At 39.6% G+C, this 60,948-nt stretch overlaps 3 protein-coding genes across 4 annotated transcripts; 1 reads left to right on the forward strand and 2 right to left on the reverse strand.

Annotated features, from left to right (window-relative positions):
• Positions 1 to 30,430: 30,430 nt before the first annotated feature.
• Positions 30,431 to 36,225, reverse strand: LY96 (lymphocyte antigen 96). Of its 2 annotated transcripts, none has more exons than XM_082044984.1 (5): positions 35,856 to 36,225; positions 34,002 to 34,091; positions 32,941 to 33,069; positions 31,908 to 31,960; positions 30,431 to 30,712 (listed from the first exon to the last, which is right to left on the reverse strand). In XM_082044984.1, the coding sequence occupies exons 1-5, from the start codon at positions 35,947 to 35,949 to the stop codon at positions 30,704 to 30,706; spliced, it is 375 nt and encodes a 124-aa protein (XP_081901110.1). In that variant the 5' UTR covers positions 35,950 to 36,225; the 3' UTR covers positions 30,431 to 30,703. The 2 variants fall into 2 exon arrangements, with proteins under 2 accessions (XP_081901110.1, XP_081901109.1); XM_082044983.1 differs by having other exon boundaries at positions 30,431 to 31,033; positions 35,856 to 36,224.
• An 8,509-nt stretch (positions 36,226 to 44,734) lies between these two features.
• On the reverse strand, positions 44,735 to 47,771 carry TMEM70 (transmembrane protein 70). Its single transcript, XM_082046205.1, has 3 exons — positions 47,480 to 47,771; positions 46,517 to 46,628; positions 44,735 to 45,428 (listed from the first exon to the last, which is right to left on the reverse strand). The coding sequence occupies exons 1-3, from the start codon at positions 47,627 to 47,629 to the stop codon at positions 44,971 to 44,973; spliced, it is 720 nt and encodes a 239-aa protein (XP_081902331.1). The 5' UTR covers positions 47,630 to 47,771; the 3' UTR covers positions 44,735 to 44,970.
• A 446-nt stretch (positions 47,772 to 48,217) lies between these two features.
• Positions 48,218 to 60,541, forward strand: ELOC (elongin C). The gene is made up of 4 exons (XM_082046206.1): positions 48,218 to 48,300; positions 56,584 to 56,641; positions 58,773 to 58,916; positions 59,546 to 60,541. Exons 2-4 carry the CDS (start codon positions 56,638 to 56,640, stop codon positions 59,734 to 59,736), a joined length of 339 nt encoding a protein of 112 aa, XP_081902332.1. The 5' UTR covers positions 48,218 to 48,300; positions 56,584 to 56,637; the 3' UTR covers positions 59,737 to 60,541.
• Positions 60,542 to 60,948: the final 407 nt, after the last annotated feature.

Here is a 60,948-nt window from a genome sequence, read left to right on the forward strand (position 1 = left end):
CAGTGCGATACTATTGATAACACCTCTGCGAGGGTAGCTGTGTTGCATATTCCCACCATGACCCTTTACTGGGCAGACTCGCATCCAGTATGCTCTGTGCCGTGGGCATTACGCTGCTACCAACTAATGGAAGTTCCCAATGGAAGTTCTCAATGGAAATGTGTCAGTTACAACGCTCATTGACGTGATTGAGCACCGCATTCCAATTTTCAGCACTTGAATGTCACTCCTGTCCCCATTCTTGCCATGAAATTCCAGTGGATCATAGTGTTTGGAACATCACCCTTCTGAGACCTGTCTGAGACATCCCATCCAGGCAGCATTTCAATGGCAAAACCAGCCGTGAACTGGCAGGGCAGCTACTGCAATAGAACTGTAATGCAACTGCATCTGATATTTTGTGTTTAAGTCTTTACTCTGTGCAGCTTAGTCTGCTTTTTAATCATTGCAGATTTTTGTCAAACACTACTGTTGAGGAGGAAGGGGTGGGATTTTTTGCCTTACTACTTGAACTAGAAGATCCAAATACTCATTTCTCTGTTAGGAACTTCTTTCTGTTTTATATATGCCTTTATTGCAATGACAGCATTGCTCCTTGGTTTAAGTAGTTCCTTCCCTCCCTGTTTTTTGTACCTTTAAGGCATTCCTAGAAAGCGATTAATTTTGTTTTGCAAAGTAACATATTTTTAGCATGTTCTAAAACATTGTTGATGTCATGGTAACATTGTTTTCTGCAAGTATTACAATGTGAGTTCATAATACTTGGTTATGTGTCACCAGGACAACACCCGGTCTGCAGGAGAGGTCTCATTTGTGCCTTGTAGAGGGCTGTATATAATGGAATTTATCCCTGTGGATCAAATACCTATGGAAATCTCTGCTGGAATTGAAACATTTTATATATTTCAGTATCTTAAGTGATTTTTTTCTACATTACTACTAGAGATGCTTCTAAGGTTTTTTTTCTCTGTAAGTTTTGACAGATGAACTCCTGTCATATAGCAATAAAATGCTGTTATTCTTCCCTAAACACATAAGCTTGCACTTTGTAGTGTTAAATCTAATCCTATTTCTAATATTTTTTTATCACAGTCATCCTCTTTTTTTGTTGTAGGAATCCTCTCTGTCCTAAAACTATGTCATTAGCAAATTCCATTAGCAAGCAAGTAATGACACATGAACACATAAAACAGGACCAGAGCCAGAGGTACAACCATGACCTCTTGCCAGTCTAGACAGGGACCCTTCCAACACAGCCCACACTTGTCTCCCTGTAGCTGGTCCTTCAGCCCTTTTCTCCAGCTGAAATGACTTCTCCTGTGGTCCTGTATCAAAGGCATAAGTGCAGGCAGTAGGGACTGGGTACTGCACTATCTAGCAGATTATCAAAGGCAGATTTCTAGCTACGTTTTTCCATGGCTCTCACACTGAATTTCTTCCCTTTAGAATTTGCTTTCACCCCATTATTTAAAAACACTTCCTTCAAAATGCCTTTTAAAACCTTGCATATCCAGAAGTCAGAGTAGCATACAGTAGTCTAGGTGAGGGTAAGGGTGAGGTTTAGGGAATAAAAACAGAGCTCCTGCTGGAGTCGGTCTGCAGCCCCTTTGCAGACGCACTTCAAAGAGACCTCCAGTCTCTCCTAAGAGTAAAGGTTTCAGCTGTTTTCTAGTGACTTGGCCAAAAAACTGCCTGGACAGAATCTTCAAACCAGCTTCATGGCTGCAACTCCCATCTCTGCCACACTGTGAGTAGAAAAGTCACTTCTGCTTGCACCAAGGCCAGAGAGCTCATCAGGGCTCCTGTGCCCTTTCTCCCTGGCCTTCAAAAGGGCTAATGTGACACAGGTCCTCCCAAAGTTTTTCCCCAAGATGTAATTAAATTCCAAGTCTTCTCCATGCTGAAGTCTTTGAGTTCTTTTCCCCAGCTGATATCAAGGCTTGTTGGTTCAGCAAAAAGAGCTTCTCTGTCATGTCCTTGCTGCTCTCCAAAAGGAAATTCAGAAATGGCATTCTCTTATGTCAGATTAAAGTCGTATTGGTGAATAACTGTTATTCAGTAATAACTAAATTGTGTCACTGCTAGTAATGTGTTCCGTTGCTCATAGGTAAGAAGTTGAGGCTTTTAATCATAGTTCCCTGAAGACTGTATCTGCTATTATATTACACAGCTCATTGTATACTGTAAGGTCAGAGTAACAGCTTTGTAGCTACCTAGACCACTTTTTCTGTGTGCCTCAACTGCTCCCAGGACTATAACAACTACTTCTCATATCCCTTCTCTAGTCCTTCATCCCCCCTCACTCAGATTGGTATGTTGTTCGCAAAATTAAAACACCAATCTTTATTGAATTGTGGTTCACATTTGTGTGATGGTTGCCAGAGTACATCAAGCTGCAAGTGCTGACTGAAGAGCTGAATGCCTCCTCTGGTGTACCAGAAAGTAGAACTTCCGAGTGGCTTCTATTGTCACCATTGCTGCTTCCTACAGCAGTAGTTAACCCAAGTAAGTTTAAGAGAAAACAATCTGCACAGCCTTGCTCCTGCTTGCCTGCATGCCCAGTTTTTGCCTGGTAACCCCTGTCACGAAGACTGCTTTCGTCTATGTGCCTTTGGTTGCTAGGTAGCAACGACTTTGTCCTTTTTCATTCTGGTTTTATACCCCTTTTGGTAACAGGCTTATATGTTTTCCTTTTTATTTCCTACCTTAAAACCCACTTGCCTTTGAAGGGATTAATCAAGTGAAATTACCTCACTGCTGTCTTCTCTGTGAATGGTTTTCACAAGCACTACCAGAAACTAATGATAAAAGGTGGGTTTTTTTTAGAAAAGACATGAGACCACGTTTCCCACCATGTCTTGCATGAGTAATTATTATTGTTAGATGCATCGCTACAATTTGCAGTAGCATCAGACCTGAACCAGGACCCAGTTGCGCAGGGTGCTACACAAATGCGAAAAGATGATCCTTGAACCAAGGATTTTAAATATAGGAAACATCAAATATGTACAGAAAGATGGAGAATGCAAAATGCTGTAAACTGCCTGCATTAACAGCATCTTAGATTAATGATAATGGAACCTCTTTAAAAGCTAAGCTAGTTTTCATTCATGCCATTTGCTTCCTTTTTATGTTTTGCTCAGCTTGAAGGATGACAGTCTCATTTGTACTTCAGTCAGTTCTGTTGTCAGGCAGCAAACCCCTGTCGCAGTTCTTGTCTTGTAAATGCTTAAAAGGAACACTTTGAAATTAATCATTTAAACAGAATTTGAAATAAAATCTTGAAAACTCCTTATCTAGAGGATTTTACAGGCTACATGTCTAAACTTTGGCCCAAAACTGACATGATGCAATTTCCCCTAGGTATTTAGCAGGTCTGCAATGCATGGACACCATTCTGCCTTCACATAAAATACAAGCATGCAACTAAATTAACACTTTTTTTTTTTTTTTCATATTCCACCCGAAACTCCACTGAAGATTATAAAAGTAAAAACTCTGAAAGGTTATTTGTCTGGAGAACAGCTAGGTTTGACTTTCTTCTCAAACCCAGAAGACTTAATGCAGAAAGTAGCACAAGCTGTTAACCCCCACATTTTTGCTGTGACGCTGCTCCACAATGAATACAACAGCCAGAAAATAAGCCCCATTGTTTTTCATAGTTCAGTATAATCACAAGTTTACTTCAGTGATGAATTTGATTTTTCTGCCGCTCCAAGCACTAACATCCCCAAAACTATCTTTGAAGAGAGCAAGCATCCCCACAAAATTTTCTGTCCTCTTTTTTGTGGTCCAGAAAACAACATGGAGATGAAATATCTCTTTACTCTTGATTTAATGACTTATTGAAAAATCTCAGGATTCAGACATCTAGCTGTAATAACCCAGAATCTCTAAGTTTAAAAAGAAACAAAAAAGAACTAAGTATAATTTAACCCTGGGAGAGTTGATCAGAAAATATGTAAGAAGCCTTATTGCCTCCAAAGCAGCATTGGTGTCTGCCCGGGAATTTGTAAAGAAAATAATGTTGGTTCAGCAAATATTTACCCCAGGATATGAATGAATATCAGGACAGAGAGGAAAGGAGGAGGCTGACACACAGCTCTGCTCCTTGTCCAGAGCAGAACCGGTAGATCATTTTGGGGAGACTGGGAAAGGGTGGTAATATTCTGGTTTCAAAAAAAAAAATTCAAACTACTTTTTCTAGTTCAACAGAAGAGCCATATGAGAGCTTTTGCCTCAGCTAAATATCTCATTATTTCCCTTGAATAAAGTTAGAAGTGAAGACAAGGAAATAGTCACAGGTCCTGTGGTATTTGCTCAGGAAAAGTGTACAGCTGCAAAGGGGCTGATTCAGGATTTCTCAGCAAATAACATCACCAGAAGCCTGACTCCCAGGGAAGGGCACTCAGAATAGTTGCCTCTCAGTCACCTCTTACACATGCCCTGAACTGAGATTGTGGAAATTGTAATACAAGAGTCTGCTACACTGGCATTGTGCTCCTTGGGAATTAATCACGGTATTAATTACGTAAAACAGAAATTAGGCAAAAGCATACGATTCAGATTCAAAATATAAGTCACTCAGAGTTTGGAGGAGTTGAAATGCATGAATCTGAGCCTCTCCATCTCTGTAGAATTACAGAAATAATCACTGCATAATGTCATCAAGGAAGTTAAAAAATATATGAGTATTGGATCAAAATATGCATAGCTTAACTTTAATGTAAATCTTTTTGCCATGACGTATCTTTAGACTGTACAATCTGTAATGGAGCACATTTTTCCTGAATCTGTCCTTACCTTCAGCCAAGTTTTAGTACAACTTCTTCCCAACGCTGTAGCTTTGGAAAGAAGATGTCTGGAGCAGTATGCTTTGTACAGCTCAAGAATCAAGTTTCTGGTGCAAGTTCTTGTGATTATCAAATCCATTCTCGATACTGTAGGGTGATCAACAAAACTAGTTTGAACATTTTTTCTGACAATTCAAGAATGTCTGCCTAAGGGAATATTTCTTCTTTCAAATATAAAAATGTACCTGAATGTTACAACAATATCCAAGATGAGAGAGGAAAAAAGGGAGGCAAACCTGGACAATAGAAATGCTTTTTAAAAGTCCAGCAAATCTTTATGAATATTGCTTGTGCTACTCCCTTTAAACTTCATTTAAATTTCAGTTAAAAACCTGACAATAAAATTGTTGCAGTAACAAAACTGACTTTTTCCTTGCAACAAAACCAAAAAGTTTTTTCCAAGGTTGGCTGTGATCTACTCTGAAGAGATTTTCACCATCAACCCCAGAATGGACATTTGATTCCTATGAAAAGCTGGGGAGGTATAATCACAGTAGCTTTGCTAGGCATAGGTGCAGGATGCCACACATCAGATGTTTATGCTGTTAATCTGCAGTGTGAAACTAGAAAGAGGAGGAGGAAGAGAGAGGGCCATGACACGGTATTGTCAGCTCTCATCTCTGCAATCCCTTCCCTCTTATGTTCTCTCAGAGCTTTAGGCCCTGTACATGCAGAAGTCACATGAGCTTTACTGAAACCAACATACTTAAGCCTACTACTTGCATGTGTGCATGTACACTTCAATTTAATTACTGACACAACCTCAAGTGATATAAAGCAGTCTTAAACTCTGAAAAAAAACCTCTTCTCTTGTGAATTAGCATCGGATTACAGAATTACTTAAACAGCAAAAATATTGCAAGACCTCAGTCTTGCTATGTCTGAGACACAGGGCAGGTAAGCTTTGCTCTGGTTCAGGTAATGCAAATCCAAAGGCAAAAAGCGTAGGTAGGAAGGTTCAGAGAATTTGGATGAACTTAGCCAGCAGACCTGGTACAGCAGACATTTATTTATAGCACAGTAGTAGTGCACAACCATTCCCTGAAATACAAATCCAGCTTGCATGAAGCAGGCATGTTTCCAAAAGTGTTTGGAAGGAAGGCAGGGTAAGAAATACAGACATGCTATGGTTAGAGTTTAGCTGCTGTTCAGCTATTTTTCCTTTTACTTAACATTTTTCCTAGATTTGTATTTATTCTTTCTTAATAATGACCTTCCTCCTTTTTTGAGCTTGGAGAAGGAAGAGGCCTGAGGAAACGAGTTTTCTCGGTGACTAAAAGTTGTTGCAGAAGAACACATGCACGTTCCTTAGCTGGTGAAAATCACTGTATGGCATGAACTGGCACAGAGATACTAGCATGGAAGCTGCTTTCCTTAATTAAACATGCAGCAAGGTATATAAAATTTAGATTGGGGTGGGATGCATCCACACAGCCCAGCTCTGGGGTTACCAGGAGCAGGGGCCATCCCCAGGCTGGGATCAGTCTGTGTGGTGCCAGTGGCAAGAGGCTGCAGCCCCTGCTGCACCATTACCTGTTTGCTGTTTATCTGTCTTCTTTGCAGGCTTTCTGTCCTTGTGTTCAGACATTTCTATACTTAATGGCACCAACTATGTTAAAGAAACAGTGTAAATGCCTTGCAAAACTGCAGGCAGACTGTGATTGGATGCCAGCCAAAGCGAGAGGATGGGGAGGGTACAAATTCTTGTTGATTAGCTGTGTCACTTGGCCACACAGGGAACTGGCTGCTGGTCCCACAGACAAAAGTTCATGTCCTAATTTGCCACCTGCCTTTTGTCCTTCTTCTGGACTATTTACACACTCAGGACAGTGGATGCTGTTACCGTGCCCCCAGAGCTCTCCTGCTTAGTCCCACAAAAAAAGCTCTCAGAAAAACATACATGATCTTGCTAAAAGCCTTTGAGCAGAGAACAGCATGGGTCCACCCCGGAGATTTATACAGATCAGCGGGTGTCTAAAGAGAGCACAGCACTGGCTGCAATCAATAGTGATGAGGGTAACACGCATCTCCCTGACACTGGGTCCTGTCAACTACAGACAAGGGGGTGACAAGTAGCTCACCTAAAAATCTGTGCAACATCTCTTTACCTCACCTTTTAGGAAACAGACAGTGGTCTCACAGGATACTGTGTGACTAAATAATTTGCCTGTTAATTCTTAGGCACCCTTCAGATGTACAATAATGAATGTAAAAGATCAATGAGTGAATTATTGATCCTGTCAAAACTCTTTATAGCTAATTATAGCACTGAGTGTGAACTGACGTGGCAACTGGCTACCTACCACTCATAATAAGGTCACTAGCATGTTTAAAAAACAAAAACAAAAAAACCAAAACAACAACAAAACACACACACAAGCACACAAACAAAACAAACAAAAACATTCTAAAACTTGCACTATTACAGTATTTCACCTCATCTGTTCCAAAGGCAATGCACAGCACTTACAGCACTTGAATTGCTTGAGGTGTGGCAGTGCTTTAAATACGAACTGAGGTGTTCCTGTGATCTAAAGTTTGGCTCATTTCAAGCAACAGGAAGCATCACCAGCAGTTGTGTGCACCTCCGGCTAAGCAGGAACTCACTGAAAGGTTTAGTGTGTGTTAGACGCAGTATGCATCTCCACTTTGGAAAATAAAAAAATTTGAAATTATTTCAGAGTATCGCCTTTACTTTTCCAGTGTCATTTCTGTTGCATTCATGAAGGTTTTCAGACAAATAATCAAGCAACCTGGGTTTCCTGCAGCAAGGAAAGTAACAGCACAAACTATTTCACCTAGAACTCAATCTGTCTGGACCCACATAATAATTTTTTATTAAAAGGTGACTGGACTTTTAAAAAGTGACTGGTTCATATAAATCAAAGTTAAAACTCTGCTGCTTATCTTTCTTGTATTCAGAAGCATGAAGTGCTTTTAAATTTGTTAGTCTCTTTCTTGAGGTCTCCTGGGCAGGAACAGTTTTCTCCTTCACATTTTTAGAGGAAACATTTGTTCTTATTTCAGATATGAATGATGCTGACAGCTCCCAAAGTTTTCTGCAAAAGCAAGATATTTCTCTTCCCTTTTTCACACTCACTAGAGTAGCTCATAGTGGATGTGTGGGAGAGACAAGTTCAACCTTTAAATCTAACTAGAGTACTCCCAGGACATGAACCAAAGTTATTCTTAGTAACCAAGCAAGCCCGCTCTGTCTCTCAGATTATCACAAAGCAAAAAGCTCCACTGGGAAAATCTGTTTGGAACCAGTGTGCTCCTACTAGTCCTTCTTGCTTCTGTGAACTATCATTTTGTAGCAACAAACATTCATCAAAAAATCCCAACCAGCTGCTCTGTCATCCCAATTTATCAACACCCAACAGGCTGAAAATTCACAGCAAAGCTCGCCTTGTGGTACGTAGGACACCTGTAGTTTTGGAGGCAGCTGTACTGCTGGGTACCACCATGGGGTATCGTGCTGTCTGCATCCTGTAGGTAAAACAAGACAAAAGTTTAAGAAAATATGATGGTGCTTTGATGGAAAGGAGGAATTTTAGTGGAAAACTAAGAATCTGTCACCAACAATGTAAAAAAAAAGCTGAGAAGGCAAGACTTAGTTGCCTTGTGGTCATCCGAACAACCTGATCTTAACTTTACAGTGGGCATCTAAAGATGTCTCTACTGTCAGGGAAAAGAAGTAGGCACTCCTCAGACACAAATCACCTTATATTACACTGACATCTAAAACACATAAGAAGCAGTCCCACATAGCGACTTATTTCTCTCCATTGATTATTATAGGGTGGGTTGACAGATCACTCAGATAGAGACACTGCAGATGTCTGCAGTTTGACATGAGGAATCTCATTCTGCTTGTGGCTGAATCACACACCATGTAGCCATGAATGAGTCTTTGAAACACCAGATAACCCAGCAACCTTTATTTCAGAGATGCTTGATGGATGAGTATGGTTTTTGCTTCCTATACTCTGCATTGGATCAGCCAGTAGTGTGGAAGAGGACAAAAAAAGTGTTTCTTCTGAAGAATCAGACCCTTGATAGGAAAAGAGAACATTCTGGCAGGACACAGAGTGCCTAATATTCATGAACTACTTTTTTTTCCCCTTTTTATTTAGAGATTTCCTTGTACTATAACTTGCTCTGATGGCATACTCAGTGCCTCAGGCAAGCCTATGCAGCTGGCTCTACAGCTTGCAAAGGACTTGGCTACATTACAAGTGTCATATTTTCTCACAGATAAATTGTTCTTGAATAACGTTGCCTAAGTAATAGGGTTTCCATTAGTATCAGCTTTACATACCTCCTTCCCCCTTTTTTTCATACAGACGTATTAAATGTGACCACTGCAAAGAAGTTCTATTTATGTTTTAGTTCCCCCAAGTCTCTCTTGTCATCTCCAAGGGAATGGATGGCATATGGGATCATGTTCCATATTCCACCCTCATGTCTTTTTTTAGCACCTGCTTTAAAATAATCCAGGGCCGTGGTGCAATGGGCAAGGTTTAGTGAGCCTCCAGAGCAGTTGTTATACAGTAGGCTAGTGACTGAAAGGAACTGTCCTCACCCAGCATTCCCACTTGCAGGATCCACTCTTGCAAGTCCCAGCACTTCTGAGGACTCACTGGAGAGAGGGGGGTGGGTTTTGTGCATGTGTGGGTGAGAGATGTGTGGGTTTGCAAATTCTCAGAAGGGAACTGACTTTGCCATGCCAATAGAAATGCATCTATTTTTGTTTATTTAAATAATCTCTCTTATTTCACATTAAAAATTTAATCCATATCCTCTCCTTTGCAATGCTGAGAAGGGACAGTGTGACACTAATATATAGCCATTTTTATCCTGAAGGAATTCTATTCTTCTAATTAAAATCTCTTCCCCTGTCCAAACGATTCCCCTGATGACACAAATTACACATGGCGTAAATGGCAGGACATCAGACTCTGTAACCTCTTGAAGACCACAAGAACAGCACAGAGTGAACATGTGAAGTTATTATTACACTTACAAACAGTGCAACCAACTCCCTGTCCCTAAACCTGGTTAAACAGAAGATTTCAACTTTGTGTTTTGAAAACAAGACTTAAAATCCACCGTACTCTACCTACATATAGGCAGCCCTCTCCTGTAGCTGTTCTTCACCCCATGTGCCCCAAAGACTGAGCTATCCTGCTCAGAGCTGAGCCATCAGAAGTTGCAGCTACTATTAAACTGGTAATACTTTAGTCTTCCTCGCCAGCTCCCTAAGTCAAACACTGGAACCCCTCAGGAATCCAGACACTGTGTTTGATCTCTTTTTTAAGATAAATTTTGAATAAATGGCAGTTGTCAGCTGATGGATGCAAGTAGAAGGGTTTGTTGGCCTATGCATACTTTGAATAAAAATGAACCCAAGCTTTACCAGAAGAACCAACAGGGAGAGCAACATGAGCACAGGCTAATATTTACAATATTTGCAGCGCGGTGTCATTCAGCTGAACACAGCAAGATGACACACTGGCTAAAATGCCAACAGCTTCTGCAGATTTTTCTGTCCTATTGCCCCCAACAGTGTTACCACTGATGGGGGCTAAAGTGAAGGCAAAGACCAGGGGAAATTTTAGCCAATATTTAGTAACGTGACTGCAGCCCAAGCCACCATCCAGAATGTAATTCCACTCCTCCGAAGACTCAGCAGGGTTCATTGCAGCAGATAAACAAGTCACTCTGTTACCCTGAAGCGTGACAAATACCATGGCAAAGCTGCCTGGAGAAGAAGGGATTGAGCACAAGATCCAAGTCCACATTCCTGCCTGGGAAGGATGAAGGAAAAAAAAAATCTCGGCTTTCTACTAGGTGCTTTTCACAAGCAGAGCACATATCCCATTTCTGACCCGAGGGCACCAAGGCAGGGCTTGAAACTCAATGTACTGTCTCTGCTGATGGTTTTCTCTCTTCTTTCCTAGCAGAAAATGTTGAGGGTGCAAGCAGGGTGATTTACATTCGCTCCACTCCTGTGCCATGGTCCTCAGACAAATCACTCTGGGTATGTCTGCAGTAAGAGGGTAAAGACATGCAAACCCTCTCCACTTTCTCTAGGTTCCCTCTAGGCCTGGAGGGAGAAGCCATACAGAAAAGCAAAGTAAATACCAGCTGCCTCATTAGAGTCCAGAGGTAGATTTCCTTTTGACATAACACTCTGCACAGTTCTGCATCAGCACTTTTGTGTTTATGCAACCCAAGCCTGTCATATCCCTGCAGCACCATTCAAATTAGCCTATTTGGGAAAACAAACAAACAAAACATCACACAACATCAAACAAACAAACAACAGGTGCTTAGGTAGGAAGCGATATAAAAGCCCCAGAGAAATAGCTTGTATGGTGAGATAACCAGTGAACTGTGCCTGAGCCTTTGACATATGCCTTCCATTAATCTTCTTGAAAAATCAAGGAAACTTGTGCTCTTACACAACTTAAGCATTCTTTTTCCACAAAGTGGAGACACAGAACTCCCACAAGTTATCAACAGCATCCCAGCACAGAAGAAATTTAATTTGTTAGACAACAATATTGTGAAATATTTCACAGCTGAAACCATGTTGATCTGACAAAAATTGAAGCCAGTTAACACCTCTTATTAGAATTTTACTTAAGAATAACACTCAGGAAAGATGTCCTTAGCAAAAAAAAAAAAAAAAACACACAAAAAAACACAAAAAAACCACAAAACAAGCAAACAAAAGCCCCCAAACAAAACAAACAAACAAACAAACAAAACCAAAAAACATATTTAACATTTCCTGAGCCACTACAGATTTTACCATCAGCTTTCTCACCTTAACATGCTCCCTGACTCTTGAGAAAATGCAAAGCCACAAGTGAAAATTTGAGCCTCTCTCTGACTACCAGAGTTCAAGGCATCTATCAGCTACATCATCTACCAAAGCACGACACACAGGGATTACTTGCAATTGTACACTCAGCATTCAATGCTTCTCTTGGACTATTTATAATTCCACTTATGCGGAGAGAAAACAACATAGAGATTAATGCAGGGTCAGATCAGCCACAGAAATTCATTGTCATGCCCCTAGTTCCTAGGTTAAGGTTCTACTTGATTCAGATGGAATAACAAATAATGTACAGAAAGTTGCATGCCACATATATAAAGCTCATGAGCTGAAGAAGCACCTAAATTCACAACAAATCTCAAGTGCTAATCATTCAGCTTAGTTACTCTGTGTGGCAGTCATCACAAGACTTTTCCTGGCAGTTAAATGTTCGTGAAGAGTTTCTTGCTGAAAAAAACAACACTGTATGCTTAGTTAGGATGTAGAGGAGAATGTGTTCAGGGACTCCTGTCCAACTCAATCATATGCAGTCTTCAGTTGGCTAACTGGCCTCGGCGAGTGCTGTGCAAAGAAGCTATTAAAGCTCTAATATTTCTATCCTCACCACCTCCACTTGATTAATTCTTGCTTTTTGCTACATTTTTACTTGAATGACCAGTCAAAAACTCAGAATTTTGCAGCTTGCTATGTTCAGACTGAGGGTGCTGTCTGCTGTTTTGTTGGTGCAGTCTGCTTCTTCGCTAAGACACTATAAAGTCCTTTTTCATGAGCACAGCAGAAATCAAATGAGAGAGTGTCCAAGACCACTTAAATACTCAGTCTCTTACTGAGACCATCACATCTGTCCATGTGTCCAGAAGTCTGTTTCTGCCTGGGGTATGTGACCCCAGTATCACCAGACATACAACTGCTGTGTAGCACATGCACAGTGAGTCCATCATAGAATCATAGAATATGAGGTTGGAAGGGTCCAACCTTTCTCAGCAAAAGCACAGTTGAGACAAGATGGCACAGCAACCTGCCCAGCTGAATCTTAAAAGTATCCAATGTTAGGGAATCCACTACTTCCCCAGAGAGGTTATGTGAGGGATAAATGGGATCTGCTGCCCTAAGGCATCAGCCATCTCTGTGGTGCTATAGGCATGAGATGGGCATCTAGGATTTCTTTGTATAAGGTATCCCAGGTGGAGTTACTCTTGCAGGAGCTCTGGGTAGAACAAGGGAATAGAATCTGCTCCTCCTGAGACCTGGGAAGCTGACTCACACATCAGCTTGGCTTTCCTGAGGATAATGAATTGTACTTTTGTACTTCCTACTTGCTCACTGACGACCATTATGTAAACTATTTGTGACACTAGCAACAGGACAGGAAAATCCAAACCTAAAAGAACTGTCACTTAAAACTGTGCCAAACCACAGCCATAGCTCCAAATACCCTCAGGTCACCTCAGCCCACAGAGAAAGGATGTGCAGGGATGGCTTGCAGCAACATGAACCAGATATCAGAGCAGATCCTCCCCCAGTTTTTATTACTCCTCATTGGGACCACAAAGAATACCTCCCTGCTACTTTTTTTTTTTCCAAGCAACTGAGAACTGTTGTATCCATGCCTCACTTTTCCCTTGCAAGGCTGCTAACTGCAACTTAAAGACCTTCATTAACCACTTCCTATGGATCCACATGGTGGATCCGTGAAATAGACAAGCAAGGGTGTTGACAGATGAAACCTGGCAAGTCTCCCTGAGCTGTTGCAGGATTTCTGGCTTGGGCTGCTTGCTCTGTTAGAGATAAACATCCCATGGCAGAGTCAGCAAAAGAGATGTGCCCAGCCTCAGCTTCTGCAGTCAGCGCCAATGCAGTGTTGAGGGCACAAAGTGCTGTCAGGCCTCCAAACATGAGACCTTAAAGACCTCTCCACAGCAAGTTTTGTTGCTATTCTTTTGCCCCATCTCTGCAGAATTGGATTTACTTCATTGTCTACTTGTTTGCTATTAAAATTGCCGTTTTCTCACTGGACTACAGATTGGTTCTTCTTATATATACTGTTTACTCATACTCAAAGAAAATGAATATAATGACAAACTTTTCTGTATACACTTTTTGTTCTTTCTACCAGGCTCTTTACCAAATAATTACTCAAATTCCAAGTGAACAGGCAATAAAATATAAGAGGGAAATGCAGGTGAATTCCACATTCACTTCCCCTCAACAGTGATGTTATGAGCAATATACCAGTGTCAGACACAAAAGAAGTGCTAGGTTCAACATGCCTTTGAATTAAACCACTAGTCTTGTGTAACATGGCCACTAATCTCTTTTGTAATTTAAGTTCCCTGAGTTTCCGTCTACACCCACTCTTTAACCTGTTGCTGGTGTAGTCCTGATACAAATACAGGAGAGACAGTGGAACATGCATGTCTGTATATCCTGATACTTCAAACTGAACCCCTCTTGATCTCAGAGAGTGGCAATTGGCCTCACACACAGAAGCCGAGGCTTAAGCAGCAAGATACAAAGTTTTGGTAATTGCCATTTTTCTCAGTAGCATCACGTGAAGGGAAACATTTGTCACTTGCTTCAAGAAATGCCCAGCAATCAAAGCCACTGACTGACAGTACTTGAGAGGCCTTAGTGGAGTCAGTTCTAGCAAACTACACCTACTGAGCAAACACTTGCTGTTAGAGAGCTGGGAAGCAGCTTTTCCAGAACACTTTCAACCAGCTTGCTTTCTTGCCAAACACCAAAGGATTACAGACCTTCTTTTTAGAAGGGAAAGGAAGTTTTCCACTGAAAGCTACTGAGCAGATTTGGAGTTAGCTTATTTGACTCAGTAACTAGCTAGTGGCATGGCCTTTTTCTTGGAAAACCTCACCCCTCCATCTTCCCCTTTATTCACACACAGCAAGCAAAGTCAGGCAAGGCAGCCAGAACCTGTGTTGTGATTCATAATTGTAGGACTGAGAGTCTATTTTCATTGACTGGATAACAGACAGAAATGGTGACTCTGCAGCTGACTCCCAGGACAGTATGTAAGATATGCACGGCATGCTGGAAGCTTTGTAGTCTCCTTCGGCAGAGGAAAATTCCCTAGATAAGGACAACAGCAGGGAAGGGAAGGAGGAACGGAGTGAAAAATCTTACAGCAGCGGAGGTCCTTGGAGGAAGCTAAGAGGTTTGGATTAGTATCTTCTCTTGCATGGGTAAGAATAATTCTCTTAAGCTAAAACAAAAGAAAGAGCGAACATTTAAACATCTGAACTTGAATAATCATGCCTAAAGTAAACCCTCACAAGCACAAATGGAAACAACCTTACTTCACCCCGGTCTTTCCAGATCAAGGCACATCTCGAAGCAATTCTTCTAACACCTACAGAAATAGTGACAGACAAAGAAAAGTGAGAAATTTTAACTCATATCTGAAAGGCTTAGATGATCTGGCCAAGATTTTTCTCATCCTGAAAGACCAGAACAGACCTCTCTCTCTTTTTAAAAAATAAATAGTGTCATTACTTAAGAGATGTTTAAATCCCCAATGATTCACAGGTATATCATGCTATGCATGGTGTACCCATCTTACGTGTAAAATAAATAAACTTTAGTAATCAGAGAGACACATCAATTGAAGGAAGAAACTTGACAGTTTTCACTTTCTCTGCCAGTTTTTCACCTCTGCCACATGTCAAAATGTCACTGTCCATTTGGATCTCTAAAATTTACAGGACAACATGCTCAGAAAATTAATCTTTATCTCAGGAGTTCACTAAGTTAAAAAATAAATCAAGTGTTGTCTCAATGCTCTTTGTGCAGACTAGTGCAACATGTGAATTCTCTGATTCATCACTTCATTAATTCAGAAATTCCTCTGCAGGAGAAGGGAGCTGCAGGGGACAGTAGGCTAGAGGTGACAATGGCAGGAGAGTGACCCTTTTATCTTCTGTCACTGTGTCCTGCCCACGCATTGCTCCCTCTGTGCCCTATGGCTGCTCCAGCACGTCAGGCCATGGCAAGAACTGTGTGTGAGGCCAAAACCAGAGCTGAGTGGACATTCACACTTGCCCCTTGTCATAGACCAAACACCCAGCCACCCCACTGCTGTGACAAGCGGAGGTACTGTTCCTCCCCTTGCCTCACGGGGGGTAAGGGTGGGGGGAATATCTGAGCACACGCATAAGTCCAAATCAGGTAACAACTGGTGATGCACACAGTGTGGCAAGATATGTGATAAACATGGATATAAAAGCATATTAATAGCAAAACTAATAAAATACAGCAGGATAATACAATGATCATGGGCTGTAACATAAGATTCAATATGCCATTTGCAGATGGCACATATCTCATAAAAACATCATACCAATGATGTTCAGCAGTTTGTTCTATTTCTGTCACAATTCTGACTATCCAGCCAGTATCATGTTTGATAGTAATGGTCACCTGTTTTTTGACAAATAATAGCCGTTTCATATTAGGTGATTAAAGTTTCCAGTTCCCCAATTTGAGACTACACTGTGTCCCATATTGGTCCTAAGAGACTATTTGGGTCCAGGTTGTAGGCCAGTGGTCCACCAGCATCAACATGATGTTAGCTTTATGGTTTCTGTAAAGTTGTCCACAGGTCTCTTAGTGACATTACATTGCACTAGAACCTTGGGCAGGAACGATGGTTTTATTCCAGTTATGCTATAACAAAGTTCAGAGCAGTTTGCATGCATTCTCTAGATGGACACTTTCTGTAGTAGGCAGGTTGAACGATGGCTTTTGCTTATTCATCCAGGACATCAGCAATTCGAGGGAGGGAGAAAGAAGATTTGAGCCTTGGATCACATCCAAGCCAAAACAATTATTAATTTCACTCCCACAGTATCTACAGTTTCCCATATTCCTTTCCCTCAAAAGTGCTGTATAGTAGTCAGTGTCTTTCAAGTGATGGGTGTTGAAATCTCACCCAATCTCCCAGATACCACACCGAGGTGTTCAAAGCATCCTGCTGCTGTTGGTTCAGCACAGGGGATTCTTCAAAACCTTCATATAGTGGACTACCAGTAGGAACCTGCTGGGATTTCGGTGCTTACACATCCTGCCGTTAGTTTCTTCCACAGTCAGCATCACTGTTTCACCATTTAAGTTGGTATTTAAGCAACCCCTTCCATTTCTCTACTATATCATTACTCTGAGGTCAACAGAGTAAGTGGAAAGTCTACTTTACTCCCTGCTTGGGATACCATTCCTGTACTATTTTATTTTTAAAATGTCATCCATTATCCAACTGAATTCCTTACAGCATTGGCTGCATAGCAAACTATTAGGTTTAATCCTGCCACAGGATTAAATACAATCTGGATATTGTGTGTGTAGGGCAAACATCACCCAAACTGCTCACTATTTCAACGCCAATCATACTGAATTTCCACCCTCCAGAGGTACGTCATGGGTCCAATATAGTCTACTTGCCAAGTACCCCAAAGGACTTTTTCTTCCCTGAGATTTGTTTGCTGTTGACTTTGGACAATATAACCCTTTCTTTCATTACAAAATCCACAGCTGATCACTAGATGAACTGCTTCATGGCAAGCAGAGTCCTTAGGATGACCCTTAGGATGACCCTTCCTACAGAAGTAGCTTAGCGTGTCCAGAGTGAAACCAAAGCTACTGTAGCAGGTAGTGGCTGGGCAGGGAAATACTGACTCAGGTCCATCCTGAGGCTGTAGATTTCACTACATTGTCTTTTTCAGTCATCAAATATTCCACTCATGTCAAAACTTTCTTTCATGTGTGTGTAAACCTAAGTTAATCTTTTTATCCATAAACGATGGTAGGTTTTAGTTGTGTAAGAACCTCTTTCTTCAGGTTAGACTTAAACGCACACTCCACTGAGCAGCCAGAAAAAGGAAAACCCCATAATTAATATAAGAAATCAAGTCTCATCACTGCTGGCTGTTAAATATATAGGGCAATGGTCTGTAGATGAAGTGCTAACTTGGTAAGTCTAATAAACCACCTTTTCTCTGTTACATTTTGCTAGCATCAATAACTTCATCTTTAAACAGTTAACTTTTTATCACTAACATGGCTGTACACTATTTGCTGAACCCAATTAAAATACTGCTTTACATTTTGCAGAATAAGGATTTCCTATTGCTGAACAGGCTCCAAATTTGAGGCCACATGCAATCCACAAGCCTGTAACTCTTCACTTCTTGACAAGTCAGAATAAATATTGTGTTCAGTTTTAACACTGACCTGTGAAGATGTAAAACCTCAGTTAAAAGTAAGCTGTTCAGGAATTCCTTTAAAGAAGGAATACATACAAAAGTCCATGAGGACCACAAGGTACTGAAGTCTCTACATTTAAATAAATATCCAGTCCACCCGGGAAACGAAATCACGTTCTGTAGCTCTCTTTGCATGGCCATCTTGTGTAGCCAGGTTTCCATTGAAACCCCTTTTGGGACAACAGAAACTCCTTTTGGGACAACAAAAACCCTTTTTGGGACAACAAAAACCCCTTTTGGGAGACCTGGCAGAAAAATGTTGCATTTGTGCACACTTCAGCTCCAGCAGGATCACTGCCCCTCCCGTCTCCTGCCACGTCCAAAAACAGGCTCATGCTTGGCAGCCAAATGGCCCCAGTGACACGACCACTTAGTTACAACCAGCAGCAATGGCAGCAGAAAGTTATCATCCCGAGACAAAAGACATTACCTTTGGAAAATCACTATTCAAGTCTTACAGATCTTCTTTTTGCAGTTTCTTTGAACACACATTTAGCTATTCTCATCACTTCTGAGAAAAATATGGGGATGTTTCCTTCTCATTGGCATGGGGCATACAGACGCTCTACAGCTCTAATAGAAATATCCTTGAGGTCCCACACCTGCTCATTAGCAATTACATAGCCTAATAGCAAGTGATTGTCATATTTCAAAGCTAGGAAATGAAAAGCCGTATTGTTGTAGGAATACTTTCTGCAGAAGCATAAATTTAGATTCATTTTTAATACTTAAAAACACTTGTCCAAACTGCATTGTGTCAAATGGCCTCACCAGAACTGTTGCAAAGACTTTCTTACTCTAAATGAAGATAATGGGCTTGTATCAACTTTCACCACATGGAATTTGTCCAATAATTGTAAAACAATAGAAAAAAGGTGTGCTTTCTTCAGTTTTGAACAGACCATGACCAATAAAACCAGATGCAGGAGCCAATTCTGAGAACTCTCAGAGTGCACGTTTAAATGAACTGGCTTCATATTATCACCAGAATTTTCAGCACTCTGAATGTTGTAACACTCTAAGCTGTGGCTGCTTAACGCTTCTTAACACAAGGTACAGCTTGCAAGGAGAAACGACTTGTGCCAATTTTCCCCAGATCAGACATGTTTGGGGTTTTTTGTGTGTCTGCATTTTATAAAATTTAGAAAAGTCTCAGGTGACCTTTTATCTTTATGGATCCTTATAGAATGGAAACAGAGAGGTGTAATTAGGGCCTTTTTCCACAGAAATGTCTTCTACCCTAATAAACTCAACATATTCGTACTGTAAAGGTCCTACCTAAATGGGGAGAGTGGAGGGAACATATACAGCAAGGTAGCAAGGTGACTACTTCAGGTGGCTGCATCAGCTAGTGCTAAAAAGAAGCTCCAGCCTCTTTGCTATGCCTTCTGCTAAAGCTTTCATGTATACTTATGCATACTCATACACACACACACAATTTATTTAATCAGCTATTATCTTTATTTCTGGTTTTCATTATGAATAAATATTTCTAGCATTTGCTGATTAAAAGAACAATCATTTTTAGCCATATGTGTCATATGCAAAAGCTGAATACAGAACAAATTTAGTTCAGCAGTTTAAAATAAAATAAAATTTAAAGAAGAAGGTATTTGAATGGAAGAGCTGGGCCTTGTGATGAAAAGAAAAACTGAAAGAATGTGTAAGGGCATGTGGCTGGAATGGGGTTGGTAACTGAAGACAGCAGCAGAAGCAAGAAAAAATGTTTAAAATGAATACTAGGCCTGTAAAAAAGAATGGCAAAGCTGCATCTAAAAATAATATTCTTGGACATGCCACTGCAGGATATACTCACAGCAGTGTTCCAGGCAACTACACCAAAAATTAAAGAAAAGATACTTCCTGTTAAATTAAATTATTAATTAAAATTAAAGAAGATATTATTTCTGCTTTCACCAGAACAGTAACTTTATGCCAAATGCCAATACCGGAGTCACTTTGCACTGTAAAATACATTTATTACAGCAGCACTGTACAACTTAATGAACTTGTTCACTTTTGCAAGACAAGCTTTGGATAGTTTTCTATTATCTCTTCCTTTCTCACAGCATAAGCACACTAGGCTGGTACAAAAATGTTAATTACAGTTTTTAACTTGAATCACTATTAGTTTCTTTAATATTCAAAGCAGCCCTGCTAGAGAGAGAAACAACAGCTCCAAGACGACAGAAGCTCTTCACTTTCATTGAATAATAATATTTCCCAGCCCTACTTTCAGGCTGATGCTGAATTATGGGCAGAGGTGCTCACAGCAGTTGCTAGATCCAGATGACTTTCCATTTCCGTACCAATGGATAAGACAGGCTCCTCTTCCTCCTTCAGCACAAACAGGGAGCAGGGGAGAACGAGTGGGGTGTTCATGAGCCCAGACCCGAGCTGGTGCCCACAAAAGCAGCTCTGATGCACCTCTAGCACATCGGTGGCATGTGCAGCACAGGAGATTGCTGGCAGGACACTCACCATTGCAACCAGAGGCCTCAGCATCAAGCTGTGGAGGTGCTTGATCAACCACAGACAGTTTTTGCCACAATTAGTGTACAGACCTCTGTGGACAAGGGATCCTTGACTGCATCGTGCTGCATGCTTCCTCAGTGGCTCAGTATCACTGCTACTGCTTTTTCTTACAACTCTGCTTGTGTGATGTTAATCACTCTCTGAGTTAATTAGTCTGGTTTCAATTAGTGGTAGAACACCTTATTCTAAGCAAGAAAATTATTATCTTGCTTTCAGTACTGTGTGACTAAATCTCCAGCCCAACAACAAATCCCGAAACACTTGACCTGATAGAGAATCCATCGTAAGCGCTGACCAGGAATCAGAATCCCAGTAAATTATAATGTTACACAGACTTTGCAGCTCATTCTATTCCAAGCTGCACAGGATTTTTCAGGGGTCTTGACTCATCTTCTCCTTAAAGCGCACCTGTGGCATTACAGACAGTTTCACTATACAACTAAGCCAAGAAAAACTCTGCCTGCTGCAGCAGAAGAAACGTGTGTGACCACTACAGGAATTACCATCTTCATTTAGGTTTCTTTTCACAGGGTGTGTAGAAAGGTTCTGATTCAGCCAGTGGGCAATCCTGCAACGAAACCTTCTTCAAAGCTTTAGCTTGTGTATGGAGTTGAGAGACCCTGAGTCACTTGATGAGGAAAAACCCCTCTGTGTTATGGGAGATTCTTGCATAGTAGGTCTTGGAGTAAGGAGAGGTGGGGAAATTTGCTAATATGTGGAAAGATCTGCAGGAAACAAGAGACCTTCAAGGAGGGAGTTTCCTGGAAAAAATTAAGACAATAGAACTTGTCTTTAGGAGAGATTCTTGTCCAGGTGTTCATATTCCTCTTCATATTTTCCTGAGAAAAGGCTAAGGGAGCATCTAGGTTTCTTGCACTTCATTTGATGACAGCAAATGATGTCCCAGGAGGCAAAAGCTATTTAGTCTATAACTAGCAATCACTGATATTCCTGATTATATAAGGGACTGACTTCCACATAGTTTGAACGGGTATTTCTTCTTTCAGCTTCAGTATTTTAACTTAATTGATTTTCAGGAAAGACATTTTCAGTGCAACTAAACTTTGATCACGACAGTGACAGTGATATGCAGTGTCACTCAAATGTGTGCTTATTATTGTGACCTTTCACTTAGATGGCGATAAGCTTATGCGGTGCTCAGAAACTGAATAAAGATTTCTGTTCATCAAAGCAAAGATTTCTGCAGATTCGAGGAAAAATCCTGTACCACACTGCTCAAAAAGTGATATGTGATTGGGTTACTAAAGTCTGAATTGGAAGGCTGTAGCAGAAGGGGGAACATCAAAAATGAGTGACAGGCCTTCCTGATTTGAGCATATAACTGTGCATGCAGCTTTTATGTTCTCCTAGCACTGCTTGAAGTTTTTGCATAAAATTTCTTGCAGGAGAGACTTTTGGTTGCTTGATAGATTCAAACTGACAGTCTACAGGTGCGAGTCTTTCTGCCACATTACTAGTCTTTTGAGTCATTTAGGAGCATAGTGACAAGTGCATATTATGTGTAGGCACTTATCAAGGGCCAAGCTGTAAAAATCCTTCTGAAAAATGGCTTCATTGACTTAAGCAAGTTTGTGTCACACTTAAGGATGTGTAGAATTTGATTCCAAGTAGAGAGTTTCCTTTCACGTTTGATTGCTCATTTTTTATTCATCAAGATAATAACCTGTCAATCCTCAGTGAGGATAAGCTCTCCTAGCACTGTAATTCAGAGAGTGGTCGTTGATTTTAGAAAGTGAGGCAATAACTTGCAGCCAACCTCCTCCTTTTATTCTGGGCTTGATACCAACTTTGGCAGAGTTATTAAGAATTTAAAGCCTGAACACAGCACATTCAATTTCTTTCTTGAACATTTTAGTATTTATCTTACCTGTGTAAATAGTCTTTTTTTTTTCCCCAACAGAAATGAATAGAGTAAAACCAAGATAAAACATGCAGGCAACATTGTGCAGTTTGCTCTCATGCACATCAAGATGCCCTAAAGGGAATAATGCTCTCTTGACAACTCAAAAAATGTACCCTGCAGACTATTATAAGTTTCATTATTTAGCATATATACATTCCTAAAGTAGCGGTTCCTGGATTGTGTGAAAACTCCTCCTGTTCTGCAGTAACTAAAATGCACCCCCAGTAATAGGGCAAACTCCTCACCAAGTTGGGAGGCCTTCACTTCAACTCCAAGTCTGCAAATTGCTTCACAGTTTTAAGGGAAGGAGGAAAAAGGGAATACTCACAACTTCATGTAGGGTATTTAATATCAAGAACTTGAAGAATGTGGTAGCCTAGCAAGATGAGGGTCAGCTTTGGTTTTTAACCCTTTAATATTTATTTCTTCTTGGCAAAAAAACTTAGCATGTGTAGAAAGTCGAGGTGGCAATGTGACTGCTAGATCAACTCTGTGTTACTGTGCACACAATGAGACACCATGGTGAGTTTAGGGAAAACAGATTAATTTGTAAGACCAGACTACTTCAGCCCCATAGCATGGTGAAGGCTCACAGCCCTGCAGAGAGGAAAGTGCTGAGTGCTGGCTGGCAGACACCCCAGTCACTGAGAAGCTGTTGTTCCTCAGGTCCACAAGTCTACAGTGGCTTCAGTGAATGACCTCTGAGAAGCCGGAGAACAATCTAGTCCCACCAAGAGATGGCAGACTGAAAGATTTCCACCTGATTACAGTGAACGTTAGGGCAATGAGCCTAAAAATACATTGCTTTCCTCTTAGATTAGCCTCTTAGCCTCCAGATCAAGACTAAAAATAGAGAAAATAGTCAGTGAAAGGGACAGTTATTTGGTCTAAAGATTGCATCAATGCTCTTCTTGTGTTAGGATCTTTTTAATAACACAGCTGCATACTTCATTGTGGTGGAAAATAAGGCAGTTCGTTTTGCCTACCATCTTATATTTCACAGAACTGTGGTCAGTGTGATGTTCCTTGGAAAAGTGTGAGACCGCTGCAAAAAAGATTGAATTTGGTGTCAAATCCATGTAATATCAATTTAAACATCTAAACAATGCATAAGGTCAAGATTCACCACCACTAGACATCTGGCTCTATTTTCTGCTTAGTGTTCCAGCAAAATTTTTTGATTTAGGATATACTTTGTTGTGTCATGCTATATGCTTTCCAGGCTATTAATGCTTTGAAATGTGAATTCCAGTGGAAATTGCAGTGGAAATTCCATTTGTCTGCCATCCTCAGCAAAAAGCTATCTTGCACCACACTGAACCAGTCCCCTCCGTGTATGGGATTGCTGGGTTGCTCTTTGAAGATGTCAAAGAGTCTCACTTTCTTGGGACTAAATGTTTAGTAGGTGCTTTGGATTTGGCCATGATTCACATTTTAAAGAACTCTTAAGATGTTACTTTACTAATTTCATAAATATTTATACAGTACGCAGCAGGGAAGTAACAGTCCTGATTACAAGCTACTTACAGAAGGCACTACTGCAATCCAAGTATTAAAAAAACCCCAGATTGTTATAATTGTAATTGCTGAATACCTTGAGCTTATGGTGAATTTTAGCTCTTCTCACGAAACTATGGTGTCTTAGTCATCATTGTTGTATTGACAGAATGTTTGGAGAAAGTCTTCTCTTTCAATAAACCTAATATTAGTGCCTGACTCATTGATATTGCAATGTTTTATCTATAAATATTTCAAACATCTTGCGTTTGACTGTACATTTTTGGTAACTGTTTACCCCACCTGTATGTTCTTCCTTATTTTCTTCCACATTTTCAAAACTGAAATTATATTAATAATTTTAATCCATATTTTCTCCCCTAGCCCACTGTGATTTTTGAATGACCTATCACACTGGTCGGCTGTACCTATCAATGGAGCAGCAGTGAAACAGAGAGCAGTCACGTTTCCACTCCCATCACAACAGTGACAGTGACCATGGATTTGTAGAGTGCTGCCCCTCTGGCCAGGCCAGAAGTCATTCCCTCCTGCTGCTCTCCTGGCCCTCTCACTGAACCAGAGAATGACAGAATGTTTGGGATTGGAAAGGATCTCAAAGGATCCTCTAGTCCAATCCCCGTGCTGGAGCAGGAACACCTAGATGAAGTTACACAGGAAGGTGTCCAGGCAGATTTTTAATGTCTCCAGAGAAGGAGAATCCATAACCACCCTGGGCAGCCTGTTCCAGTGTTCTGTCACCCTCACTGTGAAAAAGTTTCTTCTTGTATTTAAGTGGAACTTCCTGTGTTCCAGTTTGTACCCACTGACCCTTGTCCTATCATTGGTTGTCACCGAGAAGAGTCTGGCTCCATCCTCGTGACACTCACCCTTTACATATTTATAAACATTAATAAGGTCACCCCTCAGTCTCTTCTCCAAGCTAAAGAGTCCCAGCTCCCTCAGCCTTTCCTCATATGGGAGATGCTCCACTTAATCATCTTTGTGGCTCTGCGCTGGACTTTCTCCAGCAGTTCCCTGTCCACTCACAGAAATCCAGGCTCGGCATCATGAACCAAGCTACTTTTTGCAGAAGACCCAATACTACCCTGGAAGTAAATATCACCTCTTTATTTTCACACAGACTTCTCATCTACACTTACATAAAATAACCTGCATTATGACTATACTAAGATTGGTGCATATGAAAATATACAATGCTGAGTATGTCCAATTCTCAGCTTCAGTAAGATTTGAGATACTCCACCTCTGATGGGGCTAACCAGAAATTGTCAAGTCAGGTCCAGGATGTCACTAAAACAGAATTTAACTTGTGGTCAGCCCTGAAGTGATCAGGCAGCTGATCATTGTAGGTCTCTTTCAACTAAAATACTTGATTCTATTCTGTTCCATTTTATTCTAATCTTTTGCTTACCCTAGCCATATATTCTTAAAGGTGCATAAGGAGGAGGCATACGGGTCTGTTTATTTGTTCTATTTGTTATAATAATTGCTTCCTACGAAACCAAAAGTGCTAAAATAAAATTTTAATTTACAAAGTTAAAATATATGGTTTTATCTACTTCTCTCAACATCTTGCTTCCTGTTTTACTGTTTATAAAGTCTTAATGCTGCCCTTTGCACATCAATTCCAGAAGAAGGCATATAGAGTCATTTAGAGCTGTGCTGTGCACCTACACCTTACAGGACAACAATTGTTGAGCAGATACTAATATGAGATACTAATATGAGAATGACTATCACAGCTGGACTCCTTAGCTTATCAGCAGAATAACAACAATTTTGTGGCACAACAGACTTCCCTTGAATAATGCAAATTTGTCAAAAAAAAAAGAGTAAAAATATATTTCTTATTTGCTGAAGCATCTTAAATTTAAGTGAGTTGTAGCCCACTATTTTTAAGTTATTTTGTCAAAATAAATACACAACATTATGAATTTACTAAAATTATGTATTTCACACAAGCCCTTTTTTTTCCTTATTGGTCATCTGAGATTATTTTTTCTTTATTTTAATATTTTGGATTGTCCTAGATAAGCAGCTACTTTGGATTTTTTTAGGAACCTCTTTCCTTCATAATTATAATATTAAAATCACCAGAACTTCTACAGGCTAGAGAAACTGTATATCCAGCAGTCAGAGAACTGGAAGGTAGCTTGGGGAATCAAAACAGCATATTGCAACTGTCATGTGAAACTTTCATTAATAATGTTCATTGTTCTGTTTATGTTATATCTATGCTATTACAGCATCTTTAATGCTTTAAAGAAATTAGGAAAATCCCACCACATGCAACATCCACAGACACAGGGCAGATTGCTTCAGTGTGATATATGATTACAGAAGATAACTACCAGTTTGTTCAGCTGATATTCAGATGTGAAATAAAGTCAGGTCATTCTGAAACAGAGTCAAATTAATTTAATGTCAAAGTGAACAAAAGCTCACTCTCATATTCATTATGTGTTGTTTGATTATTTTCTCCTTTATGTCTCTCATAAGTAAAGGGCAGATTTTTCAATTCTATTGCTTTCGGAAGACTAATGCCAAAATTTTGTTTTTCTGTATTTATCTTTACTTATTGTAGAGTTGTGGGTTATTTTTCTGCTTGAGTTGGTTGGTTTTGTTATTTCATTTTTTGTTTGTTTTGTTTTAAAATTTGCATCACTCAAATGGTTAAACTAGACTGCTATATTAAAAATACAAAAAATATGGGTAATACAGTGAAAAATGTAAATTGAATCTGGCTGAACAGAACATATACAAGAATTAATCCAACTTCTTAATCAGTATGGAGGTACTTCTTCAGAAGAGATGACAAACCTCTTGGAGAACAAAAAGCACGGAAAAAAATGATCATCAACTCTGTAGTACTTGATGGTTTTGTGAAGGGCAGAAAATGGGTAGATGAGACCTTAATATTCAGAAAGATTGACTGTTGCCTCCTGTGAGCAGAGAGACAGGGCTGCTTTTAAAAGTTTTGCTTTCTTAGTTATGTCAGCAATAAATTTTGTTAGTAAGAAATTTAAATTTAAAAATGCAAAACCTGTAGCTAAGGCAGCCCAGGAAAACAAACAAACAAAAGGTTTGGTTTTGCAGACAGAAGCTTTGGAAAGCTGTTATAAATTATCTTGCCAAATACATGTGTATATATGTATGTATATTAAATATATATATTTTTATAGACATATATATAAGGTCTCTCTTTGCCAATAGTAAAACGTATCTTGAAGAAAAGAGGTTACGGGCATACCATCTAGAGCAGCCATGCAGCAAGGCCCCTGTGCCTGGGATCCACAAGACAAGTACTTGTGACCGGTGACTATTTTCCAGGATTTCGAAAGTTCAGTCATTTCTAATGCCAGCAAGGAGAGTTTCTAAATTTCCTTTCTCCTGCCCTCTCTCCCCTGAGCTCTGCAGGCATGAGCTGCCCCCCTTCCCCCCCCTCCTACCTTCCTTCCTCATCTCTTCCCATTAGAAATGTCACTGTCCCCATCTGCCGCCCCTGAACTCCCTGTGCTGGCAGGAACATGCGGGCAGAACGAAGCAGCTGAAGTCGTTCAGCACAACGTGCTGCATTGACACTTCCAAGGCAATTACTAGCATTTTTCGCCAAGAAAAAATGGTGCAAAAGGGACTCATGCTGCTATATTTCTCTTTTGATGCCTGTAACACAGATCAGGATGAAGCTCCTGCACCACCAATTCCAACCCCTTTTTGCTGCAGGCACCACATAGTTTATTTGTTCAGTAAAAGTATGCCTGCGTTTTACCAGATAAGCTAACTGGTGACTGAATGATTGCTTATGCTTTCCAGTACATTCCTAGAAACAAGATCTGGTCTTGGAACACATTAATTATGTGGAATTTTCTTTATCTATCTCAAATGATGTTTCATTTTCAGCCAGCAAATGTGTATGTTATTGCAGTCAGCAGGACTGCTCTCGTTTGAAATTATGCATGCTTTGCTGCTTTTATCAAATGAAACTGTAATAACAGAGCTCAAAAAGTGTGCGCTCTTATTGAAAAACACTTTTTACAGGAACTGTTTCTTCTGATAATTACATATTTGGTGACAGAGGGTGAGGGGGTGAAGAAAAGCCATTTTCCCATCTGCAGCAAATCCTGACAGCCGCTTAAAAACAACAGTAATGAAGGAGAGAAAAAGAGATATTTGTGAAGGTTTCAGATACTAGTTTCAGATAAGTATGCCACACACAAGACCTTCCTTGATTTATTTCCGTTTGCAGATGAGGGGACTTTGCACAACTCACTGGAATTCCGGGCAAAACACAGGTATCTTGGGACCTGTAGGTCTCACTGAGTGTTTTAAGCAAGAAATACCTAGTGAATGGTTTGCTTCACAGCATAGACACCATTCAAACTCTGTCTGGAGCCAGGAAATGAAGTAAAAAATGGATCAAAGTTTACCGACCCAATAAATTGAAGAAAAAGGATAAGTTCAGATCAGTCATTACTGAGTACAAGCAATTCACCTTATCCTAAAGTAGACTCCTCTTTGCTGTAGAGCCCTGAGTATGGGCTTGTAAGAGTTTGGAAAGGAAGCAAGTGTAATGCTGACTGTTGTCACCTCCAGATGACAGCAGAAGAAAGGAAAGCCTTGTAACAGCTCTGTCCCAGGAACCAGACACCCAGAGCAAAGCTCTGCCTTCAGCTGTGTCCTCCACCCTACAGTGATTTCGGGGAAGGTTATTTGCCTGGTCTAATACCTTGCAAAAAATCTGTCTTCTCTTGCCCATGAGGGGAATGTGGTGCAGCAGCCACCACCACTGTAATAAGTGGAAACCTTCAGTGATGTGTAGAGAAGAGCTTGAGGCCTTTGAAAGGTTTTTGCTTTATAAGGTTGTGGCTCCTGCATTCTGCCTCACAATCTTGTCTGCTGGTATATGTAATTAAAACCCTTCAGCTGAAGATCTACACTATAAAAGTCTGCAATGCAAGCTACTGAATATATATATATGTTTGTCTGTAAATGTCCCTATTTGGATGCAGAAATTTTATTTCTACCCGTATACTGTAAACTTTCTGTAACATCTATAGGGCTTTAAAACATGTGCTTATGAGAAACAGAGCACATGAATGTACTTGATTCCCACGAGCTGTTAAGTTTCTCCTGCCTATAGAATTTGCTGCTTAATAAACAAAACATTTTCTCTAATACTCAGATTAATTCAGGGTGGCAAAAAAATCTCAGAACACTTTGTCACTAAAAACTGGTTTGAGGCTTCACCTGGTGTTTGCTGGACACTGTGAAATGGTTACATGGGGACATCAAACAATAAGTTCCCCAGACACTGTTCCCTAGACAGGTACTACTACTTGAGCAACATAGAAGTAGGAATAGGTTATCAAGCTGGCTGCTTTTGATTGATATTTTAGATTAAGAGGGAACTAACTGCAACTCTGGTAACTTGTTTCAAAAGTAAGCACGAGCTGCCGTGATACTCAGTCATGGAATGGTCTGTGGCCTGAACATATGCACAGATGCTTTACCATTGACACTTCGATGTACGGGTGTCTTCCTGTGTCCAGCCATAACACACTTCTACTTATATTTTTATTGGCTCTTGATGATTTTGCTTTAGATTGCTGAACTAGCTATATTGAAACCAATTTTTAAAGGGAGTATTTGGGTGTGGGGTTTGGTTGTTTTCTTTTTCTGATACTCAGTTTGAATTTTCTTGGTGTGCAAAGTGACATTAAACCTTCACTTTTGTGAATTTTCACGTTTGGTATTTAGGAGCCTGAAAGAGGATTGGTCTGTTCTGATTTTTCATTTTTTCAGGCATTTGGAAGCAGTATGCTAGACAAAGCATGACCTAGCAGCCAGCACAACCTGCACCTTCAGCACTGGCCTGTTCCTTACAGAAAAGTGTCTAAACTCACTAAGCAACCACTGGCTGGAGGCCGAGAATGAAAAGAGGACATGACATCCTAACATCGTAAGGAGGGCACCTGTGTGAAGGCAGAAAGTGTTAGTACACTGCACCAGTGTTGTGATTTAACCCCAGACAGCAATTCAGCAGCACGCAGCTGCTCACTCATCACCACCACCAACACACCCCTCCTGCTGGGAGTGAGACAGGTCATGGGTTGAGATAAAGACAGTTTAATAAGTAAGCAAAAGATGCACATGCAAGACCATGCAGGTAACTGAGAAAATATTAACCTGCTGGGCAATGACTCTCATCCTGCTTCCGAAGGGGACAGCCTGTGTAGTCTGTGTCCCTCAGACTCTGAGCAAGAACTGAAAACACGCTACAGGGTTGCAGTTACAGCTCTGGAGGGCTAAATTCAGCCGTAAAGGATCAGTGTAGCTGGCAACATACACCACTTCAGATGTTATTCACATCAGCTAGTACCACATAACAAATTGTAACTCCTATGGTTCGGCTTGGTGCAATGGAGCAGAACATTAGGAACATCTCTAAAGATAATCAGAAAATAACAGGAGAATCAGAAACATTTCTCAAATTTATTGTACAAACAAGTTTTATTGTTAAAAGAAAAAAAAAAAAGAAGCCGCCACAACACCACACAAGCCAACAGGATCTTCTAGATTCAAATACTGCTATATTTTGAGTACTAGCGAACTTCTGATTCTTGCATTTCAAAACTTAAAAGCTTCTTTTATTAGTTCGGTGCAGTCTGAAGGACTTGGCTTTTCCATAACCCAAGGTACAGCACTGAAATGCAGTCCTCCACCTGACATCCAGTAAGGGTTATTCTGTTATTCAGGATGCCTGAGAAAAAAAATCCCAGAGATTTTTTGCATGTTCGCTGAGCATCTGATTACAGCAGTGCTATAAATGGATAAGACTATCCATTGTGTAGCTTTCCAGGCAGTACACGGTGTATTCTAACTCAGGAAAATTAGTGTCCTCATTATTTCGCAGCTTAGATTCCAATTGCTTGCAGAAGTGATCTTCACATTCTGGATTTATTTGAAATGTTTGTTGTATTCAGAAAGGGTCTTGTTTTACTATCATGGTGAGATTCAAGCACATAATCATATTATTTTCAGAATCATCAGAGAATCCTTGTAAAACAATATCATAATTGCCCTAAAATAAGCAAAGACAAAAAATTAGTGCATAATGCTGCCTGTTCTTGTCCAAGTAGCTGCTTGGAATGGTTCTGGTGATTCCTGTTAGGATTGAAAAAGAAAGATTCCCATGATGGACTGTTATCATGGGTATATTCAGATATATGCGTACATAACAAAATAGTGCTCAACTTTCTTCTCATGACCAGGTTACTAAGGAACAGCAGCAAGCTGCGGTCCTGCTTTCACTTGTCAGCATCCTCTTTCAAGAGGCCCATCAGCTCTGAGCTAAGGGGAGGCTGAGCTTTTGTTCCAATAGGAGCTCCTTGGTGACATTTGTGGGGATTAATAGGGACGATAAGAGTCTTGGGAAGTATCAGGCAGCTGATGAGGCAGGTGTTGGATAAGAGCAGGCTAACCTGAGGACTGGTGCTGCTCCTGGTTCAATGCTGAAGCATTGCTTTTACTTTTGGATATTGTGCATTCAAATCTTTTAAAAGGTTTTAGAGAACACAGAAATATGTGAAGAGATCATAAAATAAAGAATGAAATGGGCAGAAAGAATATTAATAGATTTACTCAAACAGATAAAAGGTAACACAATCATTTACCAAACAAAATGAATTATGGAATTATTAAGGTGATATTAACTGATACATTTAGTCTTTTATTATATAAAATGAAGGAGGAATAGTAGAGTCATAACCTGAGGATATCTACCATTGCAGAGATACTACCAATCTGGAGTCATCACTTCAAGCGTGGGAAAGTTTTCTGATGTTTCCTTTTGCCATTTTCTGCAGGCTGGGTGAGCATCTCTTTTCAGAAAATATACACGTCTAAGTACCTGATCTTACTGTTGTTATTTCTTTATATAAAATGCTGAAAAGTACCTTTGGAAATGATATTCTTGCACCTTTAATGTCAAATGCTGTCGCAACTGTTTCTGTAAAACAGAGATGGTTATAATATAAATGGTTACTTAATCATAAAGCCATCAATCAAACTTCTTAAATAACCTCAAAGCAATATGGCATATCTCTCAGCAGCAGTGCCAATGCCATTTACTCTTCCAGTGATAAAGCCCTCACCTGTTTCTTCTCCCAGAGTTCTACCTATTAATATTTGTCTAAACAGCATTAGAAAAAAGAAATTTACTCCAATGTTCCTGCAACATCTCCTGCAGACCCATCCCACGGTGATAACTCAATAATTTAACTTCTAGAAATAGTTCAGCCAAATGATAACCAAAGAGAGCCGATATTCACTTTTAAAGAAAGGAAAACATGGATTGTATCTTTTGAGTTCCTTGCAGGTCTTTTTGGCCTTTAGTCTGACATTCTACCTGAATTCTCTGGATCTGAGCCTGTGTCGTGTTAATGTTGGTTAGCCCCTACAGCAGCATTGACTCTTCTCTAATGAATAAAAGAAAGGCACTGTATTGTACGTGGGTGTAGAGAATTTCTTTAAAAGCCCATATAGACACCTATTTAAATAAATTGTGTTATGAATATAAGTAGTGCCCCTAGTTCGTCTTGAGTTTCCTGTACAGTCCAATCAAATGTAGTCTTTCCATGTCATTTTAGAGATGTGAATAATAAAACTGTAATAATGAGATGAAGCATGTTAGTAATCATAATTTATTGAGATGGAAACTGCAGTACAAGGATCTTAAAGCACAGAATTTGAAAATTCTCTATTTTAGTGGGGTTCTGGCACTGGAGAACCACCTGTTCTGAAGTCTGCTGCCTGCAAAACAAGGTGAATCAGTCTAAATTGCAGAGAGAAAAAATCTGTCTGCATGGGTTGATCAATTAATCTTTTAAGGAATCTGTTTAGTGGTGAAAAAGGGCTGGCTGGATATTGCCCTGTGGTGGAGGGAACCTGGCAGGCAAGGGAAAGGCATCATACATTCTTCACACCAACCTCCTTTCAGCCTTCCGCACACTGAATATTCATCGTCGACTCCACTGCAGAGGACTTCTTTCCAGTGTAACGCTTTGGCACCATTGTACCAGACTCTGAAGATGACCTTCAAAAAGGCGATGTCACTTCCTAGTTAAGACATTGCTAGTGATAAAAAGAAAGCTGGTGGGGAGGGTAAGATATATATGCAAACACACTATTTAAATAAAAACTATTTTTCTCTGAGATAGTATTTTTTTAAAGACTCCCTCCAAAACTAACGAAAATACATGTCTTGAAAATTATTACTTCCAGATAAACAAAAAGCTGGTTTTCAACAAAAAAAAATCAGTCCTAAAAAACATTTGAGTGAACAATTTCCAAATCTGTTTTAATTTCTTCAGCAAAGACAACAGAGTCCCGGCAGGTCCAGAGCTAACCTAAATAAATACTCAGATGAAGGCTGTTGCTTTAAGCAGGTATTGCAAACAAACTCTCCTGAATACTGATAGCCATCTTTCTAGGGAAGCAAACTTAGTCTAGCTCCAAAGTTTTTACTTGGGAGGTGAAGTTTATGATACAGCTATTTCATAAGTAATCCAGCTTGCGAGATTAAAGCTGTGTTTAAAGATTAAAGTTGGGTTTGCATACACAATCCTGTACCATTTCCAGCTTCTGGAACACGCATATTCTTAACAGAAGTCCTGTCATACTTGGATACCCTAATGATATTCTCTCTTCTTAAAAAGACTTGGATCTTCTTCAGGCTATAAGAGCTTGTGCGCTGCAAATCCTGTCTGCTTCTTCCGACAAATGCTCTTGCACTTAAACCATCTCAAATTTGCATGTACAGTGACAGGTAGCGCACAGAGCTCTGGTAACTGCTCCAACAAGTAAAACTCAAGCACACTTATTTCCACAAATCATCATTTCTGTCCATCATTATGGTTTATCTCTTCCATTTTTAATCACAGATCTCCTAAATCACTTGGCATTTAGGATAAAGTGTTGGCTTTTTCCTTGTATTTGGGGTTTTTTTTGCATTTGCAGAATATAATTGTCTAGTTACAAGAGGGACTCACTTGGAATCCAGGTAAGAGCAAGACTCCAGATGGGTTTGTTCACGATGCTGCAAGGTGTCAGATTAAACATGAAATCATGAGCCATAGAATCTACAGGAAAAAAAGTATTTTATATCGGTAGTGCGAATAGGCTTCTCTAGGAAAATAATTTAAATATACATATATACACACGCACAATAAACACATGCACATTTAAAAATGTATTTAATATAAGGAGTATACTATACAATTGTATAATATAAATATCCATATTAAATATTAAATACACAAATTTTAATTATATTAATTATTTATATGCTTAGATGGCAAAAATAATATCATATTTCTTTAAGTAGCAAAAAAAGTCAATTATTCAGTTGATGATAGTTCACACACAAAACTCAAAGGTTAAAGTACCTTTATTTCTCTTTTGAAGTTAGTTACGTACTTTTTATTAGCAGTAAGCCAGCATGGTCCTCTGCTGAAAATATCCCTACTTATGCTAACCGTGGAATCTAATGTATAAACTTGCCAACAACAGCTAAAAATATTTTTCATGTACCAGCATATTTCCCAGGATAATGTAAATGAGCCTTTGAGTAGATTTACTTCGTGAGTGACCCAGCCAGCATTGCACAACGCAGTGTCAGACACAGTGTGACAAAGCATCATACAACCTGTATCTAACCAAGTTTACACCCCTTTAGCTGACATTTTAATTTTTTAAACTATTGCTCAGTGACAGCCTTTGGAAGGATTTCCAGTCAGTGTTTTTTAAATTTGAATTTTAGGAAATAAGTCTGTTCAATTCAGCTTGCTTCTGTCCTCCCTGGTGTGTTGAGGCTGAAGAAGAGCCCCATTTGCCGTGGGCCCAGAGGGGAGAGGGGGGTCCCTGTGCCAGCCCCACCAGCAAACAGGATGGTGGGCTGGATGGTTTACACAGAAGGGTTCTGTCCTGCGATTCGGGGATTAGAGCAAGGGGCATGCAAAGGGAAACTATCTGGCTGTGGGTAACCAGCAGTCAGCTTGTCATCGCGGATACAGCTACACACAGGAAGTTACAACAAGGGAATGAGTGAACAGAACTCACTGTGGTCTCAAAGGTTTTCTTCATGAGCTTAAGTATGGCCACTTTTATCCTTGTTCAGTTTTTACTATGAGTATCAATGTAAAGTACCCAAAATAAACATCCCCTCCTGTTCCTCAGTTTATATAGCTGTGTTGCAGGTGATACGCACTGGTAATGCACACAGATTTTCAAAAGACATAGGCCCGTCCTTGTGAAATATCTCCTCAAAGTTCACCCTCCAGTCATAGGTTCTCCATGGGTACACTGAGCCCGGTCAACACGGACATCAGGGAGGTGCTAAGCTCTTGTAGAATCAAACAAAAACCTCAGTCAGCTACCCAGATTCCGTGGCCCACAGCATGAACACAGCAAGAAGAGACACACTATGCTGTCCCAGATATTAACTGATCCCCCAGGCTGGCAGAATATCACATTCTCCCATTTCTCCCAGGTACTTTTCGTTGTAATATATAAGTTAAATCAATGTGGATAATTTATAAAATACAGCGCTTACAAAACAAGTTTAAATCTCTTATCTTTTCACTTTTCCTGCATTGAAACATGTCTGCTTAACTTGAGAGCATACTTCTCTCTTAGCTGCTGCAGCCAGCATTGTGGTAACATTTATAACTATGGAGTATAATTCTTATAATAGGGTAATTAATAAGAGAAATATACTCCAGATGAACTTATTTTTATGTGTTCATCAAAGAAAAATATTTGAAAAAAGCTCACACTTCCTCAGACTACAGTAATTATTGTTCAAACTCCAGTAAGAAAAGAATAAGCTTTTTTTTTTTACTTACCACAAAAAGTATATGACAGTTCTAAATCTGACGACGTACAAAGAAATTCACTTACTCCAGGGGTGAATAAAATTAAAAAAAGAAGTCCAAACATAGTTACTTATGTTGTTCAGTATGCAATGAAATAAAACTGCGTTTTGGGGAAAGAGGAACAAAAATTCAGCACAGTCACCCTCAGTCACATGTCCTCAGGGAATATTCAGTTATTTTGTCAAATTCTCTGCAATCTTAATTAATCCTACTGCAGCATGATCAGTTACCATCATAAATTTTGTGAAGAAAAATAATTTCTGCTTTTGTTGTTATATATTCCCCATACAACGCAGCTCAAGCCATGAGTGGAAAATGAAAGAGAAAACTGTGTGAAATGGGGAAGTGAGGAGAAGTAAAATAATGATCACCAAAAGCACATAAAGGGAAAGTCTAATTGACTCATCAGACGTAACATTTGTCAAGGCATAACTTCAAACGTTCACAGAGTTTCCTGTACATAATAAAGAAGAGAAAAACCCCAAAATTATGACAACCAAGATCACTCGTTTATTGGTATAGAAGTCAGTAACTCTCACAAGTTTTCAGAACTAATCTCTTGCAAAGCTCACTGCACTTTCAGAACATGCCGGCACTCCAGAGAAGTGAAATCAGATGATGTATTTCCAAATGGAGATGAGAATGGGAGTTGAATGCAGCCATCTGACATGCTATTGAGTAGAACCACTGATGTTCTGCACCATCTCAGCTACCGTCTTCAAAGCTGTATCTATCACAGCTTTACTTCCTAGTGAAAGAAAACTTAAAAATTCAAAAAATTACAACTGATGAGTCTCACGTCTGCCTCCCAGCCTCCTTCTGGGACCTTGTCCCATGTTCTTCCCCATGGTCTCTGCTGGAAAAGCTGCGCTGCACCTTGTGCCCAAGAGCACAGAGACCACACTCTGGTGCTGTCAGTGCAGTGCACAGGCATGGGTCCAGATGGACACTGACCATGGGACAATTCATAACAAAAGCTGTCAAATTTTGAGTGAGATATTTCCATAAGAACACAGAATCCACCTGTCACAACTGGAAATAGGTTAGGAGACAGCTTTTAACTTAGGATGTTGAAAACAGCCTAGGTTGCAGATTTTGGTACTCAAGCTTGAAACACTAAAACAAAATCTCTTAAAGCACGTTTAGTATCAGATACCCATCCTTATCTCTGTCTGTTAGTGCAATACACAAAGAATGACATATTTTCCCTGTATCCACTGTATCAGTTCTGTGCACAAAACTGAGTCAGCTTTTATTGTACAAACCCAGCAATATCGCAAGTCCCAGCTGTAGAAACAGGTATAAAAAAGTCTAATACCTCATACAAGAGAGCAAACACACCATCTAACTGACAGGATATGCAATTACTTTTTGTTTAATGTAATAAAATATGGAAACTTACCGAAGTTATGGAGAAACAACTTACACAACTTAATAAAATTATTTTATCATGAATTACCTTAATGATTTGTATGTATATCTGCAGGCTCCTCTTAGATCAGAAATTGTATGCTACAAAAAAGAAGCATTGTGCACAATAGTCAGGTATTCGGTTTTGTGCTAAGCAGGAAACTCAAGAAAAATTGCTTAAAACAAATATCACTTCATCAATTGTTCCGACTCTGTCCATTCCCCATCACAGTGCCTAAAAGATTTATTCTCACAAATTCTGCACACACCAGGGTAATATTTTACATATTTTAAAGATAAAGTAGCAAAATATTAAGAAATTGTTTTTCAGAAGTCCAAACATTTAACACAGAAGATAATTTAGGAACAGCAATATGCACAAAAACGTGAATGATTGTGTCCAGGAGGAGAGTGCGAGTTCTATCAAACTACCTAGAAATACAAACTACTGAGTTAATGTAATAATTCACGAAATAAGGTAAAGATTTAAAAAATTAATATGGCTAGAGTATTCTCTTCAGTATTTCCAAATCTTTCTACAGACCACAAGAAGAGTCCCACTGGCCTGAGAGAGTTCAAGACTGAAAGAAACTTCTAACATTCAGCTTTTAACTGGGAATTCAAAATTATACAGCTTTCCTGACTGATATCCAGAGTACATATATCACACGCAGACTTTTACTTTTGTTTAATAGGATGTTATAAAACACACAAACCCTTTGTGATCACAGCAATGATGCAATTCTGTTTAAAAATGGCCAGATTTTGCCAAAAAATAGTTAAGATATGCAGTAAAATTTAAATAAATCTGGAAGACTGTAATAGTTGGAAAAACAGAAGGGGTAATGAGAGGGTCACTAAGAAGCAATGAAGCAGCCACTAAAGATGAGCAACCTTGTACATGTACCATCACCACGTCAAACAAAGGTTCCTTTCAACCACAAAGCCAAGGCCACTGATGTGGAGGGAGGTTTGTCAGCAAGAAGCCAAGGCAGGCTCCCCGCTGAGTCTTCTGTCAGCCCAAAGGATGTCGCAAAGACACAGGTCAGTGAATTAGGTGTGATGGGGCCCTGCTGACACATACCCCGGTCCTGCTGAATGTGTGTCGCTCTGCGGTGACACTTGTCCTCTGCTGCACGGTGTGTTATGCGGCTGATGTACTCATGGGCAGACTGGAAAGAGCACTGCAAATGCACAAGATTTTCTATAAAAGCTCTTTTATCATAAATGAAGACAAGCTGTATGCTGAACACCCAGACTTTCTAGACCTGATTCAAGAACAGGTGGGTTTTTCTTCAGATCCTTGCTGCACTAAACTATATAGATGAGGAATGAGTCCCCCCTGGTGGCTTAGACAGACAGACACATGGGGAAACCTCGGTATCCTTGACAATTCCTTATTGCACTTTTCTTGCACAAGTCAAGACTATTCCAATGCTTAAAAAAAAACAGTGTAAATAGGCTCCATTTTAAGAGGATCTGGCTGGCTAATGGGAAAACAGAAACAAGAAGTGCTATTGGTATCAGGGCTGAAATACCACTTATGACCACAATTATGAAGTCCACAATGTTGACCATTGTGTCTGGTCAAATGGTCCTTAAATCAAAATAACTTAAATATTTTTTAAATCTTTTCAGAAAATTCAATTTTAGATGATTGTGGCTTTTCATGCCCATGTCGATGCCTCTTGTGGTGCTCACTGAAGCCCCAGACTAGTGCACAATGTGTGTCAGGACTCTGCTCTGTCCTTTCTAGTCACCATAAAGGACACTGGAGAAGAAGGATATAAACTTCTATATGTTTTATTTGTACTAAGTATTCTTTTTTACTATAATCTTTTTCTCATATACTCTGATCCTGGAGGAAGGTGGAAAGGAAAGAAAATAAAGTGGGAAGAGCTACACTATAGTGTTACTTCACCAAACTTTTGTGACAATTTACTTAATTTATTTTGAAATCCTTTGCAACTACGCATAGTAAGGACCAACTCTCATATCCAGTTAACAGTACATAAAATAAATGCAAATCTAGAGAATTTGGGACTTCATACCTATTACTTTTCATTTTGTCTACATCTGAGATGCTAAGAGCGGAAGTGTAACTCCAAGCCTTCTCACCAATTTGTGATTAAAATCCTTAAATTAATTTCTGATATTTTTATCTTCTCGATAGATCTAAAAAGTGCTTAACTTTCTTGTGATTGCTTTTCAAAATAATAACTTTGCATTTGGATTGTTAGTTGTACATGAGTACTTTGACCAGATGAGCACTTACAAGTCACTGAAATCTCCCTCAGGAAAGGTTTATAATATACGTTAGCATAATATCCCATCACAGACAAATAAATAAGAGTATACCAGTACAGCAAAGTGCTCCATTTCCAATTGTTAGACAGAATCACAAATTCTGTCATAATTCCCGGCATATATCAAAACCTCATGTTAATGGAAGAGTCTTTTAAGATGTAAAACACATTTATTCAATAAAAAAACATGCAATAATAGTTTAATTTTCCTTGCAGGACCATTTGTGACAGTTTTTGAAGTAGATCTTTTTTGCAGCTGTAAGCAGACGTTTATTACTTCTGATCCCGGGTTTAGGGTTGTTGCTGAAGACATTCCAGTATAAAGGGGTTATATATAAGGCATAAGGTATATATTCATAAAACAAAAACACACTTGGCAATCGACATAAAAAGTAGAAAATTGCAGCAATTAATGGGTAAATCTCTCTTCTCAAATCCTCTCATCCTATATTTGACAATGTTTAATAGGGGAAGTAGAAAGTCAGGCCCAGGGACACTAGAAAGAGGTGGAAGATTCATCTCCTCTCCACGCAGCTGATGAAGCACAGGAGGGCACCAGGGTGGTCCAACCCAAGAGCAGTGCAGCAGTGTGTATCCAGTGGTGAACTCGCAGCATTTGAGTAAGAAAGCAAATAGTTGTGGAAAGAAAGAAAAAGTGATGTGCATTATCCTGAATATATTTTTTTAAATGCTGTATGCACTTTGACTTAGTTGTTTCATTTGAATAATAAACCGTTGAAGACTACTAAAGTGAAGCAAATACACACCAGGTCGTATCCTGTGGAAACAATTATGTTGGAAATGAGTCTGCAGTAGTTGCCAGTAGGCTTATGGTTTATTCTTTCCTAGCCAAGCCTAGGATCAAAGCTTATGGTTGTACTTTAAAGTATACTTTAAACCATTAAAGTTGTCAAGAAGAGAAAGCAGCGGGTGAGGAGAGAAGAAAGGGCTGTGTCCTACCTTGGGCTGACAGAAAGCAAACCACAGCAACATTGTCCACCCTGGTATTCCAGAAATGCAGACAGCTGGACATAGTTTGCAGCCGCTTGCTCTTGTTCACTGTTCTTCCCTGCTTAAAATAGCTGCTCGCTGAGGTCCAGTTAGCTGTGGGATAATCTTATTATAGTGGATCCATCTCCTAAGTAGCACGCTTGTCCCATTTCTGATGGGGGCTGCAGCAGGCCATGTTGGACATAGGGCATGAAGAAATTCATGGTATGACCAAAGAACTCCAGGGCAATCAAATTACAGCAGCTTACCAAGTTTCCACCTATTAAGTTCTACTGAGTAATGGTAATAATTCACATGTGTGCTCTTAATTTCTACAGCACAAACAGAATTTCATGAAGTTTCCATCACCTAAATTAGTCTCTCACAGTACCATGAAAAAACCTACACAGCTTTTCTTCATCTTTGCCAGTGCAATTACTTTTGTTTGTAACAAAGCAAGCTCTAGTGAAACTAGTTACCTTCTGATTCTAGAGATTATGGCTAAGAGTGAAAAGTACCTCAAAGCTTTAAAGATTTCTCTTTAAAGGATCAAAAGGGGATAATTTTCTCATCAGAATTTTTTTACATTTGCAAGAAAAAGCTGAGGGTTGTGGGATAATTTAATTTTAAAAAAATTACAAGAATCATTGTGCTTTATAATTAAGAACAGAGAGGGACTAATGAATAATAGTGTGGATAAAGGAAAAAAAACTTGAGAAAAAGGGAAAGGGACACCGGCAGAACAACATGTAGTTGAAGACTGGAAAGAAAAATCCACATCACCTGTCTGTTCTCCTAGGAAAAACAGCGGTCAGCTATGACCTTTTGTGGAAGCTCTGAAGGCCGGAAAGTTACAGGAAGCAAGTGCCTAGGAAAGAGGCTTGAAGCATTTCATACATTCCTGTTCTTCACTCCAGATTGAGTGAAACTGGTGCCAGAGCAAGATGCAAGGCCCAGCTGAGAGTGACTGGTATGTTGGTACCTGTTGCAGAAGGTGGCAGCCCTCATAGCGGCGGTAGCCTTGCCAGTAAGATACCTTGTAGATCATGTATTTTAGTACACCAGGCTTCTGCATCAGTATTTCCTCCAGAATCTCCACCCATGTGCAGGAGCACATTCTCTAGGTCTTATAAATTAATTGTTTCTTCCATGTTGCACATAAGTAACCCACATCCGAAGAAACACCAACAACTACCAGGGATGAAAGCATTAGCAGGAAGCAGCACATCTGCAATTAGAATTGTTTTTCACCAAGTGAAGAAAAGTCAAGAAAATAACAAAAAAGCAGAAAATAGCAGCTTACAAAATTAATAGGGCTGTGAAGGTTGTAGAGCTGATTTTTGAAAATCAAAACATAATCAGGCATTGGGAATGACTTGATAACAATCTCAGATCATTTAAACACTCCCACTATAGACCATTGTCTTGCCACATTTGTTGGTAGCAAGACAGCCTGATTTGGTTTATGCACATTTCTCAGCTTAGAGGAACACCAGGCATTTCAGAATTCCCCACGTGGAAATGTGCTCAGTGCACTATGAAATCCCAGTTTTAAGGCAGACTGTTCAGAACTCAAAGTAAACCAGAAACACATCTAAGTCTTTTGGATTACATTTCCATTCCTTTATTTTGTTTATATGTGAAGAACTATAGTTGTTTGAATACCAGCTTCTCAATAAGCTCCAGAGATCTAAACCAGTCACAAATGTGTGAGTATACACTGTAAGTAAAAATTGTAACAAAGCCAAATCTGAGAATCCTGGGATGACAGACAGAAGTGCAAACACTAACAGGGATGGGGCCAAAGGCAGAGTTGTCTGGCAACCTTAACTAATATTATGATTTTAAGATACACAACTGTTTCCCAAACTGAGTTTGCCAAGTTAGCAGCAAACAAGGTAGAAGCAGGCAGAATATTGTGCATCCCTAGAAAATTTGGTCTTTCTGTCCTTTAATATAAAATAAAAGTATGGAACTATCATTATTTTCAAGTTGCACATTGGAAGTATAAAATACTTTTCCGAGACTACATCATGGCCAGAGTTATCACCAATCTTCTGATGGAAATCTGGATTTCATCATATCTTTAAAATTATGTGTGTCAGAAAGGCACCTACTAGCTTAACTTGCATTTCACTGCCGGAAGACAAACAGACAGAAGAAATAATGTTTAACCTGTGTACTTTGAGAAACTTAGCTGCTGGGATGGAAATCTCTTACTATTGCTGCTTAAATTTGAATTAGCAAAATCTCAAATTTAGAGCGAAAACTTTCTGCATTCAGAAAAAAAAGGCTGTGATTTTTGATATTGCTCAAGGGGTACATAAACATATTTTTGGAGCCTTTACCTTCTCTTGCAAACTCTATTTCCTGTTCTCCCTGTATTTGGCATTTAAAGATGAAGTTAACTTTATCTGCAAGCACAATAAAAGAGTGAATGCATCAGACACGTAAAGAACAGAAAGATTTTAAAGTAGGTGTGAAACATCATATCAGTAAGGACAGGTAATGCAAATGAGTGATCAGAATTACTTGTTACTGGCTTCATGACTTTAACATAATTTATAGGATTTTTAAATGCATATATTATTGCTTACCTCTGTAGCAATACTGGCTTAATGGGGCTAGAAAAGGCTTTATAATTATAGCTGTGCCAATACCAAAGAATTGCCTCAAAAATACCTGGATGAGGTTATTTGCTTTTTAATTACTCAGCAAGTACATAAACCACTGATGTTTTAATATGATCTCAAGCGTTATCCTGCATCAGGAAAATGAAATAATAGCCTTGGTAGACATTTGGACTTCTACATACGTTTTTCCTCAGCTAGAACCTAGGAAATGCCTGTAAAGGTAGCTATAATTATTTTTTCTTTATTTGCAGTATCAGGGTGACTTAATTAGTAGCAATAATCATATTTACTTATTACAAAGTGCTAATGCAAAAGGATTTTTTTTTTAATTCCATAATTTTAAATCTCAAAATATTCAGGCCATTTGTCATTCGCAAACAAGTCAGTTTACATGACAAACCTCCCCTTGGGCTAAAAACATTTAAATCCTATTTCTACACACTCACAGAGAAGAACTAACAAGTCTAGTCACACAAAACAATCTAATCCTCTTTTCACATGAGCTAAAGGTGGCTTTCTCTGCGGTGCTAAAAAAAATCAAGATGTATGGTTTTGAAAGGCACAAGATCTAAACAGTACTCTACAGGAGTACTTTTGCTTCCCCACCTTGCATGGAGGCTGAGAGTCCCTTTTAACCACTAGCTGCTAATATGTTCTTTAAGTAAGCTCAAATACAACACATTTTTAACGGGATATGCTCTGTGGCACATCTTATGCAAAGGTGCTTCCCCCCACTCAAAAGAGAATTTTCTTATTCTCCACCCTCTGGGGACAGGGTTGCTCAGAGTGGGACAGTAGCCTCAGAAACCATTTAGTAGCTGTGAGCGGTTGGAGATTATCATGACACAGACACTCTCCCCATCTTCTCCAGAGGCTGCAGGCCTCCAGGAGGCTGTAGCAGGAACTAGCAGCGATACCCGTCTGCTTTCTGCAGGCTTCTCCTGGCTATTGATGCTCTTACAAAGGGAAGTCAAAGCCATCTCTACTCCATTCATGCCACCAGCAGCACAGATGAAAAGTTCAGTCTTTTCAGATTAAGTACAATTAATCTTTAAGGCTTAAGAGCTTAATGATGTACTTGACAGGTAATGAGTATTGATTTCCTTTTATGTGAACGGCTACGTTTGAAATGGAGATGGTGAGACTGACGAACAGCCCATGCATTTTACAGTGCTCCTGGATAGTTAACAAGCATCACAGAATCATTTAAGTTGGAATTGACCCTTAAGATCATTGAGTCCAACCATAACCTAACTCTGACACTAAACGATGTCCCTAAGAGCCTCATCTATGTCTTTTAGACACCTCCAGGGATGGTGACTCTACCACTTCGCTGGGCAGCCTATTCCAGTGCTTCACAACACTTTCCGTTAAAAAATTTTTCCTAATATCCAATCTGAACCTTCCCTTGACGTCATTTTCTCTCATCCTAGAAAGAGAAAAAGAAAGAAAGAAAAATGAAAAAAAAAAAAAAGAAAAAGAAAAACCAAGCCAAGAACAAACAAGCACAAGACAGTGCTAAGCATGTATTTTTACTATGTTTTGTGTCATTAACTCTGAAAAAACCTTCACATTGTTTACAAGTTAAAAAAAAAGGTTGTTTTTATTTATTTTTTTACACACTCCAAGATGCATTTGTGGAACTCTAGTTATCTGATACTGAAGAAAGCATAATAGAACTTTACATTCATTCATATATAGAGCACTACACCATGAACAATGACAGTGACATTCATGATGTTCAAATTATTTCCTTTCACCAGCTTCCTTTTCCTCCTCTAAGTTCTCAAAGTTAAAATAAATGGATTTATCATAGCCCATGAGATGGTGATAATCCTCAGGATTTTGGAAAAGTGCTGGATTAACAAGCATTGATTTTGTTTTGGCATAAAATGTTGTAAACATCTTGGTGATGTCTGGAATCTTTACATCCTTCTGATGGAAAACAGTTGCTTTTTCTGCCAAGATCGCATTGTATGTAATAGCTGTATACGTGTCCATTTCGTCTTTATAATAGAGTCGAATTACATAGCCTTTTGTAAGGATATGCAAAGTAACAGGTGTCACAAATGTAAAAAACCCAATCAACCCATAAAAGGCAGCTTGTATAAGCAGACTTTCAAATCCAATTCCGGTTTTGAGCATGATGTAGGGCATCATGAACAGGTTGAATATGCTGGTAGAGTAAGAGAAAAACTTCACGCCTACATAAAACAAAAAGAACACAAAGGTTAATACAAATAAAATTTTCTCTCTAATTACATATGTTCTGCTACTAGGTATTGATGGCATTACTTGAACAGCTGAAGTTACTGAAAAATCACTTCCTTTTTGCTTTTTAAGCTTGCAAAGAAAACACTCGAAGTTCAACCTTGTCTTCTTACCACTGTTCTGGTTTGTTTATATTTTCACATTGGGTTTATGATACCTGCCTCTATGTCTATGATGAGGTCAGCTATTACGTTTATGCATATCTATGAAGTTTTCACTTCACAGACAGGAAAGGATTTCAAAACAAACTTGACTCCAGCGATGGACACACAAAATGGTGATCATCACAGATAAGCCTGAGAATTTCTCTCTTCAGCAACTACTAATATTGACATTTGGTGTGCATGACCAAGAAGCTTGCCTGGTCCTCCACCACACATAACCTGAAAAACCTAGCTTATTCAATATTAACAAGTACTCCTCAGCCATCCTTCACGCAGCTTGAAAGACAACAGGTGTTGTGGATTAGCCACAGTCCTTAAGCCACCATGAGAACCAGTAGTCTAAGATGCTGTGATAATTCAGTATGTTAAGGCACTTCCCTCTTGAAGACCAATTTCAAAAGTGTTTATCAGAAAATATTCAATGGACAACGTTTCATAAGGTCTTTGTAACATTAACTGGTCAATGAAAGATCAACAGTTTCATTACAGACGGTGCATTTCATCATAGTATCTGCCTGCTTCAGAAACATTCCAGTGATGTTTTAAAGCACACAGAATATAAATAGCAGTTACAGCTAGACTTTGTTTTCTATTGAGTTGGGTAATGCACCCTAAAGGCTGCAAGAGAAACAGAAGGAGACTGAGGGGTTAGAGATGCCCTGTACCTACAGAACTCCCTGCAGACCTATGCACAGAAGCAGAAACCAAGCACCACCACATTTTTTTGCTTTACAGTGGATCCAGGTGTGAGGAGAGTTGGAAAGGAGAACATCCACTTTTATAAACTTGCATTTTAAAGCTATTAAACACTGTTTAAAAAAAAAAAAAATCAATACAAATCACTTCAAGTCACATACCTAACACTGCCTTTGCCAAATTTCCTTTATAAACTAATCTTCCATGTTCTGGATGGTCATAAGGGGAAGGTGTGCAGAGGCTGCGAACAGACGCTCCTTGAAAAGACGTAACCTGAAAGAAGAATGCAGTATATGGCCAAGCAACATGAGTACCAGTTCACACTTTCATATATACAATATATACATGAAATTTGTCCTTGCCCTGAACCTATTCCCAGCATCTTAAATTAGGGATTGAAGTTATGTTACACTACAGAGCACACCACAAAGTTCAACTAACATATTGCTTGACTGTTTTAATAAGCTTCTATTAAGACATCCCAAGTTAGCATTAAATACATGGAAACCCAGTGACGAGCATTAAGCCTGCAATCCTTTTTACATCCGGCTTTGCATGGAGACATTCACAGCCTCCTCGCTTGATCCCAGATACACCCTGAGGGGAATCACAGAATGTTAGGTGCTGGAAGGGACCTCAAAAGATCATCTAGTCCAATCCCCCTGCCGGAGCAGGAACACCTAGACGAAGTTACACAGGTAGGCGTCCAGGCAGGTTTTGAATGTCTCCAGAGAAAGAAACTCCACACCCCCCCGGGCAGCCTGTTCCAGTGCTCTGTTACCCTCACTGAGAAGAAGTTTCTTCTCAAATTTAAATGGAACCTCCTGTGTTCCAGTTTATACCCATTGCCCCTTGTCCTATCATTGGTTGTCACCGAGAAGAGCCTGGCTCCATCCTCGTGACACTCACCCTTTATATATTTGTGAACATTCATGAGGTCACCCCTCAGTCTCCTCCAAAATAAAGAGACCCAGCTCCCTCAGCCTTTCCTCACAAGGGCGATGCTCCACTCCCTTAAACCCCAGTTCCCTTCTCAGAGCCGCATTTTTCTTAAAGAAAAGCCGCAGTCCCCAGGGCTGCCGCCCTCCCCCCGGCCCGCTCCTCCCCGTCGCTCCCCGCACAACCTGCTGTGCCCCGGCTGCGGGCAGGGCGGGAGGGGCGACCCAGGGGCGGCTGGCCGCCAGCGGCCCGCGGTGCGCGGCGCCCCGCAGCCAGGCGGCGCAGGCCGTGGGGGCGCCGCGGCGGCAGCCGGCAGCCCGCAGCAGCACCAGCATGCCTGCGTCTGTCGGGCCGCGTCTGCTGCGCCCGGTGGAAGGAGAGCCGGGGCTGGTGTCACGCAACGGCGGCCCCGCCGCCCTGCAGCCCCGCTCTTTGGTTCCGCCGGCAGGAAGGGTCCGTCCGCCTCCCCCGCGCCCTCGCCCGGCTGCCGCCAGCGGCCTCCGCCCGGCGATGCAACCCCCGGCCCCGCGGGCGATGGGGATTTCTCAGCCGGAGCCCCAGGAACGCCAGCGGCATCGCTGTCGTGGGGACGGTCGGGCAGGGGAGACACCGGAAGCGTCCGCCCGCACAGTTATAAGCCGCGTACGGCGAGTCCCCGACTTGGGCCGCCCCCGGGGCCGCCCAGGAAGAGGCGCCCCCGAACAACTCGGCTCCGCCAGCCCCGGGGCGGGAAACGCCCCCGGGCAGCCCCGTTTCACCATCTCCCCCGAGCCGCCGGTAACATGGCGGAGCGGCAGCTCCTCCGAGAACTACGCGCCCCAGCATGCACCGCTTCCCGCGCACGGCATGCCGGGAACCGGGCGCCGCACGCCTTCCAGGCGCAGGGCGTTCTCCTCGGGCCGGAAGTGCCCTCTGACCTAGGCGGAAGTAGTTGTGTGGCAGCTGGCCCGACGCGGCGGGGGCCCTGCGAGCGGGGCGGAGGGAGCGGCGGGAGCGGCGCTGACGGGTGAGTGGCCGCGGGGGCCGGTTCCCCTGCCCGCGAGGAGGCGCCGCCGCCGTCCGGGGGGGCGAGGCGCGCGGAAAATGGGGACGGGGGAGCCCCCGGGGACTGCCTCTCGGAGGGGAGCGGCCTCGCCGTCCGCGCCGCGCTCGCCCCGCTCCTGGAGGAGGGGGGGGCTGGTCGGGAGCTGCGCCGCGGTGCGGGGAGGCTTGGAGGGGCCGGGGCGGGTCGGGGAGCCATCGGGTGTGTACGGAGGGGAGCGGTGCCAGGTGGGGGTTCCCCCGGCGGGACGGCGGCGAAAGGCCCATTTCTCTCACTGCGTGCGGGAGTGAAGCGTCTCCTTGAAATCTCGGCGCCGCCGAGAAACGGCGTTTTAATTAAATGTCGCTCTTAAACTTTTTCCGCCGTGAATGACGTTCACCCTGTTCCCACGCCAGACCCTCGAGAGAGGGGAAAAACTCAGGCTGAAAGAATTTAGGATGCACCCCCAGGGGTTGTTATACCAAGGTGGAAAGTGCTGGTTAAAGTGCGTTAGCTGTCATGGTCGACGAATGTAAGCAAAACAAGGTTGATAGCAAAGGGTGATACACTTAAAAGTATTAAGAAAAATAAGCTTTTGAGAACCATGTGTTCCTCAGAGGGACATCCTGCTTTAATATAAGGGAACTTTAACACAGTTAATTTATTGATGGCTTCCGATATGTGTGGGAGAATGTAAAGGGTTTATGCTAGCAGTTAACTTTGAAGGCCAGTTTAATCTTACAACATGTAATGCTATGTGTAGGAAGTTAATTGAAAGTGTTTACTACTGTAGATTGTGAGTTAACCCTGGTCTGGTAGAGAGGCTTAGATAGTCATAAGCTATTTGTTTACCTGGGTTTGCCGAAGATCACTTGCAAGAGTTCAGTTTGGAAGCAAGCCAGAAAAAACAGATAAATAGTCAAGTAAGAGACCTTTAGGGTAAGAACCACTTTGTGCTCTTATTTCTTAATAATCCCTTCTGTGCTCCAATTTCCTACTTTTGCTACATACAGAGGATGAAAAATACTGTTCTGAGAGAAATGTTTATTAACTGAGGTATTACTTAGCAGGGGAATACATGTTAATTGGTTCATCTATAATACCTTGGCTACCAGCTTTGCACATGTAGGGCACATCTTATACCTGGAGATCAGTCTTTTTAAGTGTGCTTAAGTTAGGCAAATAAAATTTTTGCTAAAATCTCTCACTAACATGGACAGCTTTAAGATAATCTGTAGAAACTTTCAGCACTTCAGCATTTTGTTGCTATTGTTGTAACACAGAAAAAATAATTTGGTATTTCTTTGTTCAGCACCTATTCTACTACAAAAAAATTAGGTAGCTTCATGTAGGCTTAATGTGAAGACTTAATATTGGTACAGTGAGGAGATCAAGTTGATTCTCTGAGGTACCTTCTGTCTCCCAGCCTTATATTTCTTTTGCTGTTCATGCCTCTGTCCCTTATGCCTTGTGTGGGGATAAATGAATATCTTTCAAAAGTATACTTAGCTTCAGATGTTTTATTGTGTTTTTGCAGTACTGAGTGTATGTTACAAGAAACCCTAAAGTTCTGTCATTTTATGACATGGGTTTTGTCAGATTAAAACTAAGGAATGTAGGTGTATTTTGACAAGTTTTTGTGCACATAGAAAGGTTCAGACTTTATCTTCATTTTGGGGTAGTGTGCATAATTGTAGTTTTCAATGAAGGCTTATAGTGGAAGGGCAGAAATCCATGACCTATGAGATTTTGCAATATACTAGCAGCATTTTTTCCCGTAATGGCACGAGATTTTAGGAAGAAAAAAGTAGGATCGCCCTACCCCTTTATTTAAAACAAACAAACACAAAACAAAAACACCCACAAAACTTTATTGAGAATTACTGAAAAGGAAAGTTTCCTTAGACAGAAGAACACCCTATATGAGCTCTTTGATACTCCATGCACAGTATCCTACCTCATCTACTGTTTACCTTAACTCACATTCACCTGTAATATACTTTCCTGTCACACTTGAGTGTGCCCTGCAACATTTGAATTTTAGTGCCTGTGAGTATGGAATAGTGAATCAGCTTATGTGGAAATCACGCCATTCTGGTTTTCCCTCATGTTTTTTTCTAAATATGCTTCAACACTTCTTTACAGTAATTATTATTTTATGTATACTGAACAATGAATACTAAGCTGAAGAGCAGTATTTTTGAAGTTAGGGTCTAGGATTAAGAATAGGGCTAGAATATATGATTACGCATTAGGAGGCTACTGTTTTAACACAGAACAGCCTTTGTTTGCTGATGAACTCTGACTGACATAAAAATGACACCCAGAAAAAGTCATATTTGGCTTCTAAACTAACCTAGGAATTGTGAAGGCATTTGTGTTATTTGCCCCACGTTTTCCAGAAATTGATAGCATTGAATACAGAAATGACACCAGCTGAAGCACACAAATGCCATGTGTGTTGCGGAGGAAATGAGTTGGAAACCATTTGCATTTCTTTGGACCAGAATCAGAGTTTTTAAAGAGTTTTCTATGGGATCAAAGAGTCTGAGTGCTTGAAATGTTTGCATAGATATAATTTTCTTGTGCTAACCAGAATAAAGCAATGGAGTTTTGGAATCAGTGCAGGGGTTGCATGTTTTGAGTTCAATTAATGTATGTCCTCCAAGTCTGTTCCATTTTCATCAACATACAAGATGTAAAAGGAAATTAGATTCTGGAAAGTTTGGGAAGCTTGGGAGATGAGCATGCAGCTTTGGGAATGAGGTGGGAAGGTCATGGACACTCTTCATTGTTTTGCTTGCATTTGATGGTCAAGAGAAACAGGAAAGAAATGAAACTAAACCCACTATACTATATTTTTTCTTAGAGTTGTAAGGATCTTTAAGTTTGTTACTGAGAGCACTTTCCTTGTGTCGGTAATTATCATGTTTTATGATACTTCGCTTTATTCTACCTTGTAGGTGTAATTATTCTAGCAACTTGTGCACATTTTTAGTTCTCTAATATCTAACAAGAATTTTATGTTTTCTGCAGCAAGAGCTTCCTTTTTACAGTGGTTGGGAAGTTTCTGTGCCAAGTATGCTGATTTTAGTTGTATTGTATTCTCCCTCATTGATTAAAAAGTGGCATATCCTTTTATGTAACCTTTCTCTTAACAAATGCAGGCTTTGCTCAACTATTTTATTTTATTTTATTTTATTTTATTTTATTTTATTTTATTTTATTTTATTTTATTTTATTTTATTTTATTTTATTTTATTTTATTTTATTTTCAAGGAGGTGAGGTAGGAGAACAATAATATATGTGCTTTTTTGAGATTAAAGGCAGGGAGTTGAGCTGCCTGAGTGGTAATGCCACATAAGTTTCTTGAAGGGGAAATGGAATCCTGAATGTACTTCTACAAAAATTAGTGGTTCTTTGCAGGAGTCTGAAATAGTCAGGTCAGAAATATATAATAAAAAAGGCAAATGTCTGAGTGTTCAGAAAACTTGGATTGTTCTCTTCCCTACTGCTGCATTGGTGTAGTCTTGGTGAAGTCAGACAGGGGCAGCTATTAAATGTGTAAAAGTAATTAAAATATAGGTAATTCTGAAGTCTCACCAAGTCTCTTTTTCTGTGTCTTGGGAAATGTTTTTGTTTGTATTGTTTTCATTATATAGAAGGAAAATATAGTTACACGTGTATTGGAAAATAGATCATAAGAAAAGAATTTCTGGTAAGAGAATATATGAGATCACTTGACTCTTCTGTCTCTAACCTATTATTTAATACTTAAGGGCATGCACTTGTCAAAAAAAAATGTGCAGAAAATTTCCCTTTTACTACACGCACAAGAGAGAACTGGCGTGTGGCAGGGACTTGTACATCCTTTGTCTAATTTCTGTGTGCATTTTTTTTCTGGTTTGGGAGGAAGTTAAATAGCAAATCAAGATTTCCATCAAAAATATATAAATCAAATATTGCAAGTTTTCTGTGCCAATTTTTCAGTGTATTTCTTCTGCTTTTCCCACTTTTCTGCAAATTTATGAACCAATAAGATAGTTGACTGAAAAAAAATAGGCTGTGGCTTGCGCATGATCATGTTGATAATGTCTCAGATAACTTAAGTGTAGTTGTTGGGAAGGAGATGCTTTTCACAAAATAATTTTGAACTGCAGTGTGTTCTAATCTTCATAAAGTATCATAACATACTGAACACTTCTTGATGCAGAAGAACAACCCATAGATGCTAACAGGATGTTATTACACTTTTGGGTTCCCAGGTTTCTTGATTTTCTTTCCTTCTATCCTCTTTGACTCTGTGATTTTTCTGTGCTCTCTGCTGTCCTTATTTTGTCAGGAGTAGATCTATACTCCTAATAGTATTCGTTATTATATTTTTAGATTTTTTCTTTTTGGAAATGATACATTGTTATATCAGAATAGAAACTGAGTGAAACCAAACTGTATCCCTTTTTTACATGTTGAGTGTATTATATAATGGATTGTATGATGTCTTTTTCATAAAAGCAGGTAGGCTTTCTGCATCTTTTACTTTTGGCAATAGAATGTTAGTTTTGTTCTATATTGGAACCACAATTGAATTCTGGAATAGTGGTAAAAATTTTATTCTTTTTTTAGTCAAATTTTCTTTGTTGGACTTAAACTGAAGAACAATCTTGGCATACTTCTGTTTATCCTTTTAATGAATTGTTATATTTACCTTAATTCCAGTTTTATTTTGCTAAGCTGAGTAAGGAAGACTAAATTTTTTTATACAAGAGGCTCTTTGGTTGTATCAATAGTGCCTTTCTGTAGTTCTTGTAATTAGAACATTTTTCTTGAAAACAGGAATTCAGAATCGTGTGTCATATCCCAGACAAGTTCTTGCTCATATGTATCAATGTTCATATTTCCTTATCTCTGTTGCAAATAAATCCTTGATGTGTCTTTGCCTTCCACCCCACTTTTTTCCCTCTCCCCTACGTAGTTGCATCAGTTTATTGTTGACCACAGAATGACTCTACTCCCAGATAACAAGCCCTGACTTCATGAAAGAAGCTTGCATTGGTTTTTAAGTACAGGAGCCTTGCACTTCATATGATTTCATTTCATGTGGCCTCTAGTATGCAATTTTTTAAGACCAGTCACTTGTGTGTGATACTCTGTTCCCCTTTTGTTGCAGTGCTTTCCACTTCTGTCTCGTCTAAATCTACCTATTATTTTCTGGCAGCATTGTTTTAAAAAAATTGAAGTTTGAGATAATTTTTGGAGGAACTAGTAGTTCTTTTCTAGTCCAATTGTTCTATGTTTACAACATTGTACTGTACTCTTATAAAAAGTTGTTCTCATTTTAAGATTACCCTCTTATCACATTAATTTAACCTCAGATGATTTACCGAGTCCAGATTGCATCTTGTTTGAGTTTCCTTTTTTCAACAAAATGACTGATTCGTTATTTAGATATTGGATTAGTCCAGCATATACTAAATATGCTTAAACTTACTGTGCTTTTATCCTGCTTTCCTTTTTAATACAATCAAATTCAGACCACTGTGCCTGATAATTTTTTTCTTTGTGTCAACTACTATGTTTTTTTTTTCTCTCTAATCATATGATAGCAGGCTTATTTTCTTTAAATGCTTATTGCAGTTTTTTGTGACTGCTTTAATATTTTGGTGTAGATATTTTTCAGTTCCCCACCTTCAGTGTATTAGCCTTTTCAAGTTAGGCTTGTACTTTGGAAGGTGTTAACATATTTGCATTCCCACTAACTCGCCTGTCTTTATTCCTGCATGGAGTGTCATTATTTGTATTGGAAAACAAGACACATTTTATCATCACCAGTACCTTCACAAAATGGTATCACTTCTTCTTTGTGTTTTTTTTTTTTAATTATTATTATTTATAAATCATAAAAAGTTTCGCTATTTTGCAGTGTAGGGAAGGGGTTTGTGGTTAGAGAAAGAAGTAGCACAAGTGATCCTCTTCTTTGAGGTAGAACTAATAATGTAAGGTATCCCTTCAGTTCTTGAGCAACAGATACTCTCCATTAAGATGCTTGATTTCAATTTACAAAAAAGTGTTGCAATAGGATGAAAGATCCCATTGGTTTTTATGCAACAATTGTTCCAGCATTGGAATGTGATTTCCTTGGGTGAGTTCCTGGAGTTATTGAAAATGGCAAAGGCATTTAACGCTCGATATTAAGGTATCTCTGTGACATTGTACACAAATTAACTCCCAAAAGGCGTTCTTGAATGTGTCTTATATTCAGGAAATTTTCATCTGCAAGATTAGAGGTGAAGATGTTCCTTATACCAGTCTGGAAATGTTTTATAAGATATTTCTGTGAAATCAGGATAGTTTTCAAAGACAACAACAATGTAAGTGGAGGACGAATTTTGCTCAATTCTCCACAGACAACTAAAAACTATTGGTTGTGTATGTGTAGTTTGAGGTGTAAGTAATAAAGTGCCTTCTTGTGAAAGCTAGAGGAAACATTCAGACAATTTCATATTCATAGTTATGAAATAAGAGAGATGAACAAATCTGCACCAGTGTTGCTGTTAAGAAGTAAAACTGTCAACAATACAGAAGAGCTGCATCTTCTGAAGAGATGCAGACATCTCTGTGAAACTTCCTGCAAGTCTTGCAGCTTCTTCCTCAACTTGTTTACTTTTTTTTGCTAAGCTTTTACAATAAATGTAGGAGGGAGGGGATGAGGGGTCGGCTCTGTTCTGTTTTTCCACACCTTTCACTCTGGGGTCCTTCTCTGTATTGAGTGATTGCAGTTTGTGCCTCTGTTGTTGTTCTTTGCTTTCCAAAGCAACAACATGGATTATCTGTATTCTTAACAGTCTCTTTACTGCCGCTGACCGACCCTGGATATCTGCATGGAAACTACCCAAAATCACTGGTGCTGTTTTCCTGATCCTGTGGGCAGAGAACAGTAGTTCATTGATTTGTACTGGGTTAATGTTTGGAGAGTAGCTGTTGACACAAAAGGAATTATAGGACAGCAGGTGGGCAGTTAGAATTTCTCTTCCAAAGTTTTATTTTCCACAGCAGAGATGCAGTTCAGCATAAACAAATATATGTTGTATCTGAATATACTGTATTTATTTTACAAATAAGTACTTCTTTTCTTCTAACTCTTTGGATTAATTTACATGGCAAAATATGTATGGTGCAAACTGCATGTGAATGTATAAGCTATGGAAGCTCCTGGTTAACTCATCATGTGAATACTTAGATTAAATGTCTGAGGTAGATTATCTTGGTGACATTGGTGGCTCTATTAGGAGGTATCAGTCTTCCAGGAAGGACAAGTGGGAGGCCAGGTATTTAATACACAGTGATTAGGTTGATCCTTGAGCCTTCTCCAGCCTAAACAACCCCAGCTCTCTCAGCCTCTCCTCATATGACAGGTGCTCCAATCCCTTGGTCATCTCTGCAGGACTTGGTTCAGTCTCGCACGTCCTGCAGAGCGCAGAGATGGACCCAGCATTCCAGTTGTGTCCCGCTAGTGCTGAGTGGAGGAACAGGATCCTCTGTCTCAACCTGCTGGCAACATTCCTCCTCACACAGCCCAGGGTGCTGTTGGCCATCTTTGTTGCAAGGGGACATTTCCGGCTCATGTACAACTTGGTGTCCACCAGCACTCCTGAGTCTCTTTCTGCAAAGCTACTTTCCAGCTGGTCGGCCCCCAGCTGGCGCTGGTGCTTGGGGTAATTCTTCCAAAGGTGTAGGGGTTTGTCTCCCTTTGATGAAATTCATAGGTTTCCTGTTGGCTCCTTTCTCCAGGTTGCTGAGGTCCCTCTGAATGGCAGGACAAACTCTCCTTCACACTTTCACAGTGTAGTGAACTGTTCTCTGACTTTTTTTTTTTTTTCTGTAGACAAGCCCTTCTGTCTCTTAAGTGCCTTTTGCAGTATATCAAAACCTGCTTCATTTACATCCCCAATGCAATTGCATAGATCGTGTCCATAGTGATAAAAGTCATAGGGCTCTTGAGATAACTCTGGCTTATAGTCAAGGGCTTTTAAAAAGCATAGGGCAACTACTTTTTTACAAAGTAAGTTAAAATTTAGAGATTCTTGAATATGGTAGGGATCTCTGGACAGCAAAGATAAGTTTCAAATGTAATGCTCATCAACATAGCGTGCTATGTATCATCACTTTCTTTTCTGAAGAGTGTTTATTATAATATAAAGGCTAATAACTAAAGCTGACTTAAGAAGTTGTACTTCTGACTGAAAATATTGCCACTTGTGTCTTTTCAGACGCTCCTATTGCAAAAGCTGCAGTTGTAAAGAAAATTTTTTAATAAGAAGAGAATGGGTAAGTTAATAATCTTAGACTTTTTTCTTTATTTCCTATAATGTGATGCATTTTCTGTGTTACATTGGTAGGGAAGGTAGATTGTAAGACTTCAAATGTTGATCTTGTCACTGTTTTTCTTGTAGCCTCAAAAATAAAAGGAGCTTCCTACAAATGTGTTTTAGGAAGATTTTCTGAAGTTCATTTGTCAAAGGGATTGTTCAGAGCACATGTATCTAACAATAAATTTCACTTGCTTGATATGATAGTGCTGAAAATGTTCATGCTAAAATAGGATGCCGTTAGGCCTTTCTAGCACTAAACTTTTAGATAGTGGACAAGAAAATTTTACTATGTTCTCGTTTAGATTTCTGTTGAACTAAGGTCAGCTGTTTGAATTCTGGCTTAGAGATCATAATAAGGGCTGACTTTTAATGATAAATAACTGTGTATATGTGTGTGTGAGCTAACTAAATGTCTGAAACTGTTGTATCTGCCTTTCTGCAAATGGCTGTTTCATGAAACATGATTGGACAGATTCTGGTTTTATCTATACTTTTAATGAATGTATTTTAGCACCTTTGTCACTGGTAGTAGTTTACTAAAATTGGCAATAACTACATAGTAATTCAATTTTGACTTCAAATTCACAAAGCAATTTAATTCACTGGGGGAATGTTATATTTGCTGTAACACTATATACAATGCAAGGTACTTATTCTTATATAATGGATATGATTTATATTCTTTGTTTTGTCAGAAGGAGAAACAACGCTATCAGTCAAATGTGAAGTTCATAGTCTGTATTTGTTTTATCTTCTGTACTTTTGTATGTGATCATTAGATACTGGCAGTGTATTACTTTTAGAAAAGTGTACAGAACTCTTCTGTTACACTTTAGCAAGCTGGAAGAACTTCCAGGACTTTCATTTTTTACTTTGTCAAGATTAATACTGTTCTGAGAATCAAATGTTATGTGCAGTATCAAATTCGAGTATTTTTAATGGAATTCTGGCAATACTTTCTATATTCGTTCTGGACTGCCTTAGAAAACACAGTATTTGAAAGAAGGCATTAACTTTCCAGTTTGAATTGGATAGAAATTAAGTATTTGGTGAGCTGGGGGTTGTTAACACTTTTTTTTTTTTCAGTTACTGCAGTCTTTATTACTTAAGAGTTTACAGGAGTGTATAGACCAACAACAGAGCTGGTCTCAATAGTGCTATGGTGTCTTATTGTGCTAAGCACTGTGTGGGCACAAAGTAGTCAGTGGTTCCATCCCAGCGAGTGTGCTGCCCAAATAGACAAGACAGGTGTGAGATGGGGAACATGTTAAGACTGCACAAAGTGAACAGTGCAGTGGTGGTAACAGTAATGTTTGGGGTTTTTTTCCAACTTTGAAAGACAGCAGTGTTAGGAAAGAATCAGTGAACACACAAAAAGGGAAGGGGGATAAGGGCTTATAGAGAAATAAGTATACAGTGAGACAAAAGGGAGAGAGGAAACAGAAAAAGCAGTCAAAAGTGCTGTGGGAAGAATTTCCAGATTTCCTTGGGTTTAGTGCTTTTGCACTTTCCCTGTTTTCTACCAAAGGTCACAACACAGGTGTGCACTAATGCCGTATGGTTGTGGGTCTATCTGTGCAGTGGAGGAGGATGAATCCTATTTCATGTCATTTCCTCAGTACAGAAATACTGACTGCTCTTAACTCTGCTTCAAAAAGCTCTTTTTTTTTTCTCCTTGCAATCTGTATCCTTAAATATTAGGTATGTATTTAGCTAACTTTTAGTAAGTACTAGTGTGATAAACATGGCAATAACCTTATGGAGGGAAGCAGTAGTATGTTCACTTCACTTGAGAATGTCTAAAGGAAAATTTCATCGCTATGTAGATCTTAGAAATGTGTCAGAATTTGGTGATAGATGTTAATAAAAAAAATCCTACTTTTTGAAAAATTCTTACTTTAAAACAGATTGCTGAGCGCTTCAGAGAAGTCGTCTTCAAATACGCAAAATGCTTCTGTCTTATTTTTGGTTGTATTGGGTTGTTCTGCTGTCTGCAAACATAGTCACAGAAAAGGCTGCAGTTTGCCTTCTTAATGATGTGAATCAGTCATTGGGTTCTGAAACTGTTGATCTGTTTTCCGTTATAGATGGAGAAGAGAAAACATACGGTGGGTGTGAGGGCCCGGATGCTATGTATGTGAAGTTAATATCCTCCGATGGCCATGAGTTCATTGTAAAAAGAGAGCATGCATTAACATCAGGAACAATAAAAGCTATGTTGAGTGGACCAGGTAGGTACAAAAGATTTAGTACCTTCATGTCCTTTGTTTTCACTCTTGGACAGTTTGAATTTGTGTCATGCAGTGAGTGAAAGTTGGAATAAAACATAACTTTTCCAGATGCTGACTAGTTCCTGTTTCCAGTGAAACAGTCCACCTCTGTGGACTACCCAATATATAATTTGTCTCTGGTTTTCCACAGTTAGCAATCTACAGTGTTATTACTACTAGTTTCCCGTGGTATGAGAACTTGAGGGTATTACGTGAATTTTATACAAAACAAGAGTTGTTTTTTTTTTTCGTTGCTACTTCCATGGTGGAACTTTTAGTACTGCATCTGGCTCAGATGAAATTAACTTTCTTCATAGTTAACAAACAAGCATCAGTAAAATTCTGGAGTAGTTGTTCATAATATTGTTTATAGGCTGCAGCCAGAATAAAGATTTTGTAATGCAGTGGATCTTAATGTTATTGAGGCTTGTGAATGTGACACATCCTGCTTTACACTGAAGAATCTAATACCCAGGAATATGGGATTTATGCAAGTTTGTTTAGAATGTGTTTTATTAGTATGGTAAAGCATTTCATTTTGCAGTGAATTGAGATTGTGATTTTTGGTTTGATGTTTTGTTTTTCTACAGGACAGTTTGCAGAAAATGAAACAAATGAGGTGAATTTTAGAGAGATTCCATCCCATGTCCTATCCAAAGTATGCATGTATTTCACCTACAAGGTCCGCTATACTAACAGCTCTACGGAGATTCCTGAATTCCCAATTGCACCTGAAATTGCACTGGAACTTCTGATGGCTGCAAACTTCTTAGATTGTTAAATAAAATAAATTATAATTAAAAAATGTAAAACTTTTTTCAGTATTTAATACATGTAGTTCAGTTAGTAACTTTTTTTCAGATAGCATGTTGCGTGTGTGCTATTGAGAACTGTAAAGTTCACTGCAGAGGCAGTTGCCTTCAGTCCTTTTGCATATAGCAATCATTCAGTTGAAGTTTGTTTTGCTGCTTACACAAATAAGGACCTTTTCACAAACTGAGACAAATAAACAAATATGCCAATTAGTAGATGGCTATGCCTTATCCTTTAGGTGTGGTAGAACTTTCTTTTAATAAAATGACCATAGAAAATACTGGAGTTTAGTCTAACGCTCTCTAAAAAGTAATTATAGTTAAATATGAGTAGCTGTTTAGGGTTTCTAACTTTCTCTTATTAAAGTTTCTAAACATCTGAACTTAATCTCCTTTGTAAGATAGCTGTCCTTTTGCAAAGTTATGCTAACTAGATTAGAAGTGTCCTTCCTAGGGTTTGTATACTGATAGCGATATTCCATCTAGGTTGAAAGTGGAGTATGTAGAAGAATGCTTAAGGCTTTTAATTTAAATCACAGTATAAACATGTGTAAAAGTGTACTTGATACGTTTTTCTTTTATAACCTACGTTTTCCCCGTTACAAATTACAAATATTCAAGTCACTTGTCTGTACAGTAAGACAGTGATCCTACTAACAGTGGCTTTTAAGGGTAAAAATAACTTACAATCTGTGTATATTATCTTATGTATAACATATAAGGTTATTCTTAATGTACTGTCACTTGACCTGATATGGATTTTATATGGTTTCAGTTATGTTTTTTTCCCCATTGTTGTGACTGGCTCTGTAAAGTGTGTATTTAATCTTTAGCATAATAACCATTTAAATTTTCTAACGTAGCAACTGAAAAGATAGCAGTTATCCTCAACTTCTTCCTTGAATCCCCAGGAAAAGACCCTGAAATGTCAAGGTCTTTTGTATTTGAAGGAAAGGGCATTAAGCAGATGTTTAAGGAGCTGTTTTATAAATTTCATAGGTATTTCCAATGTTTTTACAAATATTTTAGGGGAAAAGGCAAGCCACTGACAATACTAGAGTGGAACACATAATCTCTTGGTAGTTCCCGCTGGTGCTTGCCCATACTATGAGTTCTTTGTTCAAAACAAGTTTCCATAAAGGAAAAAAAAATAAACTTGAGACAAGAAGTTGCTTTTTGTT

Source organism: Streptopelia decaocto (genome assembly GCF_964273445.1).
Source record: "Streptopelia decaocto genome assembly, chromosome: 2".
Taxonomy (NCBI): domain Eukaryota; kingdom Metazoa; phylum Chordata; class Aves; order Columbiformes; family Columbidae; genus Streptopelia; species Streptopelia decaocto.

Bases quoted from the DNA above. Each gene is read 5' to 3' on its own strand.
- TMEM70 (XM_082046205.1), bottom strand. From the start codon at position 47,629: ATGCTGGTGCTGCTGCGGGCTGCCGGCTGCCGCCGCGGCGCCCCCACG. The intron at 46,629-47,479 runs GTTGTGCGGGGA...TTCTTCTTTCAG, and splicing joins CCGCAGCCGGGGCACAGCAG to GTTACGTCTTTTCAAGGAGC. The intron at 45,429-46,516 runs GTATGTGACTTG...TGTTTTATGTAG, and splicing joins TTTGGCAAAGGCAGTGTTAG to GCGTGAAGTTTTTCTCTTAC.
- LY96 (XM_082044983.1), bottom strand. From the start codon at position 35,949: ATGTTTGGACTTCTTTTTTTAATTTTATTCACCCCTGGAGTAAGTGAA. The intron at 34,092-35,855 runs GTAAGTAAAAAA...TTTTTCCTGTAG, and splicing joins ACTGTCATATACTTTTTGTG to ATTCTATGGCTCATGATTTC. The intron at 31,034-31,907 runs GTACTTTTCAGC...TGCTTATTTTAG, and splicing joins CAAGAATATCATTTCCAAAG to GGCAATTATGATATTGTTTT.
- ELOC (XM_082046206.1), top strand. The intron at 58,917-59,545 runs GTAGGTACAAAA...GTTTTTCTACAG, and splicing joins AGCTATGTTGAGTGGACCAG to GACAGTTTGCAGAAAATGAA.